General features: G+C 38.4%; 2 protein-coding genes across 2 annotated transcripts; one reads left to right on the top strand and one right to left on the bottom strand.

Annotated features, from left to right (window-relative positions):
- Positions 1 to 43,845: 43,845 nt before the first annotated feature.
- On the bottom strand, positions 43,846 to 49,235 carry med10 (mediator complex subunit 10). Its single transcript, XM_007231709.4, has 4 exons — positions 48,967 to 49,235; positions 47,325 to 47,408; positions 45,618 to 45,720; positions 43,846 to 44,214 (listed from the first exon to the last, which is right to left on the bottom strand). The coding sequence occupies exons 1-4, from the start codon at positions 49,086 to 49,088 to the stop codon at positions 44,119 to 44,121; spliced, it is 405 nt and encodes a 134-aa protein (XP_007231771.1). The 5' UTR covers positions 49,089 to 49,235; the 3' UTR covers positions 43,846 to 44,118.
- A 3,008-nt stretch (positions 49,236 to 52,243) lies between these two features.
- ube2ql1 (ubiquitin-conjugating enzyme E2Q family-like 1) lies at positions 52,244 to 71,811 on the top strand. The gene is made up of 3 exons (XM_007231710.4): positions 52,244 to 52,605; positions 53,920 to 54,873; positions 67,091 to 71,811. The coding sequence occupies exons 2-3, from the start codon at positions 54,157 to 54,159 to the stop codon at positions 67,220 to 67,222; spliced, it is 849 nt and encodes a 282-aa protein (XP_007231772.3). The 5' UTR covers positions 52,244 to 52,605; positions 53,920 to 54,156; the 3' UTR covers positions 67,223 to 71,811.
- The last annotated feature ends 278 nt before the right edge of the window (positions 71,812 to 72,089 follow it).

Below are 72,089 nucleotides of genomic sequence, written 5' to 3'. Positions count from 1 at the left end.
GATAGATAGAGACAGACAGATAGACAGACAGACAGATAGACAGATACACACGGCTGCAAAACAGAGAAAATTTTAATATTAATATCACCAGAACCACTCAATGCTCAAAAACACATTAAAATCAACAACAGGTCATTTGAGTTAAGAAATTACAAAGAAGCTAATTATTTTAATTGTTGTAGGGCTGAAGCTCACCAGGTGGGGGCCAAAATTTAACTAAAAAAAAATATCAAAATCACAACAAAAGTCACCCGTGCCAGAAAATAAATCAAATCCCAACCAGTAAAGCAAAGTGAAAATAATACTTAAATCTCCCCTCCTGGATCCCTCATGCACCTACTCCACAACTACCAAATAAAATCAGAAATATAAAAAGGACCACAATACAATGGCTCAAAATACAGTTTAGATTGGATTAACTATTGCACACAGCAAACAATTTACAGATGAAGCATCAGTGCACAAAAATAACAATGCATACACCACAGGTGTAATATAGTTGCACTGATAGTAGACGGAGTTTTATAAACAAATAGTAAGTAAGTAAGAGTAGAGCTTTTCAGCTATAAAACAGTGTGCATGAGCACAAGCTGCAGTCCGATAATTCAGCACAGAATGATATAGGTTCCCACCACAGTTATCAACCCACTTAAGAGAATAAAAGTGTCTTAGAGCTTCATTAAACTTCTCTGGAGGCAAAACGGCAGCTTATTTCACCGTTACAGGATGCTATCTTCATGCAACAGCCAGTAATCACACCAGATCGGCTGGACCCGCTAAATTAAAAACACAGAAGGCATAAATATAAAGTTTAAACCCATTTTACTACCCCCTGACTAGATAAGCGGTTCGTATACTTACAGAGCTGATGAAAATGCCGTCAGGCAGCGTTACAATTGGTCAGACGCCAACAATTCCCACTGAGGAGTTAAACTGAAACCAAAACAAACAGTAACTCACGGGTACAGCGCTATACTACCAAATTACGCTGCATATACGGAGCATTTACCTGAGAACTGGGATAAGCCAGACTCGAGTGCAGTTTCAGAGGATGAGACAGCAACAAAACGCTCTCTGAGCCACGCGGTGAAGCGGAAGGGGGAGGGGGGAACCCAAGGCAGACGCTGCAGCATGCAAAAAGAAGCCCTTTTATAGGAGCCCCAAATAACTAACTCACATCAACCACCCGGTAATCATAATTCTAAAATATTTAAATTAATACTACCAAACATTAACAAAAAAAGGTACCCCCAAATTATTATTATTATTATTATTATTATTATTATTATTATTATTAGAAATAATTAGTCCTGCCACACACAGCTTGATTTAGAGCCTCTTTGCTATCATAATGACAGGAAAAGAATGCCTCGCATGGCTCGAAACACGCAACAGGCATGTACTAATTCTCCTAATTAATCATAGGAGTGTTTTGGGTGTAATGTAAATTAAACCAACCAGTGGGTCACTTGCCATTCCCTTTAAAGAACCAAATGCGCTCAGACTTTGGTGGATTGCTATTTACAGAGCGCAGCTACCTGGACATGTCCAATCTGGACACATTTTAGAGGTTTGCAAGCAGACAGGACATTAAACAGTAACAAAATTAATATAACAATAACCCATATTTATTTCATGTGCTTTGGCATTGCCAAGAAAATAATACACCAGAAATTTACCTGAACACACCTTTGCGTGTTCCATATTTTTTGTAGTTTGGGGAATTGAAGAGAGTGTGTTTTGTACAAAAAGTAAAATGTCATCAGCATACAGGCTGATTTTGTGTTCTGTGGTCCATAAAAATTGAGAATAGGAAGGGAAAGAGAGCTTGCTTAGCACCTCTGTGCAAAGTGAAATTCTGTAATATTAGTCCATTAATATTGACTTTTGCTCTGGGTGAAGTGTAAAGAGTATTATTCCAGTCTATGAATGATTCTCCAAAACCTAGAAATTTCCATTTGACTTTATTGAAGGCTTTCTCTGCTTCAAATTTAACTATTGTGTTTTTTTATATAACGACCCCTCCCCCCTCAAGCTAAACAGATAGTAATTTTAGTGAGTTATTAAAAAGTTACTAGCAGCACATTTTGCTCATTTTTAGCTAAATCATTTAGCTCTCTCTCTCTCTTTTTCTTTCTCTCTACCTCTCCTGTTTTCCAAGAGGTGGTACAGCAAATTCACTGGAGGGCTCAACAGCTCAGATAATGATCCCAAGAATTAATAAACATGTGTTTAGTTCAAGCAAATAGGTAAATTTTATAGATCTACCTTCTTAACACATTAAAGATTTATTTAGAACTAATGTAGCCTAATGTTCTATAAATAAAATAAAAACATACACATTTTCTAAATGTGATTTAGTTTGACACCCTTGCTTAAATGAAATGAAGTCACCACATATATTGTGCAATAATAAGCTAATAAGATACCCTGCAGCTTAATAAGATAATAAGAACTGTGTAAAAGCCAATCAAGCTGGATGTCAACTTCCTTCTGCTTAATTCTACCAAAACAAACGGCCTTACTCCCTGTTCAAAAAAGCATATAGCAATAGACTTCCTGAATGAATGCTTAACCTTGATAGCTGTTTATCTGTAACAGATCCAACTGTGGAAAACCTCGACATTAAGATCCATTTGTTAATGTCCTTCAATGCAGATGTAGAAAATTTAGCTAGAACAGCCACTACAGTAGTGTTTTGCTGTACAGTAGTGTTTTGCTGCTAAGAGCCTTAACCTGCTCCAGTTAGTCCAGAAGGCAGCAACTAGTGTTCTTTAAAGAGCTAGAAAATCTCACCGTATGAATCCAGTGGAATCAGCACTAAACTGGCTGCCAGGCAACACCAGTACTGATTAGAAAATTCTGCTGTTGACATATAAAACTCTAAATAGCTTTGCCCCTCAGTGACCCCATCTTCTGTTATGAACAGTCACAGCTACTCATGTCACAAGGTGCTGGCCTTATTAGTACCTAAATTTATGAAAGCTACCACTCAGAAAAAACGGTTCCATATAAATCTTCCAGTCGTTGTGCTTTAAGTATTTAAGAGTTGGCTGGAAACTTACTTATTTATTCGAGCATTTGGTTAGAAAATTTCCCACAGTTAACTATTTCACACCAGACTGAATGACTTTGCTTACATTTAAACAAAATGTGCCCCACGGCATGATGGAACCACCACCAAATTTTACTGTGTTCTTTTTCCTCCATGCATAACTCAATTTCATCAGTTCACAGAATCTTATTCCAAATTAAAGCTGGCTTTTGTCCAAATGTGCTTTAGCATACCTCAAGTGACTCTGTTTGTGGCGTGTGCAGAGAAAAGGCTTCTTCTGTATCACTCTCCCATGAAGACTCTCCTTGATTATGACTGTTCTCACCATCCTTCTCCTCTGCTTATTTGAGATTTTTCTTGTCCTGCCACTTCGATCCTTACCTGGAACTGTACCTGTGGTCTTCCATTTCCTCACCATGTTCCTCACAATGGAAACTGACAACTGAAATACATCTGAGATCTGAGCTTATCCTTCTCCTAAATCATGATGTTAAGGAATTTTTTGTTTTCAGGTCATTTGATAGTGTGTGTTTTGAGGCTTCCATGTTGCCACTCTTCAGAGAAGATGCAAAGAGGAGAAAACTCACAAATGCCCACCTTTAATAATTGGATTCACCTGTTTATGTAGGTCAAGGATCAATGAACTTACCAAACAAAATTTGTGTTCCAATAATTAGTGCTAAAGGTATTTAAAAATCACTAAAACTAGTTTATGCACATGCTAAATTTTGTTTAAACACTTTCTGTAAATCCTAAAACGTCATTTTCCTTCTAAAATCTGTAATATAATATATTTTTAACTGAAATTCCTGATCCAAACAACCAATGATTTATACAGGAAAATCATGAAAATTATCAGGGGTCCCTACATTTTTTAGACCACTTGTAAGTAGTTTTGTGATGACAGCACAGATATGTTAATTACACCACATCAGTATGTTTTCTCATTCACTGCTATTCAGTAGTATATTAAAGTGTGTACAATAAAACACTCTCTAGGTGTTATCACTATTGTGTTCTTGTACAATATCATCACTCAAAACAAACAATAATGCAATTCATGCCTGTGTACTCTCATTAAGCTGCAGTAGCTTCATTACAATGTACTCAAAACATTAGGGTGCATCCACAGCGGGTTTAAGCAGCAGTGGGGGGGTGTTGTTTCTGCTTACTGGAAATAATTACAATGAATTAAATGAAAATAAAGATTGCTCATGTGTGAATCTCATTAGCAGTGTTGTATTGACCAAGGCCAAAAGTAGAGAGTAAGAGGTGCAGTTGTATTGATTTTGCCTCCTACCTCTCCACTCCTCCGCCCACGCACATCACCGGACCTTCCGTCACCTCCACATGGCAGCCAGATTGACCACACACCTCCTGCTGATTCATCCCAATCTCTTCCTGCCTCTTCTCTCTATGTCTCTGCATCTTTCACCTCCACAAGCCACGACATCAGGGTTAGATACGGAATACACTGCTGACACTATTGTGATATTCCCTATAACATACTGTGTAAAAGACAGTACTATCTGATATTATAGAATACATACTTTTAAAACCTTTTTTATACCATACTGTACCAGATCAGATTAGACCATACCATACCTGTCAAGTTTTAGATTTAAAAATAAGGGATATTTTCCTCTGTCCACTTAAAGCCGTCCCACCAGCCCAACGAAGGTTCAGTATCCCTTACATTTTAAAACAGGTTTACAAAAAATCTAAAATAACCACATGTGAACCACTTACACACTACAATTAGATTATCAGAATCTGAACATGTTGTGGACATTCCTACATATGTCATTCTTTTAATACAGCCAAATTAAAAACCCTTTTCTATATCTTTTTTTTTTATTTAAGATTTCATGTCTTTTTTGTAATAAATGCACTCTTTTATATGATATACTTTTTATTTATTTAATGGATTTAAAATTTAACAAAGAGTGCACAAATTCTGCAAAATGACTGTTGGTGACCTAAAAATGGTATTATGAGCTTTTACTAAAAGGACATGGACCAGATATATTCCATCAGTAAAAATTAGTCCTAAGGGGCCTACACAATAATTTTTAATTAATACTTCTTCCTTTTGATCACTCCACCCCTGATCAGTTCAGTTAATGTCGGTCCTCTCCACATTTCTAGTTAAACTGAGTCACAAGCTGTAATTTTTTTTTATTTTAAGGTTTAATCTGTGTGTTTTATTTCGGAGTATTTTTAAGCAGCTATCAGAAAAATCTCATCACAGTTTCCATGATTAGACTACCGTTACCTTTCTTTTAGAAAAATCGCTGCATGTATGTTTTAACATCAGCAGCTCCAACTAGCTGCCTGAACTCACAGCGAGGAGGGCGGGGCTTCCCCACACTGACCCTCCTTGCAAGCTGATTGGCTGTTTCTCCTGAAAGGCGGGACTTTCTCCTTGAACCGGCTCCACGATTGGTTGTGCCCTGTAACCTCAATAATATATATTTTTTTATTTTAATAAAATACGGGAAATTTACGGGAAAATACTAATACGGGAGGACGGCGGGAAAGAGGAGTAAAATACGGTAGTTTCCCGGCCAAAACGGGAGACTTGACAGGTATGCCATACCATACCAGTAAGTCATATTGAGGATAGCGACATTTTGTCCCACCCCTGCCAGTGTAAGTCTTTCTGGATACGGTTGTCTGCAAATAAAACCCTAAAAATCTGTAAATATGTAAATGTAACATATACAGGGGTTAGACAATGAAACTGTAATGGGTTGGGAGCAGTAGCTCTCCAGCCCAGAAGGTTTTTAGAACCCAAGTGCAGAGCAGTGGATCTCAAAGCAGGTAAACCCAAGAAAAAAAGGAAAATAATAATAATATAATCGTTAATATATATATTAATAGGATATATATATATATATATATATATATATATATATATATATATGTATATATATATATATAAGTCCTTATTAAACCCCGCTCCACGCGGGGATCGAACCCAGGCTGTCGCGGCCGCAGCCCAATGCTCTAACCGCTGAACCAGCGAGCGGATTGGGATGCGGCCGCTTTAATCGCCTTATAAGGCTCCGCCAAAAGGGGCGGAGCAACGAAAACGGGCAGAGGAGGAGAACGGGTGGAAAACAAACCCCACGCCGAGCGTGAGTGGAAGAGAGGGGGAGAAAACGTAAACAAAGCCGGGAAGTGCGCCTACCTCTTATGGCGCGAGGTAAAAACAAAAGAGCTTCCAAACTAAACAAAGAAGTGAATCGGGGTGCTTTTGGATTAAACGCTGCTCCACCAGAGAGGAGAGGAACAGCGAGGGAGAGAAAAGGTGAGTACACCGCGTGCCTCGCAGCGGCTACCACACACACACACACACACACACACACACACACACACACACACAGAGACTCGAGAGGGGCGGCAGAGAAGAGCACACTGCTCTGCTCCACCAGACTAGAGACAGGTAGATAGCGGCTGTGGAGCTCACTGCTCTACACAGCTACACCAAACTCGAAGGGAGAAAGGGATAGAGACAAAGAGCCGGGGCTCGCTCGGAAAACCGGCATAGATTAGCTCTCACGAGCTTCAAAGATCCAGCTCAGAGTGGCTGATTGGCCCTGCTTATAAGGTGTTGAAAGCAGGTGTTGGCAATTAGCCAATTAACCCTTGGCGTTGGCCTGGCGCGCCCTCCAATGCCCCGGAGGGTGCCTCGGTCGGCCACCAGCCCTTACAGAAACACCTGTTATTTTAGTGTGGGAGGATTCATGGCTAAATTAGAGCAGCCTGGTGGCCAATCTTCATTAATTGCACATTGCACCAGTAAGAGCAGAGTGTGAAGGTTCAATTAGCAGGGTAAGAGCACAGTTTTGCTCAAAATATTGCAATGCACACAACATTATGGGTGACATACCAGAGTTCAAAAGAGGACAAATTGTTGGTGCACGTCTTGCTGAAGCATCTGTGACCAAGACAGTCTCTGTGATGCATCAAGAGCCACAGTATCCAGTCAGCATACCACCAGAAGGACGAACCACATCCAACAAGATTAACTGTGGACACAAGAAGAAGCTGTCTGAAAGGGATGTTCGGGTGCTAACCCGGATTGTATCCAAAAAAAACTAAAACCACGGCTGCTCAAATCACGGCAGAATTCAATGTGCACCTCAACTCTCCTGTTTCCACTAGAACTGTCCAACGGGACAATAAATATTGTGGTCTAAAACCAGGTGTTTCTGTTTCATTATCCAACTTCTGTAGTACACTATATGATTCTGCACATGCTATTTTGCATTTCCAAAACAGCAACTGTACAGGAAATAAAAACCTTCTTAACTATATTGGAAATCAATGGAAATAGAGTTATAGGTTCTGTATTTTTCACACTATAAGGCGCACTTCGTCAAAAACGTCAGTGAGCCAGTGAGACTAGAGCAGTATTAGCATTAGCAGCTAACTATGCTAAGTGGTAACTCTTTTCACCATTCAAAGGTGAGTATTATCAGCCTGTAGCCTGCTGCTAACCCCAGCTAGCACTGTTGGAGCAGCTTAGGCATTACCTGCTAATCGCACTAAGTGTTAGCTCTTTCACCATTCAGAAGTGAGTATTATCGAACTGTAGTCTGTGTGTTAACCGTGTTAAAACAAGCTACGTGTGACAAACCACTAGCTAATATCGCTCTGGCTTACCGGAACACTCAGGGTTCCTCAGTGTAGGGTTCCGCTTTTGGTTGGCATTTACATCTCGCTAGTGCTAGCGGTTCAACGGTAATTCTAATGCTTATTGAAAATCTGGAAATCTAAGCTTACTGTAAACATACGTAAGTGCTTTGCTCACCCAAATAAACAGCTTTTTAGGAGAGAAATCTGTGTAGATTAACATCCAGTGCTCATTTGACTTTAAAAGATTTATAGTTTTGATTAAATAGCTTTTAGTTACCCCCCACCACCACATGGCGAGAATTGCTGAATTAGAAGGGAAACATGTCGACACCCCTGTTTCTTTCTAGTGTTGCATATTGCACCTTTTTTAATGAGCATTTTGGATGAAAATAGACCAGAAAAATACTATAATCTTGGAGAAATTATATTGGTCCATTCATCAAGAAATATTGACAGTTTGTGTGTTCAAATTGTGTGGTAAACTAAAATTTAACATTCATTTACTACATAAGAAACATCATTGTCACTGTTTTTGCTGAAAGTAAGAGACCACCGTAAATTAGGAATCAGTCCAGATTAAAATATTAGCACTCAGCTTCACCACCAAGACGCCGGTCTTCAGTCTCCTGCTTTATGCATGTTGAGACAAGTGCCATTGTAATGAACGTGTGTGCTAATACTCATCCAGTGCTGCCTCCTGGTCTGTCTCTGCGGTGAGGAGAGTGCTATAAATAACACCTTTTAATGGGCTGACTTTAAAGCGCTGAGCTTTAATTCCAGACACTGTGCTTAATTGCCTAATTGCTTAATTGAAGTGAGTGAATAACGAGTGAATGGTGTGGGAAGCATAGCCAATAAACAGGAAGCGCAGGAAATTAAATGATGTAAATGATGTGCAATCAGCTGAATACGTCACTATATCAGTGTCTGCTCAACGAGGAGCATGAATATGTAATTTATTAAGATTTTCAGGCAATCTGAAAGCATTTTAAATAATTGATGAAAAACCTACATTTGACTCCTTTGTTCGTACAGCAGGAAAAATCTGATTTTGGTCTCAAAATACAAATGTGTATCAACTTCAGTTTTAATTATTATAAATACACAAGTATGTCTCATTAGTTACATTATTATATGTGTGTAATAGGGTGAGAATAATTATATTTATTCACTCTGCTGTTTTTTTCTGTTGCAGCTATTAAGGCACTAATTGGATTTGAAATAAATGTGTATTTCATCACACAAGTAGTGTTATGCATTGTTTTAAAGGAAACAGGCTGGTTTGTTGCGGGTGTATTTCAGTAATTTTCAAATGGTGCACCCCAACACTATGAGTGCCAGTCCTGCCTCTTGTTAAAAAAAATCACTAAGATTTTATTTGAATTATTTGGAATTTGTTTAATTTATGAGCACAATGTGATCCATCATTATAAGAGCATTATAAGAGTTGTGAACGTCTGGATTCTCTAGTTTAGAAACACATTCACTGCAAAAATCTAAATCTTAGCAAGTGAAATTTTCTAAATTTATGGCAATAAATCTTATTTTCTTCTCTGATATGACTTTTTGTCCTACTAAGCATTGTGAGTGTTAGATTATTTTGCTTATTTAAGGGATAATTATCTTAATTATTCTTACTTAAAATGTGTACCTTATTTTAAGTAATTTGAACTCAAAAGAAGCACAATAAAGCAGCAATCAAGTTATTCTGATGATTGTGTCCAAAAACAGTGATTTTGTTTGCTTGATTTAGGTGTTACTTCACTCATTTTGAGACTTTGCTATTGCTTTTTGTAAGAAATCTTACCAAGAAACTTTTGCTTACACCATTGGCAAAGTTTATTGCTTAATATACATATATTTGTCTTAATTTGCATATATTTTGCCTAGTTTTTGCCAATGGATTTTTTTGCAGTGTAAAAAATCAGACATGGATTTTTTTATGTTGAATGTTTATCACACTGTTGGTTTTTTATCAATAAATACAGAGCTACTATTCCACATGACTAAAGTTGATAATGCAGTTCATTTAAAGGGAAAACAAATAAATAAATAAAACAAAAATGGAGAAAGAAAGAAAAAGTAGGTAAATAAGATTCTTTAGATCTCTTTAGGCAAGACATCTAATGTTGCCTTTATCTGCCAATGTACATACATCAAATATTCAACAATTCAATCACAATATATTTGAAATCTGAATTAAAACATGGATTTTATGTTTTTTTTTTTTTAGTTTCTACTATTCAAACTGCTCAATACCTGTCCTGCTCAGACCTGAAGCAACATGTACATCAGATTTATGTTGGCTGTCTGTTAGAAGCTGCCTATATCTGCTGGTTCTTCTCTGTTAAATCACAGCATTCTCATAAATAATGGCAACAAATATTCCTAATGCAGTCAAGTGCTCGCATTTATCAAGTGTAAAGCACCAGCAATTAATCACACCGTTTCAGCCTGATATATTCCATAATCCTAAATGGGCTCCATACACTCTTATCTCCCCACTGAGATCCAGATAGAATATAGAATGTGGAGCAGGCTTCATTTATCTAGAGACGGAACACGTCGACCTTATCTTCTTCCAAGAAACAAAATCACAAGACCAGGGAAGAAGGACTCTCAGCAATGTAGGCTAATGCAGTGTGTGATATGATAGCATCACCATGAATTATAGCACAACAAGCTTTCCTCAGCTTACTGTAATGCATTTTATGGGAGCCAGAGTGGGGGCCCTAGTATGTCAAGCTATATTTTTCTTAGCACGGCTGAACAATGAAAGTTTAGTGCATGGAACTGAAATAACATGAATCTTAAACACTGAGGCTTACATTAAAATATCTGGCATAGAAAAGAGAAAATAAAAACACAACTAGATTAGTTATGTTTATACCCCTCGTATTTTTTACTTTGATTGGCTAAGAGAACTGTGGCGCTTTCTCTACGGCTTTGCAGTAGGTGGGCTAGTAAAAAATTTCTAATTTACAGGTTCTTTTATTGGTTAATCCAGGCATGGGATAGAAAAGCACATGCAACTCGGAGTGACCTACTATATTTCAAAAAAGAGCAAGTACTAAATGATTTGTAGCAAAATTACACATTTAAAAAAATATATATATATATTTGATTAATCATAATGATATGTTGTGATTAGGCAGGTTTTTTTTTTTTAGAAAATGAGAAAAAATTTAGATTTAAATTAGATTTAAATGTAGTTTCAACTATTTTTTTTATATGATGAAGCTCGGAAACAAGGCCTTAAAGGAGGAAATAAATGGTGTGTGTGTCTGAGAGAAAAAAGAAAAAGAGGGAAGAAAGCGAGAGTTAGTTATGAGATTTAATCCCTATTTCAGCATGAATAAAGGCAATGCAATCTCCCTTCTAAACTCAACAGCAACAGTAGCCGTGCTTCCTTCACTAAATAAAAATACTAATGCATCACCAGGCTCTGTTAAAAGAGTAAATTGTGGTCGGAAGTTGAGGCTAAACTTCCCCAAAATCATTCATTTGCGTAAAAATGTATTAACCCTCTATTGCATGAACAACTTTTTAAACATCATATATTTTTTTAATTGTGTTTTTGTGACTTCAAATTGGTTAAATAATTCAAATTAAAACAAAAATCATAAAAAAAATTTTTTGGGGGGGGTACTTGGTAATTTGTTGCCATATGGCAACAACGCGGGTTCGGTGAACATGCTCTAAGGATGAAAATGAAGAAGTTTTAGCTGACTGATACAATACATGCAGAAAAACAGCTATTGAACTATCACTTTCCATAACAAACCATTTGCAAAAAATATTTTTTCTGATCAGGAAATTAATATATTTGTTAATATATCATATGAAAATGTGAAAATAGCATAATGTTAAGAAATTAAATATGTTTTCAAGTTAAAATCATATACCTATCTGCAAATACAGTGCCAGGTAACTCAATGGGAGCCCATTAGGATACATGTATAGAATGAATGTCACTGTATGCATGTTGTTGCCATATGGCAACAAATTCATTTTTGCCTTTTACAGAGAAAGTATAACTTTATATTTGGATTAAATGATAAAAAATGAAAGCTTACTTTCCCCAGATTTATGTTGAATTTTTTTATGATCAAAATATGTCTTGAAGTTTGAAAACTAGCAATGTATAGGTTCCCACTTTGACGTGACCTTCACAGTGTGGCGCATCCACATGGAAAGGGTTGGCAAACAGGATTTCCTGATTAACTGATGTCATCAAACTGATAAATATTTCAAAAGTAAAGTCCCATTTTCACACACAATGGGAAAAGTGGTGGATATTATGTCATTCTCTATTGAAAATACTCATAAAAAGAATTTGTTGCCATATGGCAACAACATGCAATAGAGGGTTAAAGAGTTTACATTTCCAGAGTAATCGCATGTGTTGACAGCCTCTTTAAAGATGGCATATAGAGGAACAAGTACAAAAGTAGACATGATTGTGTTTAGAAGTTTATATGTATTTATCACTCATTTATTTAATCTTCTAAAATATCGCTGTTGTGTTACACAAATCAATGCTCGTTAATTGCATGCCTTAACCCACCCCCAGTTAGAACATCTAGCTTGTTTTTAAAAACAGGAGATGCAGTGCCTCATCTGAACTCTACAGCCCTACAGCCACGTTACAGTGCACCAACTTTATTTGACTAAGCCTGAAAGATGTAACTGCTTCATTTTAGCTCTTTCACCCTGAATTCATGGCTAATTCAGACCTAATTAGCATGACCCAGGTCATTTAAATGAAGTGAGTCAGTGAGCCCAGACAGTGTGTGTGTGTGTGTCTATGTGTGTGTGTGTGTGTGTGTGAGTGTGTGAGAGAGAGAGAGAGAGAGAGAGAGAGAGAAAGAAAGAGAGAGAGAGAGAGAGAGAGAGAGAGAGAGAACGACCTCTATTGTGTTACAGCTCTGGGCCACGTGTGATTCCAGTGTGTGAATGTTTAATAGGTGGAAAGACAGGCCTGGGTGTATGAAGGGGGCATACTTAATCAGTTCCAGAGGAAATTAGATGAAGTTCGTCGTGCTCGCTTGCAGCACTGGAGTGACAAATAGACTCATTAGTAGGCAAGACACCCAAATGCCTGACTATGTGTGTGTGCGTGACCTAGGTAGCAGAGGGAAAAAGTATATAAATGCTGGCTAGAAATAGCTGCTCAGCCTCTTACGATATTAAATTATCCAATAATGCAATAACCTTTTTTGGTCACGCCCCGCTCGACAGGTGGTAGCGGTGTAGGAGTAAGAATGATGGGAGCAGGGCGATCCAGACTAAAATGTTCTGCTCACGATGGATCCCCCGAGACTGCGCTGATTGAAGGGGAATGTGGTCAGAGCAGAGATGGAGACAGTGCTCTTCAGAGAGCAAATCTGATAGAATACCTGACAGGTCCTCCCACAACTCCAATATCTCACCACTCTAATCGCACTTTACCCCATATCTACCAACCCAGTTCAGGTCACAGACACTTTAAATCTATATGTGTGTGCATTTTGAGAACACTTTGGGGAGAGCTTGATTGTAACGTTTGAGTAAACGCCAAATTAAAGGTGCCAAAGGACGTATTTATTGGATATTTTGAATTGTGCTTTTAAGATGTAGTGACTACTGCACAGTTGGTTATTAAAAGAATAGTATTATATTGTTTTTGTAACCATATTTGTAAATGTAAAAATCTCAATATGTATGTGATTGCTCCATTGAGTACCATTAAATTTACTCCTTTCCTGCCACAGAACAAGCACGAAAACAGTTGAGTCAGTTGAAAGAGTTGATATGCTTCTATTAGCAAATTGCATGGCTCCCTTATTGTGGCGTCACAAAGAACCATCCTGGCATCACCCCTCACTCGTCAACCCCCACCAGAGCCCCACCCACTAGATCAGTTGAAGAAATTCTATTCTACAGCAGGATTAACCAGTAGACTTTGTCTGAGGGAGGGATCTATGACAAATCAGCAGATGAGGGATATGCAAGAACTGTCAAATAGTGAGTTTTGTGCTTCTGTTGCAGTTAAGCATGAACTAGCTTGTTTGTGTCTTGCCATTTAACAACACACTATTTGCATAAAAGTTACAGAACCCTTAAACGGCTCATTCTGACAGGGACTGAAACTGGAAAGAAAACAGCAGCTCAGATCTCTTTATGTGAACTAATCGTGTAGTTTACAAATAAAATTTTAGTTTAGTAATTTTGTGTGAGTAGACTGCTGTTCCAAGCAATTCACTGCTGTGTATTACTATGACAAATAAAAAAGACGTATAATATGTTCCCTTCAGTTGGACAAACATGGATCATGTAAGTAACATCCTGCACCTAACAACTGGGGTTATACACAGGGCCACGCCCATTCCCTTATCCTATACTCCACACTTCTCACTCCACTTACTCACCTCTACCTACACAAAAATGACAAGATCCTCCAGCTAACAGCCAGGTTTCTGTCGCTGTTTATGGTCTGATCAGCAACATTTAACCCAGACATGAAGATACTACACCTATCAATTAAGGTTGCTGTGACTATTTAAGATCTGATCAACATTATATTAAATTATATGCATATACAAGAAGATCCAACAGCTGACAATTTAAGGTGGTGTCGCTTGTTCTGTCTCTTGCCAGCCTTCGTTTGTTGTCCTAGCCATGTGCTCTTAGCACATGCTTCTCTGTGTCTCTCCTTGTCTCCGCCCATGTCTTCAGTGCTCCCACCTGTGTTCATTTGTAGCCCCGCCCCCTCATCAGCAATCCTAGGTGTTTTCCATTCCCCATTCGTGTATTTAAAGCCCCTGTGTTTTAGCATTTGGTTGTCTGGTCTTGTGCCTGTTATACGTCTGTCAGGACTGGCAGTAGGGAGGACGTGAGGCGGACATAAACGCAGGTAATTTATTTTTCTTATAATTTAAGAAAACAAACAATAATCCAAAACTAAACTCAAAACAAGATACAAGAGCTGACAGGACTACTAGAATAAACTCAGAATAAATTAACAAAACGGAAAACAAAGAAACAGCAAACTGACTGACGTAGAACACACACACAAGACAACTTCACACTGAAACACAGGGGCTTTAAATACACAATTGGGGAATGAGAAACACGTGTGATTGCTGATGAGGGGGCGGAGCTAGAAATGAACACAGGTGGGAGCACTGAGGACATGGGTGGAGACAATGTGCTAAGAGCACATGGTTAGGACAACAAACAGACACAAAGCAGGGGAAAAAACATGGAGGCTGATAAGGGACAGGACAAGGACGTAACAGTTAAAATATGATCATTAACACTTCCACTGAGACAAGGAAGATGGGCATATCCTACACAACACTTATCTTTTTTTTAATCTTATATAGATAAAAGGATTAAATGGATGAAACCAGACGGTCAAATCTACCTGCATTTCCTCTTACATGTGACTTGGTGGCTAGACAAGCACAGATAATTCACCCTCCTGGTGCCACAATAATTTTTTGTGCCACTGTAATTGCTCTTATACACAAATATAATATAATAACTGTGAGCATAAGCATAAATCAGCCTTTCAGAGCCCAAAAACATCTCTCAAACATCTCTCCTGCAGACAAATGGATGTGGTTTTAAACACAGCATGACTTTCTTTAGTCTATGCACACAAAAGCATACTTCTCCTCAGAGCTGAATGGACAGACAGTTTGAGAAAATTGTTGAGAAAACCACTATTACCTCAGCACAATGTGTGGGATTGTTCTGCTGTTCTGTTGTGGTTCCGTTTAAAAGCTGAAGAAAAGTGCTACAACTGGGATCGATAAACATGGGCAACAAAGAATCCAGGCCCCAGGAAGGAGGAGAGGCCGATCACTAATGCCGGCTATAAGTAAGTGGCTCTAATTCAGGTGGTGAGCGATGTGTACAGTGAGGTTAATCCCTCTGCTTGCAGGCTATGGAGAGGTTAAAGATCCATGCCTGTGACCTAATGCTCCGCCAGCCTATTACCACATTACACCTCACACACCTTCAGGCAACCTCTGCTGCCGTCTGTCTCTTTTTATATCCACTAACCCCCTTTTATCCTCTCATTACCCTGCCCTGGAAGAAACGTCCCTGCTGAGATGTTCTTGACTCTCGTCTAGGAATGACGCTTCCCACGCTGTAAACATCTTTTGTTAGAATGCAGACGCAAAGAGAAAGTGAAGCTCAGTCTCAAGTCTGAAAGCTTTTGAGATATAGGGCCCTATCACACATCCTGTGCAAGATGGGTCACAATGCTCATTGCTATCTTACACCCTTTCACACCTTGTTTCTGCATCGTTTAATATATAGCAACAGCACTTGTGAATGCATCGACTGTATGTCTAGTGCTGTCTTGGCAAAGAAAACACAGGTGCGTCAGTGACTGAATTTAACCTAGGCAAATGTCAATAATCAGACGTTCATTGCTATCTTGGCAGTGAATTGTCACAGGCGTGTGTTCAATGCGCATACACCAACACACATGGACACACATCAGTGCACAAATTCATACTGTGTGCCTGTTGGAAGGTATGCACAATTTTACATCAACAATAAAGAGAATAAACAGAACGAGTGTGAATAAACAGGTCAATTTTGCTCTACTAAGAAGCATTGGACACATCCAGGTAGCTGCGCCCCTAAAATAGCAATGCACCAAAAAGGTCAGAGAGCACCTGCCTCTTAAAGGAAATGGCAACTGAAACACTGATTTGTTTATTGCATGTTACGCCCAGAACACACCCATGATTAATTAAAATAATTAATACATGCCTTTTACACGTTTAAAGCTGTGCAAGGCATACTTTTCCTGTCGTTACGATAGCAAAGACACACTGATAATTCCTAAATCATATTGCATGGTCCACGGTTGACGGCTCACCTCTAGGTTGCTGAAATAGAGCCCAAAGTTCTCATTCGAAGGTTTGGACAGTGTATCAGTTGCCTGTTTCAAGTGTCAAGGAAGTTTTTTATTTTATTTTAATTTTGAATATAATTAAGTCATTACATTACATATAGTGTGTCCAGCTAGGCCTTTAAATATCACTTGGAAAAAAGCTGGTTCCGATAGCAGAAACAAATGCATCTAACCAATTCTGAACCCATATTCCATTCTACAGCTGATAAAGAATATCAGGGAGCATTTTTTTTTCCTCCTGTTTATTTTCTAGTGACACAGTTTTCTAGCTCTAGTGCACACGTGGCTAGAGGAAGGCCACTATGATGACCAGTTAACTGTCTATTAGAATATGTCCATGAGAAGGCTTCCGTTGCACTGGGCAACGTTGAGTACATCTCGTACACATGAAAAGATAGGAGCGAGTGACTCACCCATTTTTGTGCATTTCAAAGGCGCCCACTTCTTTCTGTGTCTTGCTGCATAGTACATGAGGCTGTACACACATGCACAAAGACAAGCGGGGACACACATATGCATGAACACACTCACACACACACATATTCATGTGCGTGTGCAGGTCTTTGTTCTACAACTTTTAATCAAGGCTATAATAAGACACTTGCACACAAATAAACGCACCTTTCTCTCCCCCTCCCTCTCTGTCTCTCCCTTTGTTCACACTTAATAATCAATAAGCCAATAAAAAAGCTCACAAATTTTCCCATCCTCCTCAAAAGACAAAGAAAACTCTATTGTGTTATAACTGACAATCCAGAGAAACTATCCTGTTGTTGCCGTGTTTTCTATATCCTTTCTTCTTTGGGAGAACTGGAATCCGTTGTGGACTGCGCTGCATGTGTAAGTCTAGTCAATAAAAACGGCTGTTGACGTTACTGTAGCTGGATTGGGCTCGGCTAAATTGAACTGAATTTGTCCCGCTTTCAGAATTGAGTCATCCAATTTGCAGTGCCCAATGCTGGCTCCTGTGCGTTCCTATTTTAATGAGCATTATCCTCACACTGGTAAGCTAAATTGATCTGCTTTCTGAGAGAGGGAGGAGAGACAGGGATGGAAGCCTGTGTGTGTGTGTGTGAGAGAGAGAGAGAGAGAGAGAGAAAGAGAGAGAGAGAGAGAGAGAGAGAGAAAGAGAGAGAGAGAAAGTGATGCTCTTTGCTACTTTACACCCTGTCAACAACCTTTTTTACGCCTTGCATCTGCACCGTTAAAGTTAAAGCTCTGATGGGTGTGGTGGGATGGGTGTGGTGTGGTGTGTTTTAACACACACACAGCACGCAAATACAGCTTTTACATCAACTATAAACAGAACAAGAAATAAAATAACATTGCTGTTCCCATAAATTACCTGCTGGTGCACATTCACAGCGTGAATAGCATGTCAGTCTCCTCTGCTGAGACCCGCAAAGACATGCACTCTTAAGAAAACCAACGCGCCAAAGTCAGAGCGCACCTGGCTCTTAAAGGGAATGGCAAGTGGCATGCTGATTGGTTTATTTTACGTTGTTGCGCAGTATACCAGTGATCCACTGGTCTAAAGTGCTGCCACTATGATCAGGAGATGGTTCGAATCCCGTTCATGTAGCTTGCCATCAGCTGCCAGAGCCCTGAGAGAGAGAGAGAGAGAGAGAGAGAGAGAGAGAGTGTGGGTAGATGGCGCTCTCTCCTCTCATCAATTCAAAGGGTGATGTCGGTCAGCACAAGGCGTCTGTAAGCTGAACCGAGTCGCTGCACTTTTCTCCGAGAGCGCTGTGATGTTTCTCAGCAATGCTGCATCAGCAGCAGTTCGAAAAGAGGTGGTAGCTGACTTTACATGTGTCGGAGGAGGCATGTGCTAGTCTTCACCATCCTGGTGTTGAGGCATTACTAGTGATAGTGATATCGTGATATATTTCGAGCTGTGCAAAGTGTACTTTTTGCCTCCTCACGATATGAAAGACATACCAACACGTCCTAAATCCAGCTGCATGATGTGCAGTTGATGGCTTGCCTATAGACTGCTAAAATAGGGCCCTTAGTTTTGATTTGGCTTTTGACTTTGTATTTATTTTTTGTTCCTTTAAAGCGACAGTCCATACATTTTGGCAAATTGGCATTTTAGCGACCCCTCTGGTGAGATTGTGTAATTACACAGAGCATGTGCAAGAGTACCTTTATCGCAGGTCAATGTAAATAAATTACTGTGTGAAATTCTGGATTTTAGAGTTTTAAAGAGAATTGTTTTCGCCACTAAAAAAAAGGTCACACATTCTAATATTTAATTGGACTGATTTTAGCTTTGATTGGCGCACGCATTCGCTGTGGCATTGTTTTAATAAGCTTCTGCAATGTCACAAGATTTATTTCAATCCAGTGTTGCATTAATTTCACCAAGATCTTGCAGCTTTGATGATGGTAGAGTCTGACTGCTGCACAAAGTCTTCTCCAGCACATCCCAAAGATTCTCAATGAGGTTAAGACTCTGTGGTGAACAATCCATGTGTGAAAATGATGATCTCATTCTCCCTGAATCACTCTTTCACAATTCCAGCCCATGAATCCTGTCATTGTTATCTTGGAATATGGCCGTGCCATCAGGAAAGAAAAAATCCATTGATGGAATAACCTGGTCTATATTCAGTATATTCAGCTAGTCCGCTGACCTCATTCTTTCAGCACATACTGTTGCTGAACCTAAACCTGACCAACTGCAGCATCAACCCCACATCATTTACTAAATTAAATTAAATTCAGGTGATGACTTTTTTTTGGCCATGCTGTATATTGCACAGCAAGTGAACAACAGTCAGCTCTTGAGCCACATCAATAAGGGTCAATCTGTGATGGCTGGGTGACTAGGTCAGGAAACCTCCAAAATATCAGGACTCGAGGGGTGTTCCCAGTGTGCAGTTGTCAGTATCTACCATATGTGGTCCAAGGAAGGACAACCGGTGAACTGTGACGGGGTCATGGGTGCTCAAGGCTCACTGATGTGACCCATTGGGGCTGCACCTTACAGCTTACAGGATTTAAAGGCTAAATAATCTGTATGTTTTTTAGTGCCAAATACAATAGCACATATTTAGAGGTCTTGTAGAGTCTATGTCTTGACAAATAAGACATATGTTGACAGAAGAGCAACCTCCACAATAGTAGGCAGGGTGTCTTAATGGTATGGCTGATCAGTGCACCTTACATTTAAGACACTTTAATAGTTAAAATGTAATCATTTATGGTCACCGAGTGGTCCAGCAGGAAAGTTGCTTGTTTGAATCCCAGATCATGCTGTTTGCCATCAGCAGCCAGAGTCAGAGAGAGCACAAAATGGCCCTGCTTTCTCAGAGGTGGGTAGACGGCATTGTATTAGAGCTGGGTCGCTGCACTTTCTCTGAGCTCACTAGATACCCAGTGATGCTAGATTAATTTGTAAAAGACCTTCCAATTTGGTAAAAAAAGATTGACTGCCATATGGGCCAGTTTCCTAATGGAGGGGATCATGCTCTCCTTCAGAATGTCATAGTACATGTTGGAATTTATCTCTTCAGTACCGGCAGCACTCATGCAGCCCCAGACCATGATGCTACCACCACCATGTTTGGCATACAGTAACTTATACTCAGTACATTTAGTATATAGTAGTATTGTAGTATGTGGATGATTCCCTAAATACAGTTGTTTTACTGAACTTAACATATTGAAAAAAAAAACAAACATAAAAAAAACTTTTTAAGTAGCACGCCAAGATTTTATATGTGATGTTGATGTACACTGTGTGCCATAGTAAAGGTGTTAATTCTTCAGAATCTTGACCCATTAGGGATACTTCAAAATAAATGACTCTGTCGCACACACATGCACACACACACTAACACAGAGGACATCACACACAGATACAAATACACTCACTAATCCAATCTGTCCTGCATTCACCGGCCTCCCCAGGGCACAGTTAGGTGTAATGGTTACCGGCAGAAAGTGCGAGACCGTTGTGGTCCACTTTGTGGCATTATCACATCCAATCATGTGACTTTAATGATGATGTGGGCACTAATCCACCAGGAATTTTGTCCTCTTAGCTTATGAAATCATCATTCTCCATAGAGACAAGCTTGATTATTATATTACTGTCTGTCGCAGCTGCACGTTTCATCAGCCACAGCGGAATAGAGTGGTTTAAGGAAGGTGTGGTTTATTACTTTGACCTAAATCCAGATTAAAGCTATATTCATTCAATTTGACATTTAAAATATTGAAGAAAGATGTCGATAGGATGTTTTTTAGAAGAAAGTGCTTTATTAAGGTAAAATTAGTGGGGATGTACGAAGACTGCTGATCACAGAATATGATCAGACCTCTAAGGGTTAAACACGTAAAAACAAATTTAATTCCATCCATGAAAAAGCAATAAATGTGGTCATCTGATCTAAAGCAGGTCCACTTACCCAACAGGGCAGGGTTCAGCTGCTGCTGTGCCATTAAAGTGATCCTGCAGGCAGAGCTGGGAGGACACTGGGGCACTGAAGCTCCATTAATACTGGAAAGTGAAAGGCAATTGGAGAGGGGCCTGTCAGCCCCCGGTCTGTTACGGCTGACATATGTCTCTCCTCACATTAAATTCACCAGCAGCACGTTCAACAAGAAAAGACAAGAGGAAATGCAAACACATGGCAAAAAATGAAATGCAAAGCTCTTCAAATCTTCAAAGAACTGAGATAAGCCCCCTCCCCCCTTTATTTTCCACCATAATGGAGTCATGTCAGCTTAACCCTAAAACACCCAGCTGCCAGCCTGCTTTACAACAGAGCAATCAAAGAAAGAGAAATTGATATTTATTAATATTTGTCTTTCATTGAAGTGAAATATGTGCCAGATGGATGCATGGTGATGCCTTCATAATAATATTTAAATACATGATGTACTATTGTGATGTGTTTGTAGAACATAAGTATAGATATTGCCTCTATAGAAATCTAATGTCTTAGTGGATTCGAAGATGCAATTGCAATAGAAAATACTTTGTGAATTTCATCCACTTTTACATAGTCCCGTTATGTTTACTAACTGCCTCAAATGGTTGAGTTTGCCAAAGCCTTTATTGCAAAAAAAAAGCTGCTCAACTGATTTGAGTTCAGGAAATTTACTCTATTATTCTTTTCATTTGGTGGTTTGAGGATCTACCCATCACTGCACTGTCCACTGTGGGTGGTAATGTCTTATATGATGCATTCCTGCTACACATGTGACACTGTGGATTAAGGAGTGTTAAACGCTGCACAGCTTCAGAAATGCAATGTTCTATCCATCTGCTATCCACTATCAGGCCTTGCTAAAACTTAGATACTGTAATTCTGTCACCTTGCTAGTCAGTATACAGCCTCACTCACAAGATATCACCTCACAACTTATACAGGTGTGACCATTCCTAAGCTATCCTAAGCAAAACACTTCATAAGCAATTTGCAGACTGCTTTCCACTAACTTTTAGAATGTCTGTGTATATTATATTTAACCCATAACTCTTACCCTGATCGTTGTTTTCACCTAAGCAAGTGATATAGCAACTAATATTTGGCAGAATAAACCTTTATGAATTTTATATCATTTTACAGTACCAGTCCCGGTTTTAATCATTTAATATAAAGAAAACAAAAAAAGTGTTTATTTATTATATTTTAGATCTTTAAAGTATATATCTCTTGCTTAAACGACAGCTTTGCACATCTTGGCTGGATTTTCTCAGTCAGTTTTATGAGGTAGAGTGACCTGGAATTCAGGTTTTCAGTTAACAGCGGCGCTGATCTTATTAAGAGTTAATTACTTGAATTTCTTGCTCGTTTATTGTGTTTGAGAGCATTAGTTCTCTGTAAAGTTGTGAAGAGTTAGAGTTGGTATAAAGTGAATAGCCCTGTTTAAGTAATTGGCTGAATCCATATTGTGGCAAGAACTACTCAAGTAAGTAAAGAAAAAAAAAAACTTTAAGAAATGAGAGTCAATACGAAAAAAGTCTCAAAGTGCAGTCTCAAAGATCATCAAAACTTTATGATGAAACTGGCACTCATCAGGACCACCCCAGAAAAGGAAGACCAGGAGTTATTTGTGTTGCACAGGATAAGTTAATCACCTTTATGAAACCACTAGTTAACAGCACCCCAGATAAGAGCACCTAAATACCGCGTATTTTGGTTTGTTTAACACTTTTAAGTTACTACATGATTCTGTAGGTGTTCCTTTATAGTCTGGACTATACAATGTAGGAAACAAAAATAAAAAATAAAAAAAATTATTGCCAGTCTGTGTAGATGCCTTTTGGACAATGTGTAAGGAATCTATTTTTTTTATTATTTCATGTCTATGTATTGTGCACTGAACTACCATGCACTCCCATTAACTTGAATTGCATAATCAGCAATAAAAAAGTGGACCTCTAAAAAAGGGCATGCTTTTACTCCTGTGTTAGCAATGTGCAAATTGATATTCATTCATTGAACATCTCACACTTGCTTTTCCATGTGGGGTTGTTATGTATTATCAAATGGATTTGCTTTTGTGGTTTCTGCCATTGTCTGACACACTGTTTCCATATAGTATTGTAGCAGTAGCTGTCTAATAGGCCTGACTTTTGTTCATCTTTACAGATAACAGTGTATCACAGTGTCAGAAACTACATACTCACAGAAGTCTACTACAGCTTACATAATAGCTCCATGTGGATTGAGGCAAGTGTGTATTGATTACGCATGTAGCTTGCATAATACTAATTATTGGGGCATTTACGTCCAATACTTATTAGCAAAATCAGCCTCATAGCTCCAGTGCAAAAAGAATGAAGCTTCAGAGAGTCTATAAATATCTTGGCTGACTGACTGTGTCTGGGTTAAAAAGAAAATTGTGGAATTTTAAAGGAGAACTCCGTTGTAAAATGGACTTCTGGTGTAGTAAAACATGATAAAAAAGTACTTATCTTTGATGAATAGCACACCTCCGTTCTCCCACAGTGTTTCGAGATCCATAATGCTAGCTTCAGCTTTGTGCATCGCCATCACTCTACGAAAAATAACATATACATATATATATATATATAGACTCCGCATAGCCTGCCTCCTGGTGCCAGCTGATATGCTATGTAGAGTGTATGTACTGTATATATATATATATATATATATATATATATATATATATATATATATATATATATATATATATATATATATACAGGGGTTGGACAATGAAACTGAAACACCTGGTTTTAGACCACAATCATTTATTGTGGTGACGGACAGTTCTGGTGGAAACAGGAGCAGTTTAGGTGCACACTGAATTCTGCCTTGATTTGGGCAGCTGTGGATTTATACAAGCTGGGTTAGCACGCGAACATCCCTTTCAGACAGCTTCCTTCTGCGTCCACAGTTAATCCTGTTGGATGTGGTTCGTCTTTCTTGGTGTTATGTTGACATTACCCTGGATACCGTGGCTCTTGATACATCACAAAGACTTGCTGTCTTGGTCACAGATGCGCCAGCAAGACGTGCACCAACCAATTTGTCCTCTTTTGAACTCTGGTATGTCACCCATAATGTTGTGTGCATTGCAATATTTTGAGCAAAATTTTGCTCTTACTGGTGCAATGTGCAATTAATGAAGATTGGCCACCAGGCTGTTTCAATTTAGCCATGAAACCTCCCACACTAAAATGACCATTGTCCAACTCCTGTATATGTCTATGTTATTTTCAGTTCATTAATGGCGATGCTCAGAGCTGATGCCAGCATTATGGGATGTAGACAGTGGTTTTTAATAAGCTTCTTGTGCACTTTTTTTTAAGTTATTAATGCCTCGTTTTAAATATCAGTCACCCAGTCTGAAGGGTGTTTGGACAAACTGTTAAAATTTCTGGGTCTCGGAACGCTGTGGGAGAACGAAGGAGTGCTATTCATCAAAGGTGAGTACATTTTATCATGTTTTACTACACCAAAGGACCATTTTACACCAGAGTTCTTCTTTAACTTTGACTGAACTGTTCCTTTAAAACCTTAAAGGCTTCAAATGACCTCCAGCCTCAGCAAGCAGCTGAGTCACGGTGGAGACACATACTGGTACAGTGTTACCTAGGACTTGATCTCATCCTGAAACACTCATGCATGAAGAGTGCTGACCCACAGACTCGTACAGTTACATCACCGAATTGCTTTTGGGCCTTTGCTTCACGCACGCAGGATCATACATTTTTCACGAAATTGCAGTGCGAGGCACGGGGCACGTTGCCAGTAATGGACACATACGTGAAAGTGTATTGTGCACATTTTACAGCAGGGGCAAACAAAACATCTATTTTAAAATGCTGCTGCAGCTCCACGTGGAGCCCCGTGGTATTTTGTGGGATTGATCAGTCCATCAGTGTGAGCGGATGAACCGAGCCAATGAGAGGCATCCTGCTGCACAGTATTCCCTCTCTCATTTCACACCCTCTGTTCGGAAAAAGACAATTCGCTGACTCCGGATTTGTGGCGGAGTCAGCATTTTTGGCCAATCTAAATTTGGCTAGCTTCACTGCATTTACAAAAAAAAAAAGAAAGAAAGAAAGAAACATCACATTCTCCAGAGGCGGCCAAGTAGGGGTACGCTTATTAATTCCATGTCCTGTCTTGTGGAGCAAACTAATGAAAATGTATGTGTGTGAGTGTGTGTGTGTGTGTGTGTGAATTATTAATCAAACTTCAGTGCACGTGTTTCTTAATAGGATAATTAAGCAGTGTTGAAACTCTTCATGTCAGAAGGGCAAGTTTATTTAAACAGTGCTATGATTTTTCTTGAACATTGTTCTATTTTGGAATATTTTATTTATTTCAGATCTTGTTTTTCCTCTGAGTGGGTAGAATGGCTTCTCCTATCCCCATCACTCAGTGCAGAGCCACTGTGGGCATGTTTTAGCTGATATAACAGATTTGGAGGTTAATGTTATCTTCCATGTGGAAGTGGGTGGGAATTAGAAGTGACTAAATTGAGACAAATTCATATAAGTGTCTATTCTTGCTGGGCAGGGTGCTGAGCCTATCAGAAACACTGGGTACAAGGTAGGAATATCCTCTGAACAGAGGGTCAGTCAGTACCGCAAAAACTGTCTCCATAAAATCACTTAGCTAACAATCTTAGGACATGGGCTGGGTGGGTTCCAGGGTGGAATGGGCTCTGAATGGGTGTCCTTTATTAACTAGGACCCAGTTGTGCTTCCCAAAATGGGAATCCCTCCTAGTCCAATCACTGACATCTGTATACAGATCTCGGAAGAAATACAACTTAAAAAATGATGATTTTCTTTGATTTTACCAAATTGAAAACCTCTGGAATATAATCAAGAGGAAGATGGATGATCACAAGCCATCAAACCAAGCTGAACTGCTTGATTTTTTGCACCAGGAGTGGCATAAAGTTATCCAAAATCAGTGTGTAAGGCTGGTGGAGGAGAACATGCCAAGATGCATAAAAAAACTGTAATTAAAAACCAGGGTTATTCCACAAAATATTGATTTCTGAACTCTTAAAACTTTAGGAATATGAACTTTTTTAAGGTCTAAAAGCTCTGCATCTTTTTTTTTGTTATTTCAGCCATTTCTCATTTTCTGCAAATAAATGCTGTTAATGGCAATCTTATTTTTGGAATTTGGGAGAAATGCTGTCCGTAGTTTATAGAATAAAACAACAATGTCAAATCAGAGAAACTGATTCAGAAACTGAAGTGATCTCTTAATTTTCTTAACTGAAGTTGTCTCTTAACTGCTTTAATTCATGCTTTTTTTCATGCATCTTGGCATGTTCTCCTCCACCGGTCTTACACACTGCTTTCGGATAACTTCATGCATGCTCCTAGTGCAAAAAGGCAAGCAGTTCAGCTTGGTTTAATGGCTTGTGATCATCCATCTCCCTCTTGATTATATTCCAGAGGTTTTCAATTTGGTAAAATTTGAAAAAAAAGTCTTTTTTTTCAAAGCTGTATATCATGTAACTCCTGAAAAATACAAAAAAATGTTTTTTTTTTTGGCACATGTCATGCCCTTTTAATTTATTGTACCTCTGTCATTTAGCATGTGCAAGTACAATATTTTGCACCTTTTTTCACGGCCCTGCATATGAAACAAAGAGACAAAAGAATTTTAATACGGATACGCATCCAAGGTTGCGCTTTATGCTTCATTACCTTCAGCAGGTGTTGCTCCTGTCAGCCTCGCTCAATAATTTACAGTCGTCTCATCTAACCAGCCCTCGGAATGTTTTGTAACATGCAATGCTGTGTGTTTTGCGAAAGTGAGGAAATTCCTGATGCATTGCTTTTGCTTTTCATTTCATCCTCGGCCTCTGCATTGCGGTGCTTTAAGTTATTCATGGCTGGCTACTATTGACTCTCTTACAGAAAAAAAAAAAATTAATTTGGATCCATGTTTAATCTCCTGATAGTTATGTATGAATACCCTATAGTCTTTCTTTCCTGTCCTGGTTCCAGATAATTAAGTTTCTCTATACATCACAGTTTATTGGATGCTAACTCTTTTCAAGCTCTTCCCTTAATTGAATGTGGCATCCAAATAATAGCAGGGCTGAGCCTGCGTTCCGGCGGATGCAGGATAAATGACTCTGCATGCAAACAGACTGGGCTGAGCATACATGCATAAAGCTTAATAGGGATTAATTGGATTACTGTAGTTCAATCAGAAAGCGCTAAATTATTAAGTCTTCATGAGGAAATCCTATTTCGGTCTCGGGCCGCAGTCGAGGCTAGTAGTTACATAACGTTATGTAACGGCTCATACAGTCAGTCGCACTGACCTCCTGCTAGCCAAGGCATGCAGTTAAGTCCAGAATTAGTGCGCCGGCTAATTTGGTTCTATATTTGGTGGCTTAAAGTGTGCAGCACTGACCAACAAGCAAATTAAGCTACAGTTGGTTGGCTACGGTCCAGACAGGCATTAGTGAGCAGGGACAACTCTTTTTGTTTCACTTGGCTCCTTTCAAGTAATTCACTTACAGAAATAAAAGTGCCAGAAAGTGCTCATCCAGAGTGACGCCATAGTAAAACCAATGCTATTCCTCCAAAGAATCATTGAATGGATGTTTTTCCATTTAGGTAAATGTTATTGGTGCATTCCAGTTTCATTCAACTTCACAAAAACACACATGGTGGGTAAGCTGGATGCACTAAGGCATTAACAAGTGTGTGAGTGAATCTGTGTGTGCAGGGTGAGACCAGTCCAGGCGTTACTGGCACCCAGTCCATAGGGATTTTCCGCTGTGTGCCAGTAATTCTGTGTTGGTTCCAGATTCCAGATCCAGGGAGAAGAAGCTTCCTGAGATTTGAAGAACCACAGATATACCCTGCACAAGTTGCATTGCAATGCTCACTGCTATCTTGCACCTTGCCAACAGTCTTTTTTCATGTCTTGCACCTGAGTTAGATATCTACACTGATGGTTATGGTGGGATGGACTTAGGTACATTTCTGGCATATTGCTATCTTGGCAATGGAAAACACAGATGCGCCAGTGACACAAAAAAAAACTAGGCTGACGCCAACAGTCAATTGCAAATTGCTATCTTGGCGGTAAAATGTCAACACAGGTGCATGCCAAATGCAATGTATGACTCTGCTTGTTCCACACATATGGACTAAAACAGCTATCAAACTTTTACATCAAAATTAAACAGAATACAAAATAAAATAGGGCCCTAAAGATCCAATTTAATAAAAAAACAACTTTTATATCTTTGATATACTGTATAAACATTTTATAACCTGAATACTGAAAACATCAGATTGTGAATGTTTGTCAGTCATCCAATCAACAATGAATCCAATTACATGAACTCGGGAAATCTGATAATGGGAACAGTTCTGTTTTGCAACGAGCCAATAATGCAGTTTGGGTTTAATTCACATTTCATTGAGATAAAGGCAGTGGTGGCTGGCTAATGGCAAGCCTAGCTAGCAAGCAATAGTCGAAAAATTCATCCCTGCAAAAAAGTGTAATTGTCTTATTTAAAATGAATCAACTGTATATTTTCTTTGATAAGAATGGTTGGCTTACCAGGCATTGTAAGTGTAAAACTATTTTATTTATTTTTGAAACCTCAGTCTCACTTCCTAGAATTTGTACATTATTTTAAGCAATTTGCTCTCAATACTTGTGTCCAGATTTATAATATAAAATCAGGTAATTTCTTTTTAATTGCTTACCCCATTGGCAGATTTTTTTTATATTTCAATTTTTTAGTTTTGTTTTTTTGTTTGTTTGCAATGTGATCTTCCCAAAGTCACCTGGGCAAATTAGAGCAGGTGCATTGCAGAGGTATGTCTAGCAGTCAACAATCTCTCACCAAGAGGTACACTACCCAAACCCAGCCTTTTTATAGGGCAGTGAATGAAGCACTTTTATGCCCTCTTTTGACAAACTTGTGCAATATGATTTTTTTAAAGACTTCTCTGATTTATAAATGTTTCATGCCTCTATGCCTCGCATATTAACACGGCCATATGTCCAGCTCTGAACGTGATCTACGTCAGCAGAAGTACAGAAGTGGGGAACATCTGCCAGCCAGAAATCCACTCAGTTGTAGCTCGGCCAGCCAGCACCCCGCTGCTGGGGATGGGCATTTCTGGTCGCTTGGGAATTTCATGCCTAGAATGAGCAAAATCTCATAACGAAATCCTGCCTGACAACTGAATTAATACTCATTAGCAAAACCAGAGCTGGAGTCATCATCCACAGCAATTAGCGGCCTGAACAGGACAAGCAGATAGACGAGCACGAAGAAAATAAAGCAAGCGGTCGAGGAGTATTAGTCACTGGCAGGGTGAGTGAGAGACGAGCTGAATTATGAGTGTGGGGGGAGGAGGGGGGGGGGGGTGAGGAGGGGGTTGGTTGTGATGTCAGAAACGGTGTAAGGACCTTTTCCGTGGATAAGTACACACAATAATTAACCAGTGAAAGCCTCAGGCCATTCTGACTCAGATTTAGTGCTGAATATTTTCTTCTCAAGGACAGCGGTGAGACATCCACTTAACAAGCTCAAACGTTTCATTTGATTCGCTGTTAAGTGAAGGGTTAAGCCGAGTGTGCCCTCAGCGTGCATTCACTTAGCTTCCATGATGAAGTACCGAATTATAGAAAATATAGCGTGAGACAAAAAAAGGGAATGGGCCCCCTTTAGGCAAAGTGGAACAGGCAGGGACAAGAGGGAGTTAATTAAACGCGCTGAGAGGAAAGTTCACCGTTAAGAACATCCAACTTACTGCCCTGCTAGAGAACGGAGGCTGCATTGATTAGGCTGGAATGCGTTCGCTCTGCACACCTCCAGCAGTGTAGGCTAGATTGTGTGGATGAAAGACCTTGAAATGGAGAGGTGCAGGTGTGAATCATGTGTGTGGGCTTTGTAGTGGGCTTGCTCGCTTCTAAACTCCAAACAACCACAGGTTACGCAGTGCGTTATCTTAAAAATCTCAGCAGCTATTTTACAAGACCGTAGAGGCTCTTTAAGTAATGTCAGAGCTTAATGCAATTAAAGAGATAAATCTGTGAAAAAAGAGACAGCAGAGCATTTTCTTGACATGTTGGTGCTTTTTTTTCTATTTTTTGGCAAGTAAGCAATAAATAAGAATTGGACAGGGATGTACTGTATAATCTATAAGGAATTTCTTGATTAAACTGGTGGCCAATAAGAATAGAAAATCAGGTAAAAGCACATAGCAAATAAGAGACCACTTAATGATGAAGTTTTTTCTTGACCAAATTGAAAACTTCTGAAATATAATCAATCAAGAGGAAGATGGATGATCACAAGCCATCAAACCAAGCTATACTGCTTGAATTTGTGCACCAGGAGTGGCATAAAGTTATTCAAAAGTGTGAAAGACTGGTGGAGGAGAACATGCCAAGATGCATGAAAACTGTGATTAAAAAACAGGGTTATTCCACTAAATATTGATTTCTAAACTCTTAAAGGTTTATGAATATGAACTTGTTTTCTTTGCAAAGTCTGAAAGCTCTGAAATTTCTCATTTTTTGCAAATAAATGCTCTAAATGACAATATTTTTGTTTGGAATTTGGGAGAAATTTTGTCCGTAGTTTATAGAATAAAACAACAATGTTAGTTTTACTCAAACATATACCTATAAATACGAAAATCAGAGAAACTGATTCAGAAACTGAAATTTTCCAGAGATATAAGATAAGATAATTCTATATTAGTCCCACAGTGAGTAACTTCAGCTAAAAGGAATGATGTGTGGTAATGTTCCTTCATCACAAATTTAGTCATGAATCATTATTTCAGGAAATTATTCAGTGCATTGTGAAAATGCAAGTGTCGTCACAATTGAATTGGATTTGATTTTGATATGATTGTTGTATAATGGTGTGCTGACTAACATGCACTGTAATGGTTTATTTCCCAGATAGGGATACCCATTGGTGTAAGAACGAGGGGGATGGGGAGACATGTCCTACTCAGAGGTGTAGAAACTGGGGGATGGGAGGACATCCTACCCAACTTTAGGTAGATAGCATCAAAAGGAGAAACTGATTTTTTTGTGTAAGTGTAATATCCTGCAGCTTCACTGACCTCAGCTTTCACCAAATTGTAGCGTCTGGTTAGTTTGTGCCAGTTAGAGGTCAATGATGAGAGAAACGAATAGCAATGATGCCAGTATGATGCAATAACATACAAAGGGTTGTCGGAAAATACTCTGAAATATAAAGTAACCCTAGTCTAAAAATATTTGGACCTTATAGCTTAGACCATGGATCATGTCTAAAGCTACTTTTTGCTTTTAATACATTAGGGAGTTCCATCTTAGCTGCAGTGTAATCAGCATACACAGCTCTGAAAAAAATAAGAGACCACTTCAGTTTCTGAGTCAGTTTCTCTGATTTTGCTATTTATAGGTATATGTTTGAGTAAAATGAACATTGTTGTTTTATTCTATAAACTACTGACCACATTTCTCCAAAATTCTAAATAAAAATATTGTCATTTAGAGCATTTATTTGCAGAAAATGAGAAATGCCTGAAATAACAAAAAGATGCAGAGCTTTTAGAAATCAATATTTGGGGGAATAACTCTATTTTTAATCACAGTTTTTGTGCATCTTGGCATGTTCTCCTCCACCAATCCTACACACTGCTTTTGGATAACTTTATGCCACTCCTGGTGCAAAAATTCAAGCAGTTCAGCTTGGTTTGTTGACTTGTGATCATCCATCTTCCTCTTGATTATATTCCAGAAGTTTTCAATTTGGTAAACTTAAGGTGGTCTCTTATTTTTTTTCAAGAGTTGTATATTGTTGGGTTATACCATCTCTGGACAGACCTTTCTATTCAATTCTTTTGTCACACACTTTTATAAATATTTATTTTAATATTTTATTTTTTAAATGTTTATCTGTTGGATTTGAAATTCTATGCATGGTTCATCACGGTTCATTTCAATTACTTGACCCTTTATAATTACTCCATCAATCATCCGAATAATCTGTAGTTTATTCAATTACAACCTTAATCAATACTGACAGCTCCAAATGCAGAACATACACTGCACATATTTACAATACAAATAACATAATGAGCACTAGATCTGCTCAGAATTAGACTGCACCCCACACACACACCCTTCCTTGGGGACATGTGGCTGAGTGTGCACACACACACAGGGACAGTCTGTGCTGATGGTCCTGGGGCAGAGAGCAGAGCAGACAGTGATTAATTATGTTCGAATGGCCATGCGTAACTCAGCATCTGCTGCCTCTGAGGAACCTGGAGCACGAGTCGGTAACAATGTGGCCGTTTCAGACTATTAAATAGGGATGACCATATCCTCCTCTGAACTCTGTTCAACCCCCACTCCTCATCTAATGGCCCCAACCCCCCAGTAAAGTGCTTCACTCTGAAGATCTAACCTGTCCTGGAGGGCTTTGTGTGATCATGTAAATGTCTGTTAACACCCCCCTAAACACCAGAAGCACAAACGTCTATAAAGGGCAGCACTAGCAGTCATATAGACTGTAGACTGTAGAACATTACTGCCTACTGTTTTTGTTTTTACACATTTCTTTAGCTTTAAAATAAATTGTCATTCCCTTTTGTGTGATTCTTTCATTACAGCTCTGGAAAAAAAATATAAGACCACTTAATAATGATGTTTTCCTTGATTTTACCAAATTAAACCTAATTTAGAATAGAATTAAAAGGAAGATGGATGATCACAAGCCACCAAATCAAGATGAGCTGCTTGAATTTGTGCACAAGGAGTGGCATAAAGTTATCCAAAAGCAGTGTGTAAGACTAGTGGAGGAAAACTTTTTTGTTATTTCAACCATTTTTTTATTTTCTGCAAATAAATCCTCTAAATGACAATATTTCTATTTGAAAAATGTTGTCCATAGTTTATAAAAGAAACCAACAATGTTCATTTTAATTAAAACATACACCTATAAATAGAAAAATCAGACAAACTGATTTCCAGAGCTGTATATTGTAGTCAGTTACATGGATAACATAGCTAATGAGTATTGGCAGCTCATAGACTATAGAAAATATCATGCCTAAAATAATTAATACAGCACGACCTGTTTATACTGTAAACCCACTATTTGTCTACACAAGTATGTTTTATGTAAAAATTTATATTTCCAAGCATTAACTACTTTAAGTTAGATTATTATTTGTGGTCACATATACATTAAAATGGGATCTTTGCGTCAAATCAACTTCTGGCACCATATCTTTTCCATACTAGGTCTCTCTCACAGTTTCTGACACTCTGACACTTTCAGTGTGTAGCCACTCCCCAGGTTACATTAGGTAAATTGTAGATCATATATTATGGTGTAGGCTGTAACTCTGTAAGGCTGTGCTATACTGTTCAATTTAAAGCATTTTCTTTCTCCTTAAAGCATAATTTATATTTAACGACAATTATGTAAAAACCATAGATAAAAAAATAATGAATCTTAATCATTTTAGTTACTGATACTGATTTATAAAAGAAGAAGACACATCACAGAACAGATTACTGCAGTGTAACTGCATCATTAAATGTACTATTATTAAAACGTTTAAGTCATATTGTAGAATATTTTAACATAAATCCAGCAATATTGACAATATATGAATAAATTATTTTGTAGTGTACTTCAGAACAGGAATATAAATTACCAGTAAAGTTCCATTAATACAGATATTTTTTTTTTTAATATTTGATATTTGTTTCTGAATTTAAAGAAAAAATATACTTTTTTCAGAATTGCATTGCAGAGAACATATACATATATATATATATATATATATATATATATATATATATATATATATATATATATATATATATATATATATACATTTCTGAAAAACCCAATATGTGTGTAAACATATATTCTGAAAAAAAGCTTTTTTATGATTAAGTGGTGTAGAGGGTAGTGGGTAATGTTGCAAACATTAGTGTCTCCAATAACAGTGTAGTTACACATTAACAAATGAACATAATAACATAATAACAGTTAATAACTACTGGTGAAGAACGCATTGTTACAGCTTTATTACAGTTGTTACTGGCAGCCTCGGTTATGACAGTTATGAAGTTTCATTATGAGAAGATGGAGAAAAATGTCTGTTATGTCTAACTGCCCTTTATAAACGTGTAATTACATAATCTGTACAACTGTAATTAATGTGTAACAATGGGTACTTCGCCAGTAGTTACACTGTTATTACATGGATTGTTAATGTGTAACTGCACAGTTATAAGAGACCCTTATTCTAAAGTGGGACCTTGCCAACTACTCTAAATTGAATAAACACTTTGTTAGATTTTGGTAGAAAGTGTGTTTCTGGTCCAGTTTATCAAAAATAATTGAGACCAAAATTGTCAGATCTGCTTGGCCTAAAGCATAACACACCTCATTATTACTGAAACCTGTAATGAGCCTGCAGTCTGTGTTCATTCAGAGAGGGGTAATGGGAGGAGTTTATTGTGCTATTGAATTGAGGCCACAGACATCCATCCACTCGTCCACAAAGAGGACAGAAGCTCCAAGCAAATGGCCACACAAAGACAGGGCAGATCCCAGCAGTTTTATGGGCCTTGACGTATGCCAGGTTTTGTATTGAGGTTTGTATCTGAGGCGGACACTCTGGCCACAAAAGTGCGCCTGTCTCCCATATGACAAAATGGCATTATGGGTGATACAAATTAGCATTTTAATCAGCTTTAATCAGCTCATTTGCATGCTAAATTTGACCTTTTGTACTCTTTGCTTTGGTCTTGTCTACGTAAAATCAAACCTGAATTTATGAATACAAAAAAGTTTTTATTTAACATTACATGATATAAAGAAATTGGGTGCCAAGTGGTTCGTGTTTTTTTAAAGCACTGCCACTATGGCCGGGAGATCCCGGTCATGCAGCTTGCCATCAGCTGCCAGAGCCCTGAGAACACTAGGGCTGTAACATTACACAAATTCATGGTTCAGTTCGCACCACAGTTTGAACCTTAAGGTTCAGTTCAACGTACAAAGAACATACAAAGAACATAAGTGTAGACTATATTTCTTTACTATAATTTATATTAGTAATGAGGTGTGTTTTGCTTTAGGCCAAGCAGATCTGACCATTGTGGTCTCAATTATTTTTGATAAACTGGATCAGAAACACACTTTCTACCAAAATCTAACAAAGTGTTTATTCAATTTACAGTAGTTGGCAAGGTCCCACTTTACAATAAGGGTCTCTTATAACTGTGCAGTTACACATTAACAATCCATGTAATAACAGTGTAACTACTGGCAAATTGATAACCTCTGGATTATAATCAAGAGGAAGCTGGATGATCAAAAGCCATCAAACCAAGCTGAACTGCTTGATTTTTTGCACCAGCAGTGGCATAAAGTTATCCAGTTATCAGTGTGTAAGACTGGTGGAGGAGAACATGCCAAGATGCACGAAAACTTTGATTAAAAACCAGGGTTATCCCATCAAATATTGATTTCTGAACTCTTTATGAACATGATTTTTTTTTTTCTTTGCATTATTTGAGGTCTGAAAGCTCTGCATCTTTTTTGTTATTTCAGCCATTTCTCATTATCTACAAATAAATGCTCTAAATGACAATATTTTTATCAGGAATTTGGGAGAAATGTTGTCCATAGATTATAAAATAAAACAACAAATGTTCATTTTATTTAAACATATACCTATAAATAGCGAAATCAAAGAATTACAAATTTAATATGTTTGGTTTAAATGAATTAAATAAATATTTTCCTTTAAAGGCTTTGATTGAGTGGATGTAAAATAAAACTGAATATTCAGTGACGAACAACAGTGATGGCACACGAAATTCTGCAACCACCCAAAACATCCTCTGATCATTACAGCCTAAGATAAAGCTGGAAAGCTGTCTACAAACAGCGTTAATTAAACCTGTGGGAACTCAAAGAGTCACGTATGCATTCTCACTCCGGACTTCAACGCAGCCTACTAGAAATGTCAGCAGATTATGACCAGTATATTTAAAAATAATGACCCCTCAGGCAGAGGGAAGACACAAGGGGAGGAAAAAAGAAAGAGAAATTAGGTCTGATACCTAATAGGACATCACTACACTTGTAGTATCTCTCTTGGTCTGGAAAAAAAGAGTATTAGACATTTTAATCAGGTCCAATGAACCTTTCTCTTACAACTTACACAGTGTTGTGGGGAGTGTGCCTCCCTCCGCACAGGTCCCACTTTTTCCTCGGAGAGCGGGAGTCTGGAGCCCGTGGCTTTTTGCCTTGTCTGCTTTAATGAGAAAAAGATGGAGGGAGCAAGACACCCATCTCCATGGAGACCAATGAGATCCACAGCACTGGCCTCTCTCTCTGAGCAACCCTGAACCCTGCATCCTCTCCCTCTATACAAATTCACATTAGCCCTGAAGCTAAACCTGCAACACATGAACATGTTTATTTGGAATACAGAGTCAGGGTGTGGGTGATAAATGGCTCTGTATGTTTGCATATTTAATATGTGTAATAATAAAGTGTCCAGTAGTGTTCACAGTACGGTATAATATGTAATGCTGTCAAACTGGGCATGCAGTTATGTCTGTCAGTAGGCTCTCAGAAGCTAATTTTGGGTAGTTTACCCCTTGGTGAGAGATCACTGTCTGCTAGACATGCTACTACAATGCCTTCTATGACCTTTTTCCCAGTTTACAAACTTTAAAAAGGGGGTGCATCACTGAGAGTGAGAGAATCAGGATGGGTGTGTTGACGGATTTTCCGTCATCTAGGCCGTTCATCAGGCCACCTTTGTTTGCAGCTGTCTTTAGCAACAAATCTAGATTTTGAAAAAATATTAAGAGACCACTTAAAAAAAAGTATGAGTTTCTTTGATTTAACCAAATTGAAAACCTCTGGAATATAATCAAGAGGAAGATGGATGATCACAAGCCATCAAACCAAGCTGAACTGCTTAAATGTTTGCACCAGGAGTGGCATAAAGTTATCCAAAAACAGTGTGTAAGACTGGTGGAGGAGAACATGCCAAGATGCATGAAAACCATGATTAAAAAACAGGGTTATTCCACCAAATACTGTTTTGAACTCTTAAAACTTGAATATGAATATGAACTTTGCACTTTTGTTATTTCAGCCGTTTCTCATTATCTGCAAATAAATGCTGTAAATGGCAATATTTTTATCTGGAATTTGGGAGAAATGTTGTCTGTAGTTTATAAAATACAACAACAATGTTCATTTTACTCTAACATATACCTATAAATAGCAAAATCAGAGAAACTAATTCAGAAACTGAAGTGGTCTCCTATTTTTTTTTTTTTCAGAGCTGTAGGTTGCTATCTGCCAGATTCTATTTTTTTCAGCAGGATAATGCTTACCCACACAAAGCAAAGTGTTTTCCAGGAATGTCTTAAACAGATTACAACTTTTGGCAAAAAAATCGGCATTAGATCTTTATTATTGCAGTTTATGAAGAGGTTAAGTGTATGGTTGCCTTCCTTATAACTCCATCAAGATTGTTTTTACATGCAATACTGCACAGTGAAAGAGTGCACCACCACTTTTGATTTTCCAACAGGTTCTTGGCAGTCATGTGGGGTTGGTAAGTTACATTTTTACCATTGTACACTCAGTTATGATGGTAGCTATGCTCCACAGGGAAAAATTGCCTTAGGACTGGAATGTTAATGGTTCAATCCTCTGGACTGGGAGGAAGAGGGAGTGAAGGAACAGCTCATTGTCCTCCTTTAATTTTCATGGCTGAGGCACCCTTAAGTAAGCCCCCTAACCCCCATCTGCTCCCAGAGTGCTAGGGGTGGCCATCCACCAGCGTGTGTGTTTGTTTACTGCCAAGTATGGGTTAAATCCAGATGGTAAATCCCATTGTACTGCTAATATGATAACAATCTTCACCATAGAAACCACAAGCTGAAAATTCTTGGCTTTTTCCTGGCTGCCCCCTGCCTTGTGGATTGATTACTCTTCAGATCTTTAGACAGTTGTATAGAGGAGCCCGTAGTTGCTCAGTTCCTGATTTGAAAAGTCAGGGAATGTATAAACCTTGGAAATTTGATTAAGCTGTCAGTTCTTTAACTATAATTGATGACATGCTTCAGGCCTGATTTGCTAATCAAGACCTGAGACCTTGTCAAAACATCGGATCTAAACTCTGTTAAAGCTGATGTCACACTGATGACTTTGATTTATTTTATATATTATGAAAGAAAGAGTTGTTGAAAATGTTGTGTTTTATGTTTGATTATTTACAGAGGCTGTGTTCACTATGTGTCATTTCGCCAAGGGTGTTGAAATATTTGCATTTACCCTGATAATGAAAAAAACAGGCAACTTTCAATAGCATTTTTCTCTCTATTTTCAGTGTCTAACAATTACATTTCCCTGTGCTATTATTGGCATACTACCCTAATTTTCTACCAGGAATACATCATAGAGGGCATTAGCACCCACAGTAAACACCGTTACCGGCTGAGTCTGGCTAAAATTGTCTGTGAAAAACAATTCTGGCAGAAATCACATCTAATGACATGTGGTATATCAGTGTATTTTGTATACTACTTTCGGCAGTGCACTGTTATAATGAACTAAAAAAATCTGAACTAGGTTTTCAGACGCCATGACAAAAAGGCAAAACCCCAAAGTAGTGCACTCGGTAGTGAATAGGGCACATTTTTACACAGCTTAAGTGTTATGTTCAGAAAGGCTCTACAATTGCAGAAGGAAATGCAATGAAAAGTCTTCAGATATATTGGCATCTGTTTAGTTTTAATCAGTGAAAAGTAGAACATAACCAAGTATTTTCTTGCTAGCCTTTTTCCAAACCTGGGAATGCTTATTCTATGAGTCAGAAGGTTGTTTTCAAGCCTAGAAGAAGTTTAAAGCACCAACAAAAGCATTCTCCTTAAATCGGTGGTCCAATTGGATGCAGACCACTGCAGGTTGAAACTGAAAACTATCAGCTCCTGGTGCTGGATGCGGGGTCCTGTGGTTGGATCACTTAAGTAACTTTGCTTTTCATAAGTATATGCCTAATAAAGTTACATTTTCATAGTACTGGAGCAAGGTTACTGAAATAAGCTGAGAAAAGTGACACATGGAATTGTCACTTGATGATGCATTGCTTGGATTGGACTTCTTGTGTGTGTAAGCCACCAACCAGGGATATTGATATACTCCCCCAAATTAGCCCAGAATTGGTTCTGGATGTGGGACAACTTGGGAAAAAGTGGAAAAATGCCAATGTCACAATCATTTTTTAGTCCTAACCTCATGATACAAAATGTCTAGTTCACCAGATCAGTGTCAGTCTTTGAAAAACATTTTGACACTTCTACTCATTGACAAAACTCTTGCATTACGACTGCAATTAAAATAACAGGAGAACCAGTACGTTTTTTGGTTTCTTGGTCACGTGGCATCGCGTTCAGTAGCTCCTCCATTTCCACTCGCTGTTGTTTTTACATGGATCACGCTTAAAGTGTAATTACAGTGCTTGGCAGTGGACAAATGGCTATTTTATTAAACGCGAGGTGACGAAACTGGATGTGAGTCTGGATGGGACTAACTTTACCGGAGGACCACAGAGTTCAGCGAAAAACAGTAGATAATTCAGCCTGTAATTTTCTCAGAGTACGTATGAGAAAAACATGTACATGGTCATTCTGGACGGGAATAAAATATTTTTTATAGAGAATTTTAAATCTGAATCTGAAAAGAAATCATCAGCAGACATGTGATAACGACTTTTGATTAATGCATTCGTAGCATGAAGCTTCTAACTTCTGGATGTACTACCACTGATCTGGATTCATTAACGGCTATTTTAGGCTTTGTTCAAACCATTTCTGCCCTTGGTCCCAAAAAACAAATGTCAAGTGTGGCTCTGGGTTGGCGGTGTCCAAACCCTGCACGTGTATTGACATGCCTGTGTGTGTGTGTGTGTGCACAGTGAATATGCATCAGTCTTTAAGCATTTCCCACACACACCCCTCCTTTTCTTCCTCTTCCTCCTCTCCATCCTCCTCCTCCCCCTTCAGCATCAGCCTTTGTCTTTCTCGGGGGAAGGCGGAGGCGTTGCGTAGCGACTGCAGCAACAGAAGGCTGAGGGGTTTCTCTGCCTTGTGACCTTCACAGAGAGGGTGACCATCGCCGAGACACACACAGCCCCTCTTCTGTCCACGGAAAGTGTTAAATCACCACCAAATAAGTAAATAAAATGCAGCTCGTCTGTATTGTTTGAACACACGCACAAGCACGGTCAGCTTCAAGCACCTTCCATTAGCATTACAAAGCCATTATGCTAATAAAAAGAAAAGGCAGCATTATGCAGCCCAGTGGCTCACAAGAGACGGCTGCACACGCACACACGTTTACACACACAGACTCGCCTGCATTTGGCTGCACATTTAAAATCCGGATCAAAGGCAATAGAAAGGAGTGTATCACTGGCAGTGTTCCGCTTCAAAGACAAGCCTAACTAATCTGTTTGCTGCGAGGGCATCTGCAGTACACCCAGTTCTGCAGCATGCAGCCAGACAAATACATCTTCTACATTCACCTTGTTCCAGTCACTGCTGACTTCTGCAAATCTGAGTCATGTTTATGTGCTGGGTTCCTCTGTGTGGATTATGTACAAATATGCTATTGATGTGTGTGTACTAGTACTAGTACATCTCTAAAAATTTGAATATTATCGAAAAGCTACTTTATTCTAGTAATTCACTTCAAAATGTGAAATTTATATATTAAATAGACAGTGATTTTATTTTAAGCATTTATTTCTTTTATCGTTGTTGATTATGGCTTACAGCCAATGAAACCCCAAAAATTAGTGTCTCAGAAAATTTGAATATTATATAAGACCATCGGGTACTTTTGACAGGGTGTGCAGTGTGCCAAGTCCTGCTGGAAAATGAAATCCGCATCTCCATAAAAGTTGTCAGCAGAGGGAAATATGAAGTGCTGTAAGATTTTCTGGTAAAACACTGCACTGACTTCAGATCAACACCAGCAGATGACATGTCTCTCCAAACCATCACTGATTGTGGAAACTTCACACTAGACCTCAAGCAGTTTGGACTGTGTGTTTCTCCACTCTTCCTCCAGACTCTGCTCCCTTGATTTACAAATAGAATAAAAATGTACTGATGATCAGTGAAGGTTTGAAGAGAGATGTCATCTGCTGGTGTTGATCCACTGTGTTATATCAAGTCTTAAGTCAGTGCAGTGTTTTCCCAGAAAATCTTATGTTTTTAACTTTTATGGAGAACTTTTAACTACGCATTCCTGCCATTTTCCAGCAGGACTTGGCCTCCTCACTGCCAAAGATACCAATTGTTCTTTTATAATATTAACATTTTCTGAGACACTGATTTTTGGGTTTTCATTGGCTGTAAGCCAACAGTAAAGGAAATGAATGCTTAAAATAGATCAGTCTGTGTGTAATACCTCTATATAATATAGGAGTTTCACAGCAGGCTGATCAGTTCTCTGCCGCACACCTCACAACTTACAAAGATCTGGGCATTCCCAAGCCTTCTTCTGAGGTAACACTTCATGACCAATTTGCAAAATGATATCTCATGATTTTTGGCATGCCTGTGTGTCTATCTGTCCATCAGCACCATTGGATGATACGTCTTAACCCCCTTAACTCCGCAAAACCACTGGTGGTTCTTCATTTTTTTCACCCACCTTATTAACTTTTCAGTTATTTGCATGTATTTCCTGATTAGCAATCCTAAGGGTGTAATCAGTTCACAGAGTTTAAGCATAAATTTTTCCCACTTTTCACTGAGCTGCTTCTCTGACATGACCATACGCACATCATTTGAGGTACATGGATGCGTAGGTGCATATGTCATACGACAATGAACATCCAGCTTACCTTCAGAATCTTAACGTTCACCTTAAAGCAGGTAAATTGACGTTTTTTATACATAACACACCAATCATCCACCAACACTGCGCAGTAGAACTGAAATGAAACACGTCTTTGACCTCTGCCCACCAGTTTAACGCCTCTGCTCTAACTACGCATTCCTGCCAGGATAAAAGAAACGTGAATCAAACTGTTCGATAGGGGGAAAAAACAGGTAGTAAAAACCTCATTCTCTAATAACCTGCGTAAGTGCTTAAGACTCCTCTACTGGAGGGCACACATCATCCACTCATGATGTCCCAGCATCTGAGAAGAGCCCTGCTGTCAAAGGTAATGAATAAGCACTTCCATGATGAAATGAACAAAGAGCTTAAAGATGTGAGCGGCTAACACTTAATGAAAAGGGAAGGAAAAGACTCATATAATGGATAAATCTTCCTGCTTTTTTTTGAAACAGAAGAAAAAATTAGTTACAGAACATAATTAACACTGTATTCCACTGCATGTGCATGTACAGCACATGACTTTGAAATTATATGTATATTGTAATTTTAAAAGAAAAGGTATAAATTCACCTTTTCTACTGTGAAAGTGAATGTAGTGTAGCTTTAACATAAGTTAATATACATTAAAACCACTATGTACATTAATGTTATGTACTTTGGTGACCCTGTACAGTACATTTAACTGACTCTGTATAAAAAGCTAAGATATATGCATTGTTTTATAGTGGCATAAAAAAAAAACTCATTTGTGTATTTCAAGCCTATTCAGAGTTCAGATGTTTGAACTCGCCCATTCACACCTAAGTTCTAAACAAGTTTTTCAGCTATAGAAACAGTGGATCAGTCTTAAATGCACAGTAGCAAAATCAGAGCGTTTACTTTAGTTTAAAATACAGTACCAGTCAAAAGTCTGTAGTAAATTTAATATTGAGGACATTAAAGCTATACAGGAATTCATGGGGAATTATTCTGTAAATTAAAAAGGTGTTAATATATATATATATATATATATATATATATATATATATATATATATATATATATATATATATATATATATATATTATACTTTAGATTCCTCTAAGTACCACATTTATCTTTGAGGACAGATTTGCTCACTTGGTATTTATATCTCAGCGTCTTCATGAGGTAGAGTCACCTGAAATGGTTTTCTCACAGGGTTCATACACTTTTAACCAATACAATATACTTTCAATATATTTTTCATGACTTTTCCCTGCCTTCAAGGCAATTTTTTATGACCATATGATTTTTAAAACACCAGTGCAGACACAAATAAAAAAAAAAAACTAAAACTATAATCAAAATTAATTAAAGTAGCCCTAAAATGAATCTGATTAAATGTTGACACACAATCTTTAATAATAAAATGTGTGTCAGAACTTGAGAGATCCATTGTGTAGGGCTAAATTACTAAACTATCTCTGTGCTAATGTGTTTGTTAGCTTTTACTTACTTCTGTTCTGATTGTTTATTGGTTGTTCAGTGAGCGTGGGCAGGTAAACTGTCATGTCTTAACAAACCCCCCCCCTCCCCCCTCCCAATAAAGAGCTGTTTTTCCCTGAACATTATTGCCTGGGGAAGACCCTATAGGTTTATTAAATTGGTGGCATGATTCAATGAGTTAGTCTCTTTTTCCTACAGTGTGTGGATATTTTTTAGAGTGCAGAGCTGAGCCCAAACTAACAGAGAACCATACCTGACTCCGCTTCAATATCAACCATGAGAGATTCGATTCAAATAGCCTTAATGCGATGAACACCATACATAACTTCACAGCTTATGCTGAACTTTAAATAATCATTTATTTAAAAAGAGCCAACAAAAAGAAATTACACAATACCTTATGCAGCAATCAAACTCAATTTTTCTGAGGTTACAAAACACCTCAGACCGCCTGGAGTATAAGCAATATATTCATGAAATACAAAGGCAAATACAAACACTGAAAAACCTGTAAAAATGCAAAACATGGTGGACGCTTTGAACTTTATAAAAAAGTGAACATCAGCATATGTACAAATTGGCATTTAGTAATGCTGTTGAAAGGTCATTGTGATTATGAAGGAGGGTCATCTCCATGGATGGCTTTATACTTGGCCATTTCTTCTGGAAAAACTTTCCCCAGCTCAGTGATGAGAAGACTTTTAAATTTCTGCAAAAAAAAAAAGAAAGAAATTGTGGAAACATTTTAACATATTTTCAAAAGAGATGTTAAACTGTTAAAGAAATATCTTTTACACTTATCACAAGACTTAATGGGGCAGTTAAGCCTAGTTGTAGACTACATTTTCCTTCAATGGAAAAATCTCCATTCAAAATGCTGTGTAGCTCAAGACTAAGCTTAATCACTGTCCAGGCAGCTGTGACTGTAAGTGCACCAGTTTTGCACTTTTTGTTTGGTGTTTGAGAACCAATTAGAGACTTGGTAATAGACCACCCCCCTGATCCTTGAAAGTTTCAACCCTATCTTAACACCACCACCTCTCTTTAATTTTCACATGTATTCTACCACTGCTGTTAGGCTCTTTACACCTCCAATCAACATTCTCATTTACAGTGATCAGCTCACATTCACAGAAAAAGCTAGGTGTGAACACACACACACATCCAAGGTGGTCAGACTTTAATTAGATCATTTAAATCACATTTAGAAGTCAGTTATTGTTATTACTACACAATAGTAACTGGTATATATATATATATATATATATATATATATATATATATATATATATATATATATATATAAATGAGTGGAAATGTATGTTAAGTGCTGAACAGCAGCTATGTGCATAATTATTGTCTGCCAATTTAAATATTTGTTTTCTTGTTTTCTAACATTTTCCTTGGAGTCAAACAGAAAAATAATATTGGTTATGTAGAATTATATGTTCTGCTACTGCACAGGCATGACTCTAGACTTAAGCTATCTTGATAAACTTAGAAATTCTTCTTTGTAAACCTCTGGAATTAGATTACTTAAAAAATATATATAGAATCAAGTCGAATTATTTCTATGTATAATCCAGACATTAAACACATGATCAAGCTATTTGAAAAGTTGGACAAGACATGTTCAAAGAAAATGTCAATGTATCAAATTAATGCAGTATTTAGTTTTGAAATACTGTAGTAAATTAAAACATAATAATTATTAATTATTCATTATAATTCATTTATATTATTATTAATTTATATGTAAAGATTTGTGGCACACAGTGGTTCATTTTGTGTTTAAACTCCACCCACAATAAAGCAATTTTATAAATATATTATTTTGTTTTTTAATAATATAACAGTTTTTTCTATAATTAACAGGAGCAAGAAGAGACAATCTTTCTTTAGAATAAGGTAGAACTTCCCAAACACAGTCTACAAAATAAACCTTTTTGCTTTTGAGTGCAGACGGTCAGCATATTCGGAGCAATTTACTCTATGTACTCATTCAGTGGAGTCCTTGGTTAATAATGGTCATAGTAGTAACATACAATTTTCTTCCAATGTGTAAAAAAAAAAAAAAAAAAAAAAAATCACTTAAACAGAATATCAACTCACTGTCATTGTGTCAATTTTCCCCTTCACTTGCTCATTTTTAGCCAAGGCTCTTTCCAAGCACTCTTTAGTGTACAGTTGGGGGTTGCGACCCTGATCGATGTATCTGTAAAATAAAAATTAAACCAGTACTTATATACCAATGGCCAACAAAGTAAAAAAAAAAAGAAAAGAAATGATGCCTGACTTCAATACCTGCAGAAAAAAAATCCTACAGCATATACTGTATGTTAAATTGATAGCACACAGATAAAAGTGGAGCTTCGTTAAGCTAGGAATCCTGGCAGTTCTGGCATTCATGACTGTGTTTGTTGAATACATGGTTAACGCATTTGAGACTATATTAACATATTCTATAAAGTTTATCACTCGGCTTGTGCAATGTGTCAGACATATTTACAATACTTAAACACAAAGCCTATAACAGCCATCTTCAAGCACTGACTATATACACGATATGCCTGTTTATTGTTCGTAACACAGGCTTCATATTGCTTAACTAATTTTTCGCACTATTTTTCGCACAAAAATCGCCAGTGCGCCTTTTAATCCAGTGTGCCTTATTTATGAATTTTACCAGTCAGGTTGTAAAAATTGCAAATGTTACAGTGTTATTCAGGAGTTTAGTTCTCCAGCACCAGGGCTGGAGTAGCATTAGCATTAGCCACTATTTCCCGTTCAGTGTGAGTATTATCGGCCTGAAGCCTGCTCCAACTAGCACTGCTGGAGCAGCAATAGCATTACCCGCTAACCACGCTTGCTATTTCCCTGTTCAGAGGGGAGTATTATTGGCCTGAAGCCTGCTCCTAACTCCAACTAGCACTGCTGGAGCAGCAATAGCATTACCCGCTAACCACGCTGGCTATTTCCCTGTTCAGATGGGAGTATTAGTGCTAGTTTGACTATACTTAGCTTAGCTTTACTTAATTTAGGCAGCTACCCCACCACCACCCAGCGGCGAGACCTGCTGAATTAGAAGTTCCTTAAAGTGCGCCTTATGTATGAAAATAGACATTCATTGATAGTGCGCCTTATAGTGCGAAAAATATGGTACTGTATTTTTACCAGTTTTCTTCTGACTAACTATTAAATCATTAATATGTATAGGTAGAAGAGCTAGGCCTTAAAATCACTATATATTAAACTAAATATTAGAAATATTTACTCCCACACTATAATATACGCCCATAATAAAGCTTTCAGCCCCTGTTTGTGATTGGCTACAGGATGACGAGTTGTAAATATTGAACATGCTGGAGATTTTTTTATCAACATGAACGTGAATGAACTGTGAGTAGGTCAGTTGAGGAAGAGTGAGATTACAAACCCCCCGCAGCACCTGCAGATAATCACTTGAGAGCACTCTAAAATTAGGACAAATTTTGTGCCGCTGGGAGGGGCGAGTGTACCTCAAAATACCTGCTTGAATATCCTGGAACCTAACTTTAAGCAGACTCACTGTCAAGTGCACGAAACAACAATTCACAGCAAAATGACAAAATGATACTACTTCATATTCCTGCTGGTTCTAAACTACATGAAATTTATTGTTTATATATTTTTTATTATTATTTTTATATTTTATAATTTGCTTTTGTTTGTACGGTACAAATGAGCTAAAATCAATATATGAAATTACATACACACTTGATGGAGAAAAAAAATAATAATTCAGTATAGGTAGTTTTAAGAAACTGTGAAATAACTCACTCAAATGCTTCCAAAGGTACATGGATATCATTAAGCTGTTGCCGACATTTCTCAACGTCCTGCAGTCCAGTGATCATGAAGTTCCTGCAGGAGCAAGACAGCAGATTTATTTTTTATGTTGACAAGAATCAATCAAGAAATATATTTTTTTTTTTAATCTGTATTGCCGTCTATGGTCATATGCTTTTGCGAATTTGTGAACTCATGAACTCATGTTTGAATGTGTTTTACTTTAATGCTAATGCACTGTATATGATTTGTCATGCTGCTAGAGACATGTACCTCCCCACATGCCACTTATCATTTCTTGGTTTCCTGCTATTCAAGCTGAAACTTGACTTATTTGGTTTGGGTCTGGCAGTTGATGTTTGTTTTTTTGTTTTTTTTTACTGTATCAAAATGTATTGATGAATGGGTCAGTGAAAATGCTCTAAAATTACTGTTGCTTACCACCACAGGGCAAGTTTCATTTTCATTTTTGAATGACCTAAGTGAATATGACAATAAAACGTTGATTTAACTTGATGTTTAACACTCAGCAATGGACGCCTGTGTCACTTTACAAGTGTAAAGTGTTTACTCTTAGTTACCGAGTACTTTTTGTGGAACGCACAGTCCCAATCAAAAGTTCTTCTTTATATTTGTATGTATTTACTACACCATAGGTAGATAATAAATACTTAAAAACTTTGAAGGAACACATATGCAATTAGGTGGCCTTCGCAAACACAACTGGTTTGCAGAGTGAAGAAAAAGTAGTACTCAGCACCTCTAGCTCATGGTGACATTTGGTCACGTGTGACATATACCCTTTAAAAAATAAGTGATTTACGTACCATATACCTAGTTGTGAAGAGATTTATACAAAAAAATGTAAAGGTTTTGAAATTGTTGTGTAATTTATGTTTAGGGCTGGCTGGGTCTCAGTACAACAGAGCACTGAAAAGACAAAAAAAATATAAAAAGTTTTTGATTCTTTGTTTGTTCCAACAAGATGCTAAATATGGAGCCTCTTATGGTGACAGTACAAGAACAAGAAATACATTCTGTAAGAATAGTATTCGTTTTCTATATTTTTCGGTTACAATTTTGGAAAAGGGTGTGGAAAAAAGTATTGTTTTGGTATCGGTACAGAATTAAAAGTATCTTATCAGTACGGGTATCGAACATTTTAAAATGATAACGTTACCCAGCCCTATTTATGTTACATAAGGATTTAAACCTTAAATATTTAACTTACAGTAATGTTCCCACAAAAAATTAAGAGCTGCTCACTGAATTTATCTGATTAAATTTTGAAATTTGTATCAAATATTCAGAAATTGGGTAAACTAGCTAAGTAACTAACTAATCTAGTTGACTTTATCTTTTGAGAGGTTTAGTTGCTGTGGTTTGTTAGCTAACTAACTAAATAACTAACCTAGCTAATCTAGCTGACTTTATCTTTAAAGAGGTTTAGTCACTGTAGTTAGCTAGCTAGCTAATTTGGTCAATCACAGAGATCTAATTACACAGAACTCGGTCGTAGACTCGTATAGATATTAGTTGTGTGTCTTTATGTGTTTTAGCTACAGTTCAGGTGCTAATCTGACTCTCTGTGTTCAGATTGTGTGTAGATATAACAGGCGCTGTACAGACTCACAGTTTCTGGTTGAGTCCTGTTTGGCTGCTGGGCTGAAAGTCGCTCACTATGATCCCCATCTGACGAATGTTCTCGATAAACTTCTCCAGATGTTCCTCCAGGTTATCGAACTTCTCCGCCATGTTTAGAGGCTGTTCTGTGTGTTTTTACAGATCCAGAACTAAACCTGTAACTAAAACATCAGCACAGCACAGCCTCATAGCACAGCTAAGCTAAAGCGGCTAGCTCCCGTCTACAGCCGCTCTCTTTCCGGCAGATCCACAACCAACCGCAGACCACGGTTAACCAGTTGTCATAGCAACGGGTTTCACAGGCGTATCGGACTGTTGCAAAATGTCGTACAGAGATTAGGTCACTGAGTTGAGAGCTGCACAATAACGCTCATAAAAAAACATAAACGAGCGATAAAATAAACCAGCGGCACGAATTAATTCATTACTATTTCATCAAAACCTGTCTTGGGCTGTGTTGCTCCTGTGAGTTAAGGTGAAAGCTCTTTTTACTCGTTTAATAAGCAGAAAACCTGATGTCTGAGGGCTTTTCTTCTGATCCAAATCTTTTTAACAGAATCACTCGGTCGGTTCATTTCAGCTGAATCGATTTTTTTCGTAGCAATATTGTTTACGTTCGCATCATAAACGAGTTACTAATAACAACAAATAATAATACTTCACATTTCAGCCTCTTGATAACATAACCTAATAACATGCCGTTTTTTCGTTGTGGACTGCTTCATTGTGAATCAGAAACACAGGTCTTTACAAAGAATCGTCTGTGTGAACTGAATCGCAGTTCTCATAGGGAGGTTTAAAGATTAGGTTCAGTAATCTCAAAGTCACTGTTCTTAATGTGTCACAGAATGAATTTATTTTACGTTGATTCAACATTGATTCAATTTTATGGTTTAATATATGGTTTGTATTAAACTTTACACTAAATAAATATGTATATATTGTTTGTATTCTACTTGTATAGCATGTACTTTGGCCTTGCAGTGTAAGAAAATACATTTAAATAATAATTATTAATATTTGTGGAAAGCACCTTTCCTCTAAAAACATGAGTGTAGATTCAGAGCCCCAACCATTCAAAACCTTTAAATGGATATTGATTTAATGTCAGAATTCCGGCATTGCCTTATGCCTATAATAAAGATATTTTAAGGTTGTTTTCTTCATCATCTTTAGATTATATTTTACTGTATATTTTTATAGGCACGATTTATATTTTTTATATTTTATTTTCTTACCTATGATTTTATGATTCCTACTCTTAAACACTTTTTATTATTTTATAATATCATATATATTATGATATTGTAGGAAACCAAATTTGACTTGGTAGTGAATGATTACAGAAACATCATTATGTATGTGGGCTCACAGCTGGGTGTATTGCATAAACACTGGACACTATTGTTTGCTTGGACAGTGGTGGCTCATTGGTTAGAGTCCCAGGTTTTTAAATGACAGGGTTGAGGGGTTTTTTCCAGGCTTTGGCAAGCTTCCACCATTGGGGTCTGAGCTAGACCCTTAAAAATCACAGCTCCCTGGGCACTGCAGTGGTGTCCTCCCAGCGCTTTGGGCATAATTGGTGTGTGTGTGCTCACTGTGGTTTATGTGTGTATTTACTGCATGGATGAGTCCCATTTGTGTGTCCAACACAAATATGGTAAATAGATTATTTGTCTTAAACAAAAAACAATCTGCCAGTTTTCTTTAGAGAAGCTGTACACATATTTAAACCAAATAATGTGATGAATTATGGGTATTTCTTGTCTTCTAGGGTAAATAATTTGCACATTGTATATTTTGATGCATTGTGAGGTTGTTATTGTACATTGAAAATTCTATACTATAGCTGTGTTCTCTTATTAACTAATTCATTATTCACTATATGGCATTTGCTATACAGTGAACTGACTAAGGAGCGACCAAAGAATAAACAGTCTTTGTTTGTGCTGCTCTGAGGAAATCTGACACAACACCATTGATTTGTGATATACAATGGAAATTCTAGCGTACATCATCTGTTCACTACATTTTGCAATGGGTGTTTGCTAGTGAACTATATAGGGAATAAAATGTACTGTTAAGATTTCAAATAGCAAAACAAAATCTGGTACAGCATACAGTGCACTATTTCTGTAATTAAAAAAAACAATTCCAAACACACCCTATGCATTCGGACACCAATACAAAGTAGTTCACTCTGCGTGGAATTCCTTGCGGAAGACCAGTTTCCTCTCACAGTCCAAAAACATGGAAATTAGGTAAAACAGTCCTCCAGGTGGACGGTTGTTTCCGGTTGAGTGTACACTGTGTGCTATTGGCTGCCGCTTCTCACCGGTGAGTGGATGAGTTCTGAGTATAAATAAATGGTTGGGTGTTTAGAAAGGTGCTATATAAGTGTAACTTGATCCATTAATAGTAAATAGATTAACGGGTTGCTGATGACAAGATTATAAATGTATTATCTGGTTTTGGCAGGATGCCACTGTTGGGCTTTTGGGCCCTCTTTGCTCCCCGGATGCCGCAGCGACGGCTGCCCACTGTTCTGTGCCCATGTGTTTACTTGTGTTAAGATGTCATGTGTCTGAAATCATTCACTGCCTGGTCAAATTCTGTTCCTATAGTTTTACTGACTTTTCATTTTAGACGAGGATGACATACAACAAATATTATGTATAATAGTGTATATTAAAATATATACTTCTTTTCAATTCTGGTAGTAAAAATTACATTTCAATCCACATAATCACTCATTGTTTGAAAATACTGATACACAGTTTTATTGTACATTGGCATTAAGTTACCCAAAAGCAGTGCGTAAAACTGGTGGAGGAGAACATGCCAAGATGCATAGCAACTGTGATTAAAAACCAGGGTTATTTCACCAAATATTTATTGCATTATTTGAGATCTGAAAGCTCTGTATCTGTTTTGTTAGTTCAGCCATTTCTCATTTTCTGCAAATAAATGCTCTAAATGACAATATTTATATTTTAAATTTGGGAGAAATGTTGTCTGTAGTTTATAGAATAAAACAACAATGTGGTCTCTTAATTTTTCTAGAGCTGCATATTCAAAGACATAATTCAGCCTCTGGCAGTTTATCTGGCAAAGTGAATCGGCTCAGATTCGTTCAGAATGATTCGTTCTCAGCTCGCCTGTTTGTCCGAGCGAGGTTGGAACGTGTGGGCGGAGTTTAAGGCTGTAACTCATTGGCGCGTGCCAGCTGATGCACCGCGAGCCCCGCCTCCTTCCTCAAGCTTCCAGTCCCAGCAGCAGCACTCAGTTGATTATTCATTCTGTGCAGGTACGGAGGAAACTGAGCCAGCAGCCAAACCAGCAGCGAGCTGCCCTTTTTATTCTAACGCTGCTGCAGTGTGCTCCGTGTGCGGGCGCGTGCGTGCTCTCCGGGTACAGGATTATCGGATTGTTTCGCTCGGTGGCGACGGTAGACCCGGAGCGCTGCTGCAGCGGCTGCTGCCGCCTTCGAGCAGAGGGGTTTAGCTAGCTCGGCCAGAGCAGAGCAGAGGACTGGGGGTCAGGAGGAGGGAGAGCTCCGCAGCCCCAGACCTCCATTAGTCCGTCCACCCATCCGTTCTGAAGGAGCACCATCGATATATCAACAAGGGTAAGTGTGAATTTGTCTAATGCTCGTGTAGGCGTTGCATAGGGGGATGCATAGCTAGCTAGGACTTTTGAGGGATGATGCTAGGTTTGCGTGTGTTCGTGTTATTCTCTATCAAATGCCTGTGTGTATGAACTGCAGCATAATATACACACAGAGACACTCGATCTTAAATGCTGAAATGCAGCGTCGTGCAACGACATGATTGGTGTTGTAGTCTCGGCCTAGACTACTGCAATGCACTGCTCACAGGTCTGCCCAAGAGCAGCCACAATAGACAAACTGCAACTAGAATGCTGCAGAGACAGTAATAGGTTAGATAGGTAAGCTTGTCTAGCTAACGCGTACCAGAAAGACAGAGCATATTACCCCCGTTTTAGCATCACTGGCTACACGGACTGTCTGTTTATTTGAGAATGTATCTTTTTTTTTTTTTAAAGCTCTTAATGAGTTAGCACCTTCATACATCCCAGAATCTCTGCCAGGATATATAACCTAGCTAGTTAACCTAACTGGATATAAAATCGTGGTCTAGCAAAGGTCATCAAATTCTGCCTTGCTATCAGCTTGTACCTTCCAGAAGTTAAGTGCAGAAAATGAAGGTGAAAGAGTTTTTTTTTTTTATTATATTAGAACATTTTATGAATAGATTGATCAGGGACCCACCGATACCAGCTTGAAACACCATGGAAAAACCCTTTATTGGCGTTTTTTATGTATGAAAAAGTTAATGTATTTTCTTTTTTTTTTTTTGGTTATTTTTCATACTTTTATTTTATTGCTAATATGATCATTCCTGTTAGTTTAGGGTTTTTATCTATATCATTTTTAGATTTGTTTACTATCTATCTATCTATCTATCTATCTATCTATCTATATATCTATATATATATCTATCTATATATCTATCTATCGTGATTATTGTTTTGTAATACGTTATGTTGTGAAACACTTTAAGGTGCATTGTATTTAAGAAAAACGCTAAATAAATAAGATAAAATCCAGCTGGACGTCCAGAAAAAAAACATCCCCTTTGCTGGTAACTAGCTCTTGTTAACTAGCTCTTGACCAGCATAGGTCATGTTTAAGGTATGTTTTCTCTGGATGACCAGATGGTTGGTTATTAATATTATTATTATCGTATGGAATTTAAGCTGCATACACTGAAATCAGCTGATATGCATCCACATATCTGAGCCCATTCCGTTGTGTTACCTTTTTTATGACGTTTTTTTGCTCATAGGCTAGCTCTGAGTTGCAGCACAACACACACACACCGTCGTGCCGACCTGAAACACGTCTCCTTTTGCATTGCAGCTCGTGAGGAACGATGCTTCGTTGATCCAGCTCCAAAAAAAGCAGGGGGGGCTGCTCGCACACATCCGAGCTAGTCTCACCTCCCCCTCCCTCTCCCGTCCTGCAGCGCCTTGCCCCCCATCCCGCGCTTCCACAGCCCCCCTACCCCTCCTCTCCTGTCCTCTCCTCTCCTAACCCCCCGCTCCCTTCCCATCCTACCCCCACCACCCCCCTCCTCACCCCCGTCCAGCACAACTCATGGCGACGCTCTTGCGTAAGATCGGCCTGATCCGGCTGCACGACCGAGACACGGAGGACCCCAAGCACCAGCAGGGCTCGCGCAAGGCGGCCAAGCCGGCCAGCCAGAGCCAGAAAGGGGGCACCAAGCACTGCGGCGCGGGGGGAGACACCAGCATCCTGGGGACGCCTGAAATCAAGGCCAAGAGGGCCTCGGACGTCCGGGAGAAGAAGGCACCGGGCAAGGAGAGCAAGGACAAGCAGCAGCAACAGCAGCAGCTGGAGAAACAACAACAACAGCAGCAGCAGCAACAACAGCAGCAGCAGCAGCAGCCCCCCGCGCCGAACCGGCAGCACTGCACGCAGGTCCGCACGCGCCGGCTCATGAAGGAGCTGCAGGAGATCCGGCGCCTGGGAGACAACTTCATCTCGGTGGAGCTGGCCGACGACAACCTGTACGACTGGAACGTCAAGCTGCACCAGGTGGACAAGGACTCGGCGCTTTGGCAGGACATGAAGGAGACCAACACCGAGTTCATCCTGCTCAACGTCACCTTCCCGGACAATTTCCCCTTCGCGCCGCCCTTCATGCGCGTGCTGGCGCCGCGCCTGGAGAACGGCTACGTGCTGGACGGGGGAGCCATCTGCATGGAGCTGCTCACGCCCCGGGGATGGAGCAGCGCCTACACCGTGGAGGCCGTGATGAGGCAGTTCGCCGCCAGCCTCGTCAAAGGCCAGGTGAGGTGCTGGGGGACGGGTGGGCAGGGTGGGTTGGAGTGGGTTGCGTAGGTGAAGATACACGATGGATACAGGTCATGTAGCTGCTCATCATAAGATGTAACTTAGATTTCTAAGGTGACATGATGTAAATAAATAAATAAATAATGCGTGGCCACGACTTACTAAGGCGGATGGGCAGGGTGGTGTGGTGAAGGGTTTGGTCATGTAGCTGCTCATCCTGATGAACTGTTATTAAAGCATCGCCAATACTAAACTCAAGATTATATTTTTTCTAGATTAATATTCCTCTGTCTGAGGTTGGAGATGACACAATTCTATTCTTCTCATGATAATGAAATTAAAATCTTAGTATCGCCATTAAGTATTCCGATGTCTGAGATATGGCTGGGCAATATGGATCAAAACTATCTAATCTATTTTTTTTATATATTTTTTTTTATATTTTATCATCCCATAAGGAAATAACAAAAAGACACTTGTGTGACAAAGCTACATGTTTTGTAAAGGCATTTCTATTAACATTCAGCTGTAGATGAAGATGAGATATGCTTTAGTCATGAAAAAATCAATCAGCTATGTTTTGGAAGAAAAAGGCAAATGATTCATCTTTTGTTAATGATATTGCAATTTTAGTTATTGCCAATAAGGATTAGAGATTACATGTTACCATTTTTTTTCAATAACAGTATTGAAACATTGAGTGTCATCAATACTAAGCTGATTATTATTATTTTTTTTAATTAATATTCCTCTGTCTGAGTTTAGAGATGACACAGTACTATTCTTCTCTTGATAATGATATTGACATCTTGGGTATCATTAATATCACACCAGTATTCTGCAGATTCTAGATCAGTATTCCTGTGTCTTTGGTTAGAGATGAACTGAACGTGTATGCGATTTTTGTCTGGAAATTGTGAGTATCAGTCAAAACCAAACCAATATTTTCTCTACAAAGCTTTTAAATTTAAGGCGCCCAAATAAGGGAGTTGAGGATGGATGTTGTTTTTCAGTTTTCAATCAATCTGAATTGCAGAAAAAAATAACAATTATGTTATTTATAAACTGCCCATATATTACTGAGTGCAGAATAACCTTAAACTACTGGTGTTCACATAGGAGTCATAAGCTCTGGATCCTAGATTCTAGCATTATTGTTTCCAAGGTGCTGTGTGTTTACAAACCAGCTCTAAACGCCACCACTAGAATTTACACTTAAATAAAGACAATGAAGACATACTAAGCTGATTTAATGGTGTTACCCTGTGTGATTGCTGGAATATTGTAAAGCCTACAGTGTTGGCTTTGCACCTTTTGTAATTAAGTTATGTAATTTAGCATCTGCTGTGATGACTGAACTCTGCTGGTCCTGCAGAACATTTACTTGGCTCCAGTCTAAGCTTTATAAACAGCTGATTTCATTAGTCACACAGCAGCAGTGTTGAAGTTACATTACATACTCTTACATTACATAGTTACTAAATTGGCTCCTGCAGTATTGAATGAACACTTTACACTTAGGGACTTTACTCTTTGTTAATTGAGTCTGATTAGCAAACATCAGATTTTGTGTGGAATCAGAATTAGACTGGTTTCAATCTAGATATGCCAGAAATCTGAGCCAGCACTTTAAGCACAGCCTTATAGTGTAGAACTAAAACACATAGTGATATCTGTAATGCTAATTTAGCTCATCTACTGTTGCATTAGCACTGAATTTACAGCAATGGTGCACTGTTACAAAAAGGGCTCTGCAGGGGTTCTTTAGAAGAGGCAGTGGTTCTGTAGATCCATAGAAATGTTAAACAATCATTTGAGTGCTTATCTGATTAAAGGCTTCTTCTCTATATTGGAGAATCTATTGTATCTGTTCTGTTTAAAGAGCCTTTTTTAAAATGCTTCTACAGGGATACCAAAAGTGTTTCTCAGAGACTGTGGTGCCATAGAGAACCACAACAATTCAACCGTTTATACGCTTTTCTTCAAGAGTTCTTTTGTAAAGGCAGTGGCTCTGGGAATATATATAGTGATACAAAAATAACATTATAAATGCTTAAATGTTTCTTTACTTGGCTTAATTGTTCCATTTGCATATTATTTGTTAAAAAGTTGTTGTTGGTCAGGGAACCCTTTTCAGGACTATACAGCTCTGAAAAAAATTAAGAGCCCACTTCAGTTTCTGAATCAGTTTCTCTGATTTTGCTATTTATAGGTATATGTTTTTGCAAAATGAACTTTGTTGTTTTATTCTATAAACTATGGACAACATTTCTCCCAAATTCCAAATAAAAATATTGTCAATTTAGAGCATTTATTTGCAGAAAATGAAAAATGGCTGAAATAACAAAAAAAGATGCAGAGCTTTCAGACCTCAAATAATGCAAAGAAAACAAGTTCATATTCATAAAGTTTTAAGAGTTCAACAATCAATATTAGGTGGAATAACCCTGGTTTTTAATCACAGTTTTCATGCATCTTGGCATGTTCTCCTCCACCAGTCTTGCACACTGCTTTTGGATAACTTGATGCCACTCCTGGTGCAAAATTCAAGCAGTTCAGTTTCGTTTGATGGCTTGTGATCATCCATCTTCCTCTTGATTATATTCCAGAAGTTTTCAATTTGGTAAAATCAAAGAAACTCATCATTTGTAAGTGGTCTTTTATTTTTTTCAGAGCTGTATTTCATTATATAAGAGTGTATATTACACAGACAGTTACTAGGGTTGTAAAAATATGGCAAAAGTGAATGGAAAAGTGCCTTAAATTATTGTTGTTGAAATACAAACAAATTAGCCGAAAAATAACTTTAAAACATTAGCCCCAAATTAAGAAACTAGACACTAGCTAATACAGTAGTTACAATAAAATTATATGGTATCATACACTGCATTAAAAGATGCACCAATCTGTCCTTTTCAGTTCTGATGATGCATCTGTCAATACCTGTACGTCTCCATGGGAGAGAGGCTTACAGCATCAAGATTGATTGATTGTTTTTGTCACTAAAATAATGAACAGTTGAGTAGGACACTGTTAAAAAAAACAACAGAGCAGACAACAGACAAGTTATGTTCTAATCATTTAGGAATTAACAAGCAAAACAAGTGGATTTAAGTTGTTTTCTTAGCCGATTTCTAGCTACTAGTTATTATAGACTGTGAATACTGGGTTGGTAATAGATAGGGTTAGTCTTGTTCCTTGCTGTAAAATGTATGGCTGTAGGTTTCTCTGAGCTTACAGTATGAAGCTAGTCTTGATTCTAACAGCTGAGCTCAGCAAGGCTAAATCTGCTATGCTAACGTACACAGCAACTGGTCTAATAGTCATAGAAGATCAGCAGATCCAGACTGTCAGTTTTGGAGTGGGTTCACAGCAGTGCTAACATTTTCTGAGCTGGATTACTTGCTGATAGTTGATGATAGACCAAGGGCACTGCTCTCGTTAGACAGGATTAGACTTGCCATTTGATTTATGTATCCTGTCTTAACCAGTTATGAATATTCAAATTCATATGAGTTATGAGTAATACACTTCTAATGCTTATGTATATCATGTTTCGTAGTTGGTTCTCTCTTGTCTAAATATAAGCCTACTCTATTTAAAGTTTCATATAAGCCTTAAAAGAAAAAAACATTTCAGAAACCTGACTGCAATCTGTCAGTCTTGAAGGAAATCATAGTTGTTTTTCTTATTTGTCTTTAGAATGTGTTGCAGGTAGTTGATTTGATTGATCTCCTGTATTTGCCTAAGGTGTTTTAGAAATAATAATTTAGAAGTAGTTAATCCATTATCAATACAAAATAAAGAAATGCTCCATTTCTCCTCAGGTATAGAAAAAGTTACCTTAGAAATGACATTGTTCCTTTGGGAAGCCGGGAATAGCAGGTTAGCTGCAACGCTAACAGCTGGGTCAAAGCCTTGATGCAGCCAACCTTAGCAGGTTTGCTATACTGGTTAGATAGTGTAACTTAAGCTGTCTATCGTGTGTATCATGTCTGTAGGTTACACCAAGCCTTAGTCACGAAGCCTAAGATTAACAGCATGTAGCTTCCAAGAGTGTGGGCATCAGGTTCAGTAAAGCGATTGCTCTCTAGACCTATAAAGCCTGTTATAAAGTCCTTGATTCAGCTCAGAGTATCGGATAGGTAAGGTTTTGTTTAGAGGTGAAGGTCCAGATAAAAGCTTGCTGTGTAAGACCTTCTAAACCTCCTAAAGACATGAGGTAGATCAGGCATGCATTAAGGGTGAAGCTGAAACTCTGCAGGGTAGTAGAGGGTAGGAGCAGAGCCTGGTATCCACTGGTTTATGCCATCTGTCTTACACAAGTTCTTTTTTTTTGGCTCTGTGGGTAGGAGGTAGGCTGTAAAGGAAATTCATTACCCAGAGGAGAAAAAAAATAATGCGTCTATTGTAAATCAAGAGGTTGTGTGTATGTGTGTGTGTGGTTTTTCTTTGTATGGTAGGCAGAGGTATTGTTTTACATTTGTTGTTTTTCATCACACTGCAGCATAAGCAGGCAAAATCTGCAAAAGCACAAGAGCGAAGAAGATATGGGAGCTAACTGCTAATATGGCAGATATGCAGATGGAGACTTGTGCTGTAATGATGTTTGCAGGGGCTGTAATTGTTGGCTGGGAAATACGTTTAAAAAAAAAATCTACCATCAGGCGACAGAAGCTGACTAACCACATGTCATTCTTGAGGTGATAATTCTATTTGTCTATCCTTCAAGGTGACTGCTAATGCTTTCGCGTGCCAATTTTCTAGGCCTCTCGCCTTCAGGAGAACATTTTCATTAAATTGCCGGAAGCATTCAAGGGCAATTACCAATCTAGACTACTGCTAACACAAGAGACTCCCCAAAGAGCTAAAACAATGATCCGGTGCATGGAAATGTCGCCTTTTAACCACAGATACCAAGATTCTTCATAATAACCTTTTTTATAGTGCCATTTTGCTCAAGTTATTATTCAGTCATCCTTATAATACCTAGTTCATTAGAACCGACCCGTGAAAACTGTATTATGCAGCTGTTCTTTCGTACAATTCCAGAAACAGTTGGTGAAATGTGGCTTTTGTAAAGGCAGGGGGGATTTTATGCAACCCCATGATGCAATCTAAGCAGGATACTGTCCTCTGCAGCAGCGCTGAGACGTTTGTGTAATTGTAATTAATTTAATGTGTCTGCTGTATCTACTACTAGCTGAGGATTATGAATCTCTTTAACAGCGTGGATACGCTGTAGAAATGATCTCCCTTTAGTGTTCAGATAAAGAACAGAGCTAAAGAGAGACACGTCATGGATTCAGCCTGTTATGGCTGCTGTTTTCATTGCCTTTGTCTAAATCCCGAGCTGACCTAAAATCAAGGTTAATAAAATATTGTGAAATGTAATTCCGAGTGGAAAAGCCAAGAGACGTGTTCCTGTCTAGGCCTTTTGTGTGGAAAATGGATTTAGAGTAGATTTAGGCTCTTTTGTTAGAAAGATCTGCTGGATCAATCTCTATTTTTATTCAGTTATTAGTCTTATGGCTTATTATATAGATACTAAATAACTATTGTGGAACTTTTGCATTTATAACAGTTGTAATTAAAACCATCCGTCCGTCCGTCCGTCCGTCCGTCCGTCCGTCCGTCCGTCCGTCCGTCCGTCCGTCCATCCATCCATCCATCCATAATATAAGACATTACCATGTTGGAAATACAAGGTTTATGCATTACAGTAAAATATATATTGATGACATGTGTCTTTTTGTTTATCTAACTTTTTATGTAATTAACCAATTCCTTAGTGCTTTATATCATGTCATTCTCATTTTAAAGGTTATATTTGGATACATTATTGGATAAAATTGTATTGCAATTTTATTACACCTGATTTGTGTTTTGTGTTTATTTGCACAACTTCATACATTACATTCTTGTAATATAGTTGAGCTGTCAATGAGTTTTATTCTACAATCTTGTTGCTGGTAGATGACAAACACTTGTTAGCACATTATTGGCCATATTTCCACCAATGTGGCGATTTGGTAGATCGATGTTATTGGCCAATTGATATATCCGACATATACAGGCATATAATATACAGGCATCTGGCATTTCCAAATTGTGTATAAAAGCTGAGTTATGAGAGAGATTTTGAAGTGCTTGTGTAATAAAGTAGAGATAGAGACAGAGCTGGTCACTTCACCTTCAGATTTGACAGCATGAGGTCACCACCAGGACATACCCTTGATACCTTGATGATGCGTAGAGCCGCGTCATTTAAATCCCCGGCTGCCCATGTGTGTTATGTAATAACGACGGCTTGAGTTCACCCACAGCGCGCAAAGGCCAGATACGTCCACCGACTGATCCCCATTCAAAAGATTACCCATCTGGCACCTCACAGCGCTACAGTGAGGCGCTCGATACACGCTGCACTAAAACACAGTGTTCTGAAACACTGCTGCTGGTACTGCAGGAAATCACGCAGCTCAGCCAGACTCTCTGCGTGTTCTGGCTCTGTTCTCCCCCCCTCTGCTCCTTCTCCAGCAAGGCCAGAGCGCATTGAGGTTTAATTAAGGTTTCGTTTGCCGTCGTTAATCCAAAAATCACAGGCTTTTGTGAGTACATTTAGGACACTCTCCTCTCAAGTGAGTGCACTGCATTACTACCGGGCCATTACACCGCTGGCCGCCCGGAGAGAGCCTGTGGCAAGAGCAAAGCTATTTCTGTCTCTGCGTCCCCACTGTCTTACATCAGCAGTGCCACTGGTATGACCCCGCTGTTTGAGCATCCAGAGCAACCCTACGTTCACACACATGCTGCGTGGAGTGTTGTATATGTGCATGTGTTAAGCCTGTCAAAATATCACTGGGTAATTGTTTTCAATATATTGGCAATTTCGGCATAGTTTTTGTTGAAGCGTGCATTATGGAAATAAACCCATTAAAACCCACAGTATGAATAATTCAGTTAATGATTTGGGAGCATGAACATTTTGTTGATATTAATAAATAAATATATATATTTTTTTAACTAAGGGTCAAATTCCTGGACAGGGATTAGTCCTAGTCTTGGATTATATTTTCCTTTTATTTGGCAGTCTGGATTTTTTTTGCATCTAAACTGAAAGCAGAAGCATTTCTGAGTGGAGAAAGGATAAAATATTGTGTTTAATGGACATTAGCTTTAATGGAAAATCTCCATTCAAAATGCAGCCTAGTCCAAGTCTAGGCTTAATCCCTTGTCTGGAAAACTGCTCCAAATAAATGAATTAAGCTTAAACATCAGAAAGTCAAAAGCAAATAAATAATATAATACATATTGCAGCGGGAGCTTGTTTATATTGCTCTTTAGTTCTGGTTGTGGGAACTAATTAATCTCTAAAAACTAAATTGTGTGTCTTTTGAGCATTATGATATATGGTTGGATCATCATTTCATTCTTGTTAAATGACTGATACCACAATGCCATAAATACAAAGAAAATGCTCATTTAAATGATTTATATTTAATTGCAAAGTAATCACAATAATTTAATGAATACTACACATAATTTAAAAAGCCTTGACAATACAATTATGCCTACAAATAGTAATTTAGACAACCAATCAGATTTTGGAAGAACTTACTGGAGGAGCTTATTGGCTCACTGATGCTCACTGAAAAAAATAGGTACCGAAATTTGTTGTCGAAGGACATGACATTGTCTGTTATCTATAGTATTACATTTTCCAGTCTCTTTTAAATTGGTTTATACTCAGTTCTAATCAGATCTGCTCCATATGAGTTCGATGAATGTGGGTATTTCTGATGAATCAAGGTAGTCACATGATTATTTTGGTCAAAGTAATGCAAAAGCATAGAATTTCAGGAAAATGTGTGATCTCACAGCATTATTCAGGTTTCCTAACAAGGAAATAAGTTGGTTTTATAATGAATAATAACTAATGAAGACAAAATTATTAACTTGTTATGAACACAATTATCATAACAATATTTAAAATTTGTGTAGAATGACTTACAAGCTCTTAATTGTAAGTCACATAGGGCTGGGCAATTCATCGAAACATCAATTTCAGTTCAGCTGATACTTGCTTTTATGCTGTATTTTAATGTACTGGCTCCTTATACCCATACCACCGCTTATGTAGTCATGCCCAGTCAGGAACTTCCAGTTTGCAGAATTGAAGCAACACTGAAGAGAGCTCAAAGCACTGGACCAACAGAAGAAACCTGCACCAATAAAACCTGCTGTGTCTGTTGTTCACTAAAACAATCATTTATTATAGGTAAAATGTTCAGTAATTTGTCATTTTACATTCAGATGTATTGGCATAATCTAAACATACATGTATGACCACATGTCTATGGCCGCATGTGTGTATGCCGGTTTGTGAGACTGTAACTCTGTTTGTGTCTGTGTGTGTGTGTCTGTCTGTGTGTGTGTGTGATGGTTTGTGAAAGTGTGTGTGTCTATGATAGTTAGTAAGAGTGTGTGTGTGTGTATGATGGTGTGGGAGAGAGAAACCAGGCTAAACAGCTCAAGTATCTGTTTTTCCTGCTCAGTCTTCAGCCCTCATAGATTGAAGTGCAGGCTGGCTTCACAGAGTTCATCTTTAACAAATTGCTAAATTACTTAAACTGTTCTAAAACTGATTAAAAAAACCCTTGTGTTTAGAATGCGGCTAATGTGCTGAATGTCAGGTATCTTTCAGGACATTCAAGTGACCTCATCCTTAGTATTATGGCTAGTAGTCAGCAGCCATTTTGTGCAAAGTAAGCCACATGACATCGACCACTTTCCTGCACATCTCATATTGACCAAATGCTCAATGGCTTTGAAGGCCAAATTATCTAGTTGATTGATTGTTTCTACAAGTCTATAGGACTGACTTGTATTTCTCACTTGTATGTCTCAGCATAGCAGTGCTGTGCTTTATATTGTGTAGAAACACTGGTAATATATTAGTAATCTCATACACCAGCTGGTGCAAGAATGTGCAATAGCCATCTTACCATTTTCAGCTGAAAACATATTTATTCTACACTATATTAAATTCCTGAATAAACGTGGAAGAACAGGATCCGATTTTCCACTGCTACTCTACTGCTGTGCTACTGAAACTGTTGCGCTGTAACACATCAGGATCAGATTGTCACGATCTGACTGGCTTTGGAATCATGCCATTGCTTTCTAAAAGAAACCGCAACTAAAATGCCTCACTGTAGAGGGATGAGGCAATATTGTAGCAGTTACACTACTTGCGTAAAAGAGATGTTTTGGAACTGGAAACATGTTTTTACTGCAAGTGCTGTAGCTGAAATAACTTACACCTCCCAAAAACAGCACTGTACAGTACTTGTAACTTTAAAGAAATAGCAATAAAACATAAAAATACAGATTTTTTTTCAGGGACATGTTACTAAAGTCTATGGACAGTCATTCAGCTTCTCATCTTCATCTTTTTTAATAGATGCTGGTCTGTCTTGGAAGTGAAGATACTTCTCAAGTCATTGGCCAGGATTTTTCAGCAGCACTAGTGTATTGAATGTTAATTCAAGGAACTTAATTCTGTCTCTACCTTGAAAGACAAATTGATCTGGTTGAGCAGCTTCCCTGTATTCCAAAGCATGTTCTTTTCATTTTTCTTCTTCTTTCTTCAAAGAAACCAGCTTCAGATGTTTGATGTTCAAAGGAATTCAAGTTATCCAAAGTATCAAATTGTTACAGTCAGGTTTCCCCAAATGTACCGTATTTTTCGGACTATAAGGCGCACTTAAAAACTTTTAATTTTCACAAAAATTGACAGTGCGTCTTATAATACGGTGCGCCTTTTGTATGGATTTTACTCGTCAGGTTGTAAGGAGCAGTAAACACACACTCCGTGCAGCGTTATAGAGAGTTTCAGTGCTATACAGAGTCCAGAGCCATGCAGCTCCGAGGCTGAGCAGCAATAGCATTAGCTAGATGCTAACCGCTAAGCTAGCTAGCTTATTCACTGAGATCAGTATTATCTAAATTTTACTCGTCAGGTTGTAAGGAGCAGTAAACACACACTCCGTGCAGCGTTATACAGAGTTTCAGTGCTATACAGAGTCCAGAGCCGTGCAGCTCCGAGGCTGGAGCAGCAAATAGCATTAGCTAGCTTATTCACTGTTCAGAGATCAGTATTATCTAAATTTTACCCATCAGGTGTAAGGAGCAGTAAACACACACTCCGTGCAGAGCCATGCCGCTCCGAGGCTGGAGCAGCAATAGCATTAGCTAGATGCTAACCGCTTAGCTAGCTAGCTTTTTCACTGTTCAGAGATCAGTATTTTCTAAATTTAGCACTTTTAATACTGCTGGAGCAGTATTATTAGAGTTAGATGCTAATCGCTAAACGTTCACCGTTCAGAGGTGAGTTATCGGCCTGTAAGTCTGTGCTGCTTTGCCTGGCTAGCATTAGCTAGATGCTAAGCGCTAACTCTCTCAGAGGTGAGTTTTATCAGCCTGTAATCTGCTTGTTTACCGTGTTAAAACAAGCTACGGGGGACGAATCGCTAGCTAATATCTCACTGTCTTACCAGAACACGCAGGATTACTCAGTGTAACGCTGTCGTTTAAGTTTGGGTTAACTTTACTAGTTTAGGTGACTAGCTAGCGTGCTAGCGGATAGCTATGCTAACGCTGGTGCAGCAAGCCTTAGTGGACATCTGGAAATCTAAGCTTACTGTAAATAAACTGAAGCACGTTACTCACCCAAATAAACAGTTTTCAGGAGAGGAATCTGTGTAGATTAATATCCAGCACTCGTTTGACTTTGAAAGAGCTAGATTTGTATACTGAGACGCTCCACCGGCAAGCGACCACCCCCGGTGGGGGAAGGGAAACATGGCGCCACCCCTGTTCACTTTGATATAGGCACCCTTTCTAGTGTCACTTAACGCGCCTTATAATGCGATGCGCCCTATGTATGGAAAAATAGCAGAAAATAGGCGTTCTTTGATAGTGCGTCTTATAATACGGTGCGCCTTATAGTCCGAAAAATACGGTAGTCAATCAACCAAGACTCGCTTGGTGTCTGACAGTTGCTTTTTTATTGTTATACTGGAGCTACAAGGCTACAGTGGTTTAATGAAAGCATACACCCTTTAGATTAGAATTGTAAATATATATATATCTCATTTACTATCAAACTGTGTCAAGTTTTAGATCAGATTTTGGGCTCTGGTCACATCCAGTCACTTTATTTATCTTTTAAATAGGCATATGCAATAGTCATGTTGCAGGACATAGAATTTCATCTGTCATCATATGCTTTTTCCTTCTTAGTACAAAAGAAATATTTAGTTTTTCATATTTTAAAAGCTGTTCTCATTTTCCAAGATTTCTCTATAAGAGAATCAGATGATATTTACCCAGTATTAAGAATGCACTGAACATACAGCGATCAAAATTTTGTGAAAGTACAATCATTTAAACTTCATCTATACAACAAATAAGAACTTATTTACGTATTAAAACTTTTTATTTTACTGTGTTTGTATCCAATATCATGTATTATTCCACAATGTTCCATACAGATGACAGATTTCTAATTTACTACATAATTTATACACACAAACTGTCCCTTACACTGATTCAAGTGGACCAATAGAAATTCTCAAAAATTACCTGAAATAAACTCCACTTGCTGGACGTTCAGGTTAAGAAGGTTTTTTTTCTCTCTCTCCTGTAAAATTGCTGTTTGAAGATACTTGTTTTTCATTGGACAGTGAAGATATGCTTGTGGTAAAATGTGGGCAAAAATCTAAAAAAAATGTTTAAAATATAAATATTTTAAATATGCACCTTGTAGAGATGGATGTGTTTACTGCTATAACATTATGTGTCTTATACCACCTCCTGAAGTGGGTTAAGTGATCAGATTAATATCTGTTTTAAATGTATCTTGAGTGTGTTTACACTTGCATATTATTTGTGTGGCCTGGCCTCAGTCACATATAATCCTGATACTCAATACCTGTAAAGTAACCAGTTTGTAACCAGGGTCTAATATACACAGACATTGGCTGCTTGTTGGTTTGTCCAGGTTTAAGAGGGTTAAATTGAGAGATTTAGCCACAGTGTTCCTTTAATGCCAATAGCATTTAGCCATGATATTATGATGATATTATGTTTTGATTATTGCATTTATGTGTGCTTTTCTAACCAGATTTCCGTGCTCTTCTTTCCATTCTAGGGTCGGATCTGCAGGAAAGCAGGGAAGTCTAAGAAAGCCTTCAGTCGTAAGGAAGCTGAAGCCACCTTCAAGAGCCTTGTGAAGACCCACGAGAAGTACGGCTGGGTTTCTCCTCCGGTATCTGACGGTTGATGAGTTGAACCAGTGGTGTGGCAGCCCCTCCCCTCTTCACGTGGGTTTTTTCATTCGTTCATTTTGGTTTTGTTTTTTCCTCACCACCAAACTTTTATTGAGAAAAAAAGAAAAAAGAAAATGAAGCGCAACAAAAAAAAGCTATCGTGTCACACCCTACAAATGTTGCTGACTCTTCAGAAGCTCACGTCCACAACGCCTGCCCACTCATCGCTCATTCCTCACCCAGGTGCCATGGACCATACACAGTCGCTGTGACGCTTGCGTTTATTAACGGTGTGGATACGACTGCGCTAAAAGACGGACGGTCTGTTGTGCTGAAGGACTGTGGAAACGATTGAGGCCCTGAGGAATGTAATGCCCTCGTATTGGGACAAGACATGCCCCGACCCTCACGTCTACTTCTACACTATACTATACCTCTTTATCGTCCTATACCTCTCTCTGATCATCAGTGTGATCGTGGTTCGTCCTTCTCCTTTCTTCTCCTCCTCTACTTCTTTTTCCCTTCAGGTTTTATTCCCCTCCTTTTTTTCTTTTTAGAGCTGACAACGCATTGCACTGAACAGCATCAGCCTTTCCTTCATTTACATGCAAATGACTCTGTTAATATTTAATAGATAGGCAGATTAGTACAGTACAGTACGTTTTGAGGTTCACCTTTTCCCCCCTTTTCTTCTTTGGCTGTGCTATTTTTCACAGTTCAATGCAACATGAAGATTGTAATTTATGTGGAGCTGTGCTCTTCTCTCTCTCTCTCTCTCTCTCTCTCTTTCTCTCTCTTTCTCTCTCTCTGCGCGTGGCTAAATTTAGTCATCATCATCACTGTGTTGCTTAGATGGTGATTGATTTCTAATGGAGAAAAAAAAACTCGTTGCTTATGCAGAGGTACAGTAAAGATTAAAAAAAGAGTGGTAGTGAACCATTCTTGCTAGTCATTTATCATTTTTTCTTTTTTGGAGAAGACCAAAAGCCTATAATTCTGATGATCTTGATACCAGATGGCAGCACCGAATGTCAAAGTCCCTGCGTGTGTTTGTGTGTATGTGTGTGTGTGTGTGTGTGTGTGTGTGGGGGGCATACCGAGTGCAGGGTAGGGGTTGCATGTGCTAAGTGTAGGCATGACGTGCCCTACATCATTACCATATTATGTGCTGGAACACTGGTTATGAAACTGGTCTTTTTGATACAGCAAGCGTCAGTGTGTAACAGTGTGACGTAACGTGGCTGCAGCACAGACAACTGGCCTGCATCCGCACCACCAGAAGGACAGTGCTGGGTTTTGGCACGATTACAGCTTATTTCCCCAAAAGCCAAACAAAAGATGTTTTCCTGATAGGAGAGATTGAACGGGTTGACCTGCTCGGCTTGTTTATCCTTGCGGCGTGGCCAGGCTTTGATTTGGTTCCCAGTTCTTCTTCCACTGGCTGTTGTTTCCAGTTCCTTGTCGTGCTAAAATGCTAACTCAGTGCAGAGGCAGCAAAATGGCTGTTGTTTGGGGCAGAGGGGGATTTTGTAAGTGAGAAAGAAAAGTGGACAAGGTCAGAATCTCAGTTACTACTATCTGTACAGCATAACCTCCATGAATGAAAGGCTTCTAATTATTTAGCTAATATTAAAACCTATTATTTTATAGCTTATGTTGGGTAAACACTTTGGTAAATACTGTGAACGTGTGCTTCAGCTATATTCAGGTATTTAAACGAGTTAAAAATAGTTAACAGCCAGTAAAGATAAAAATGATTACTAAGGAAACTGCTAGCTCCTCAAACTAGCTAATGCTAAGTGCTAATGGATGCTAATACGGTAACAATTTCCCTCCGTGGATACTGTGCCAAAACATGCAGGTTTTTCAGAGCTGTATAGCTTATGTTTGCTGTGTCTAAATGTGGCTAACATCAGCTAGGCTAGCTAATATCTACAGTAGCTAACACTAGCTAGATTAGTAAACAAGCCAGCTACCACAATTAGCAAAAACTGTTTTTAGCCTGTTTGTTAGCTACATTAAAGGTATGTTTTTGGCACTTTTGTGTTTTGTAGTAGCAGCATGTTTACATGTTTACTACTGCATCCACTTTTAAACTAATTTAGGGAAAACCCTGATATTTACAGTTCAGTGTATTGATGATAATAATTAGCCTGTATATATTCTATTGTATACTATAATAGAACAAAAAAGCCTGTGCATTGCCTGTAATGTGAGTATTCAAATACTGGCACCTTAAACAATTAATTAAATAATAAGATAATTAATAATCTATTTGTTTAGTAGTACCAACTGTGAGGAACTGAAGTGTGGGCCCTCATACAGATGCTTAAACTTAAAAGAAGCTAAAGTGCTACATCCTTGACTGCTTTGTAACTCTTTATTAGCTTACTCTTTAAGTTTATAACAGGGCCTCAGGCTGACTCTTACTAGCAAGTACAGTGTGTGCCTGCTAATGCTGCTGCTATACTGCTGCTGCTGATAAGAGGTGAATTAAGATGGCCTGAAAGGAGCAGTTCCGAGTGTGTTTATTGTCCAGCAGCCGTGTGGAATGCTAGAAGCTCATTCGGTGACCCGTCTGATGCTGGGAGACGCACTTCAGTGTTATCGGCTGCCTCCCTAAATGTCAGGACGGATCCGAAATGGCACGAGCCGCAGCGTCTCTGCAGAGAACGCCCGAGCCTTGAGCCCGTTCTACAGCTACTCCGGTATAAATATGCTATTAGATTGTCGCCTGGAGAAGATGCGTGCTGTTATGCTGTAGTTTGGCGCATATCTCCCTGTGCTAGCCTGTGCTTACCACCACCTCTTCCCTCTCTTCACGCAGTCCCCCGGTGCGCTGTTCCCCTCGTTTTACGTGACTGCACAGTTGGTAGCAGAAAGCCTGATTATATCCTCTGGTGCTTCAGGCAACTTTAAATGTCATAAGGGAAGCTGCTAATTAACATGGCATTTCAGCAACAACAAAAAAAGAGAGGGAAAAAGTAGGAAATAATTGAATAAATAGAAAACACAGGTGTGTCCCCGATGCTGTTTTGGTCACTGTTATGGACACTATGTGACCATCAAAAGTCTGTAGATATATGCTGGGGAAATGTTTACTTGAGTTAGCATTTCAAGCATTACACTAATGAGCACCAAGTCTATGTGGGTGCGTGAACAGTGCTATTTTAATTCCACAGCTCTGCTCTTTCATGTCATTACAAGCTCCTTAACACAACCCCCTCCCCTCCCCTTATTAGCAAGGCATGTATTTTCATGTTTTTGCTTGAAGAAGAGTCCTGAAAAAAAAAAAAAGATCTGTCCCGAAACCAGAGCAGCATCATTAGGTCAGCTGTGCTTGGGTTAAAAAAAATGAATAATAAAAAATAGAGAAAAAATGAATAAGAGCTAGTGGGCAGATACTGAAGCAAACTCCCGAAGGCTTCTATTATTAATGTTTTTGCAGTTAGTGGGTTTTCAGTTCTTATTTTAAGTCCAGAACATTGCATTCTCTATTTTTTCTGTTTTTGTTACTGTGGTGATTGGCAGTATTCTACATAGAAAGCAAGAAAAAATAGCTCAGGTTGAACAATATTCTCAGAATTTTTTATTTTTAAATTTTAATTTCAGTTGTTGTTCCATCCACTACAGAAGCTATGAAAATAGAAAATGCTAAGTAACCTCATGGTGGTTTGTCCCAGCTCTTAGAAACAAATGTCAGATGACCACCGATTTGATGGTGTCGGACCCACAGCAGCAGCAACTGAAACCACATTATCATGCCTGTAGTGTTGTGTGTGAGTGAGTGGCCCTCGTATCCCGTACCTCTCCGTCTGGTAGAAAACAGATCTCATCACTAATGGCATGCTCTTGGTCTTCTCCACAGTCACTGTTTGGACAGTCATTTGAAAAGTGGTCGTGTGTGTATTCGTATGGACGTAGTAAGAGGAGATACTATAACATCGACTAATTATAACCGGTCCAAGTTATCTCAAAATTGGATGTTTGCTGGCTTAAAGAGCATAATTTTGTGATAGTTTAGATTGGTAGATTTCAGACACTAACTGAGTTACTTGTCCAAACAAAAGTGAGATGATTCTATTGTATTATATCTGCATGTGGTCTGTAATTGTTGGGTAGCTTTCGATTTTTATTTTTCAAAGAAAAGCAGGAAAACTATCTGGGGGTTAAAAAAAAAAAAAAAAGAACAGAAAAAAAATCTTCTTTGTGTTTTTTTTTTTTTTTTCTGTTCCTGTCCATTTTTCTTTCATTAATGTCTTAAATGTCAGATTGTGTTATATGAATGTTTGTGTTTTAATTTATTTGTGGTTTGCCAAAATGAAGATTTTGAAGCATGTTGCAGGTATTGTCACTGATTAAAGAGAAAAAAAAAGGAAAAAGAAAAAAAAATGAGGAAAAAAAAAAAAACTTAAAGCAGAATGATATGTACCTGGATTGACAGGGGTCTGGTGTATAGGGACCACAGACTCCGAAGCTGTAAGGGATAAATGACGAGACAAAGCGTATTTTCCAGACTACACAAAGCAACATCACTGGACACAGTCAGAGCAAAACCAAACAGGAATGTGCAATAAAAGTTGTAGGCTTATTCAACCCTGCAGACCCGTTTGTGTTGGTTTTTCTTTTTTTTAACTTGTGTTTCTCTTCACTGTCAAAGATTTGGCATTTGTTTGAGTCCAACAAATCAGTGATCTGTTTGTTTTACCTTTTAAGGGATGTAATAAAACAACTGTCATCATTACTTATTCAAACCTAAATCAGTGTGGCCTGTTGCAAGGGCTGATATCTTTTAAGGCAAGATCTCCGTCCATGATTAGCAAATCAGGTTTAATGCATGTCATCAGTTTTATAATATTTATAGACTGTTTGCTGAATTGA

The sequence above is a fragment of the Astyanax mexicanus genome, chromosome 3, assembly GCF_023375975.1.
Source record: "Astyanax mexicanus isolate ESR-SI-001 chromosome 3, AstMex3_surface, whole genome shotgun sequence".
In the NCBI taxonomy this organism is placed as follows: domain Eukaryota; kingdom Metazoa; phylum Chordata; class Actinopteri; order Characiformes; family Acestrorhamphidae; genus Astyanax; species Astyanax mexicanus.
This window is presented reverse-complemented; position numbering and strand designations above follow the sequence as displayed.

What these genes read in the sequence shown, in the direction of transcription:
- med10 (XM_007231709.4), bottom strand. Translation starts at nt 49,088, where the DNA reads ATGGCGGAGAAGTTCGATAACCTGGAGGAACATCTGGAGAAGTTTATC. An exon ending in ACAGGACTCAACCAGAAACT is followed by an intron (nt 47,409 to 48,966) that starts GTGAGTCTGTAC and finishes TTGCTCCTGCAG; the next exon opens with GAACTTCATGATCACTGGAC. An exon ending in GTACCTTTGGAAGCATTTGA is followed by an intron (nt 45,721 to 47,324) that starts GTGAGTTATTTC and finishes TTTATTTTACAG; the next exon opens with ATACATCGATCAGGGTCGCA.
- ube2ql1 (XM_007231710.4), top strand. Translation starts at nt 54,157, where the DNA reads ATGGCGACGCTCTTGCGTAAGATCGGCCTGATCCGGCTGCACGACCGA. An exon ending in CCAGCCTCGTCAAAGGCCAG is followed by an intron (nt 54,874 to 67,090) that starts GTGAGGTGCTGG and finishes TTTCCATTCTAG; the next exon opens with GGTCGGATCTGCAGGAAAGC.